The sequence below is a fragment of the Cornus florida genome, unplaced genomic scaffold, assembly GCF_030987335.1.
Source record: "Cornus florida cultivar Cherokee Brave unplaced genomic scaffold, ASM3098733v1 CherokeeBrave_3.0.0_Hap2_Chr03, whole genome shotgun sequence".
NCBI lineage: Eukaryota > Viridiplantae > Streptophyta > Magnoliopsida > Cornales > Cornaceae > Cornus > Cornus florida.
This window is the reverse complement of record NW_026775573.1, coordinates 13410471-13482559: the sequence shown is the minus strand read 5'-3', so window position 1 is coordinate 13482559 and position 72089 is coordinate 13410471. Positions and strand designations below refer to the sequence as shown.

Here is a 72089-nt window from a genome sequence, read left to right as displayed (position 1 = left end):
TATTGGCTTATATAAGCAGATGTTTTCTGGGGTGCAAACTCTTCCAGTTTGAATCCATTGTAAGAAACTTCCCCTGTAACCTGTTGATAGAACAGAGCATAAAATATTTTGAAGAGTATGACATGCATCTTAAAGCAGCTATTGGCAACCAATCAAAAGAAAAATCAAGATTCCATTAATATTATGTATAATGTTTACACACACACACAAAATATACAATATGTTGACCTATTTCACACTGCAAGAGTTTAAAGTCTTCAATCGTGTAGAGTGCCTACAGTTTCAACCTTAACCTGTTCTCGTTTATTGCGGTACATGAACATTTCTTTTTCATTGTAATACATCATCTGCTCTCTGCGCCATACATCTAGAAGGGTAGTCCCTTGCGTTGTTCATTGACTCAGATTTAAAAGCTATCCCACCGTAGTAACCAATAAATATTTCTAACATTAGATGGTTCTTGTGAGTATATGCTACACACAGGGAACAGCTAACTCTAATTTTACAAGGACATATTACATAATAGTTACTAGGATTCAAAACCTGAATATATATATATATATATATATAAGAGGCAACTTTCTGCCTGTTGAAATTAAGATTAAATGACTCTATTTTAGTACAATTTGCATGGTGAGGCCCTTGGGACTGTATGCAAGAAATAAACCAGCTGAATCCATTTCTTTAAGAAGAAAACAGTAGTGCCATTGTGCCAACTACAACCCAAAAGAACTTGAGAAAATTTAAAGTTCAAAACAAGTCTCATTTGAGCTTTTTGTATTTTCAATTGTGCAGATTTGCTCTATAAATCAACTTTAAGGATAATTATTTTGTGCATGCTAATGTTTGTTTAGGTCTCGCACAAGGTTATTATTAAGAAGATGAAGTGTATAAAAAGGTAGAAACCTTGAGAGGTTTTTTCAGATTTCCAGAAAGTGCTTTCAGTAAAGATGTCTTCCCACATCCAGGAGGACCAAGCAGTAGAGTCATTCTGCAAAAAGATGAGCATCTTTAAATAAACTATTAAATTACTAAACTCAACAAGCAAAAACTAGATGAAAAAAAATGAAATTAATTAGATAAGTGACAAGACAATAAAGGAAACAATTGAAAATGAATGGTTTCATTAGAAGTTGTAGAAAATTATAACAAACAAGAAGCTGAGGAAAGCAGATAAGCTGGTTGGTCACATGGCATGATGACAAATGACTCGCACATTCACTGGTATATGAAATAATTTGCTTTCAAGTTAGAGACGCTAATAAGTAATCAGCAAGAGTAAAAGGAACCTAAGTAGTGGTAATGAAATAAAACTATAAAATACATCAGGTACGGTACATAATGCAAAGTGGAAAATTAGTAAAAGTTTGGTTAGATTAAGTTTCAGTTGCGTACCTCCCGGGCTTAATGATGCCACTGACATCATTAATGATGGTTATCTTTGCCTCTTGTGACTTTAACCCAGGCAACTTAGCAAAATCCTGATTAACAGAATTTACCAATCATTATAAATTTAAAACGACAAATAGGGAGCTGCAACCACAGCAAAGGCTGCTTTGGGATAAAATATGCATAGCACATGGATTCATACATTAATTCTTGTATCCAAACAGCAAGAACAAGCGATAGATACAACCAAGGCTTTAAGCTCAAGTAGTGTCTCCTCAACTTTTTATACGAGAGGCTAAGAGTACAAGGCTTGATTGAGTGCTCGCCAATAAATAAAATAAAATAAAATAAAATAATTTAAAGGAATGGATCATTTTCTTCTCTTCTGGCAAGTGCTTAATTGGTCCATCAAATATTTAACTTTCGCTATATAAACCCAAAAAAAAAAAAAAAAAAAAACCCAAATGTTTGACTCAAATATTTACAGAGCAAAAATATTTATCGATGCAAGCAAGCAAATGTCCGTGGGAAAACATATAATTCATATAAGGCCCAGAAATGGGGTTGCTTAGGATTGAATTGGATTAGAAATTTGCAGAGATTGAATCCGAAACAATTTTTATCAACATGCCAAGCTTTTTGAAGATGGAAATTTTTTCAGAACTCAAAAAAAAAAAAAAAAATCATAACAAGAACTTTGAAAATTAAAATACTTACAAAAAGCATGCTTTTGAGTGAATTCCATAGAGTTGGAAGGGGCTTGCCATGAACTACCTCACACTCTGCTTCCACTCGTAAATTCTTATATCCCACCTCCACGGTGGGGAGTTTTACACCAACTCTACAAGAACCAAATTAAATTTTAGCACAATAACTCTTGTAAGAAAATAGTTGAATAGTCATTAGTGTTAAACAATGCGAAATAGCCAATACATAATGATAAGAGAACATCACTATTGTTTCGCATTGTTTAGTAGGCGTGACTCGTGAGTAGTATTGATCTTTACTCGTTGTATGGAAAAAGAACCACATATATGTGCACTTCAAGATTCTTTTATATATACATACACACACACACATATATATACACAATGAATGTATGTTGATATGCATCCCCTAATGGACATAAAAAGAAAAAACTTACTTGTCCATTCTTCTTCTGATTTTATGCAGCAAGCGAAGATTGTCGTTCTCAATGTGTTTGATAAGTTTCTCAATGAACAAATGACATTCAAGAGCACCAAGCTTAGTAACATCAATAACCCTTTTTCCTTTAACCCCATTTTCACCACATTCATGGTCAAACAAAGATGATCTCAACCTTTCAAAAGTGGGTAATCTCTCAATGGTAGCCCATTTCAATGCACATTCATCATCAACCTCATCACCCATTACAGAACCCAAATCCGAACTGCTTCGGAAACTAGAAGTGTGATGCTGAAATGAGGAACTGATACTTTTTAGCTCTGTTCTCGGTGATTCTATCTCGTCATTACCCACCAACTGAGCCATGTTGAGTACTAGAGGACTTCAAACTGTGAATGGTGGGAAGAGAGACAAAGAAGTTACGGATTAATTTTTAGAATATTAATGTAACGATCGAAAAATCTAATAAAATTCTCAATCTCATTAAATCTTGATTTATACAGAAATCAGTTCCTCAAATATATATACAAAAATCTCCAAATAATTAAAATAAATCCGCAATGCCAACTCTTCCACCTAAGTCCGAAAGTAACAATTCACGTTCATCTTCGTACCTGAAAGTGGAGGGTGGTGGGACAAGAAGTCCGAGTAAAAAAAATCATAACAAGACTTTCAAGAGCTTTCATGAAAATTAGTTCCACAAAATATATCAATACTTTTGAACAAAAATACATATAATTACAATTTGAGCAAAAAATAACAATCACAAAATAATGAGATAAAATGACCAAGCGACTCAAAGTATAAAAAATCTAAAAATAATTTTCCTCACTGATCATCAACTACTCTGCTCTCGGCCCTCTCTGTCTTTTCTCCAACTTTCTCTCTCTGCTCTTTCTCTGAACACTCACCCAGTGCACAAAACACTAGTTATATAAACGTATTCCACTGACACACACACACTATCTCATGCCATCACGCATGCAAGTACCAAATCAAATGCTTAGGACAATAAATCAATAGTGGACCCCGCCACCACCTTTCTTTCCGTACTTATCTTCAAAAAAAATCAGCCACGTGCGTAGCCAAACCCCAAAGAATTTTGACCAAAAAATTCTCCTAGGGGCCCCCCACCATCATAACCATTTTTCTTTAAGCCCAACCACAAATTCTCCTAGTGTTCTCATTCTTTCCATTACACCTATCAGACACCATATATGTATGTGTATATATAATAATAATAATAATAATAAAAACTTTACTTCCACTAAAAACAAACACAAAAAAAAAAAAAAAATTCCTAATCAAGTACCCATTCCAATTTCCAAACTAGAATACGTAACCACTAGCATCTTTGACTTGCTTTTGGCTTCATTTATATCAATTGTCAATAACTTGCCTCAGTAGAATTGATGCATGAATATCCAAAACAAATAATCAAATAAAGCTTATCCAACCCACGGATACATAAAATGAAAAATATAATCTTCCACTTTAATCACCCGAAAAAAAAAATATAATATAAATCCTGAAAATTCGAGTGGTCACAATTAAGTTTAATGACGTTAGTTATTGCAACATTCTCATTCCTCTGTAAAATGTAGATGAAAAAGTTTAATAAAAGTTGCTACCCAACCAAAAAACAGGGAAACAGAGATATTGTTGTTGATGTAATATTCTCCTTACCTTGTATAGCTGTTCAGATTTGGGTTGCCTTGTGCAGCTCTCACCAACCCAAATGTCTTGGACGCTCTTACCCCATTATCTTGTATAACTCTGTCATCTTGTCGACGTTGCACATTTTTTTGTATTCACAATTTTTAAATCGCGTCTACATAGATACGAGGCATTCCTTATAAGTGTACTAACCTCTCATTGTTTAGTAGGCCTGTTTAGCACGTGTGAGTAGCATTTTTTTTTTCACATAATCATAAATAGTCAATCTTTACCATTTACAAGGTCAAAGGCCAACAAATAAATTGAATGCAACTATGTATATTCTATAGGATTTGAATCAAGATAGAGATCAACCAGTATGAAAAATAGGCCAGAAATAAAGGGCATATGCAAGCAAGGTGTATAAACATTGCTCTATTGGCTGAGATGCATTAAAAATTAGACCAGATTTGCCATAAGGAATTATAAGACCATTAGCAAGGTAATGTTTATATAGTCATTAAATCTATCATTGTTGGCACTATGGAGCTCATACAGTATGTTCTCACATCCTTCTTTTTCAAGTCAACTGCTGCACTGTTAACAAATAGTTAATATCCATCCATTTTCAAGGGTCTTGTTCCCCAATAGATCATACATGATTCAATATTCATAACTATCAAACAGTGTTAACAATCTTGTCTATTTTCAACCTATATGTAAAATATAAATAAATATAATTCAGCCTATGATAAAAATTATGAAATGTGAAATGTGAATTGCTTGAACTATGAAAAAAAAAAAAAAAAAAAAAAAAAAAAAAAAGGTGCTTAATAAAGATTCCAATTCCAGCTAAGCACTTCAAAAACCCAAGTCCATAACCTCTGGGGAAATATACAACTGAACAGTAAATAATTGAATAAATTTTGCTAAATTCCCAATTGGGTTAGCATCTCAATTTAACCCAAAATTATAACAATAAACAATTGAATGTATTTTGCAAAATTCTCAAAATTAAGCCTTGCGAAAAAAAAAAAGTAAAGGAAAAAAAAAATTAAAAATATCGAATATGGAATGATCATTCGTCCCCGTGGAGGCCGACTGGAGCATTGCAACCGTCGTCGAAAAAAACTTAGGAAAGTGAAAGAAAAAAATCATTTGGTAGATAAATGAAAAATTATAGATGATTATGAGACACACACAAATGAAGTGTGTGTGTGTGTATATATATATATATGTATGTAAAAATTGAGTTTTGTTTTGATTGGGAACCGAGATAAAGAAAATGAGAAACTTGAGACGAGAAAATTCGAAGGCGATCTTCTGAGATTTTTCCCGATAGGGTTTAATAAGAATCACTATTGTTTAACGGGGACACGGTTGGAATTCATTTTTTTCACTCTCTTATAGAAAGGGCACCGTTGGTATTTTAAAATTTTCACTAAAACATAACATCAAATTATTGTGTTTTTATTATGGGTGTAACTTGGGTTTTTGTAATTCGGACCCAACCGAGCTTGGCCTGATTTTCGGGTTTGGGTAATTTTTTTTTACAATTAGGGTTAAATTTGGGTTGAAAAATCTTAACCTGAATTTAATTAGGATTGGGCTTGGGTTGAAGTGCTACCATTCCAAATCCGAATTCTAATATTATTTTCATATATATTTTTACTTTTAAATACATTATATATAATATTTAAACTATGATTACTTTTTATCTTTTCAACTTTTTTTTTTGTTAAATCTTAAGTAATTGTATATTAACATTTAGGAGAATTAATATTTTAAAATTTTGTTTGCAATTTATTAAAAATATACAAAAAGTCTTTAAACTTTTTTTTTTTTTTTAAGAACAATTTAATCTAAAACTAATTCAAGATTATATTAAATTTTTAGTGTAACGGATTAGTCATATAAGTCCGAGTTGTAAGCCCGAATTTAAAAATAAAAGGATGGGTTGGATTTGGGTTAAGTAGTTAAGGTTGAGGATAAAATTATGATTAGTGTTGGACTTGGGTTTAGTATTTCGTATGATGAGTTGAGCTCAAGTTATACTTCAAACCCGTTCAACCCACCTGAGTTGCAGTCTTAGACTTTTTATATATGCATTTTTTAATGCTACAGGAATATCGAAATTTTCAATCTAATCAGACTCAGTTCTTCTTATTATAATTTAGGACTAAAATCTGAAAACCATTGTTGTGAACCATTAAGTGCCTGCGAAATGATAAAAATGCCTTTGATAATATATTAATATTTATTTAAAAGTTAAATGTATTCTTTTTAAAATGATAATTATATCTTTGCAGGGTTCATGAACAACATCGTTTGGCATTGGCAAACTTTCTTCTTCTTCTTTCTTTCTTTTTTTTTTTTCTTTTTTTTTTCACGCCCCTTGTCCAGGATATATATGTATGTATCTATATATATATATATATATATATATATATATACACACACATGTACAATAGGCATTCCATAACTGCCATAATAACGCCGAAGAGCACCAATATGCATATATAGTAGGTGAGTATATATATAATTATAGTAATTATAATTATATGATTATAATAATTATAGTAATTATATACATAATTGCAATTATCAATTCAACCAAAATACTCCATGAATTAGGTTCTGGTTTGAATCCCATCTCTTCCAGTTCTAAAATGGCAATTAGAAAAGATATCGATTTTGAAAATCACCGCCTCATGCGCCGTCCGATCGCGGGACAGATATCATAGCTTCAGAGCACCATAATCCCATGCTCCGTCGCCGCAGTCGATGCCTTCATCAGTCTCTGCACGTTTGCCGGCACGCATGTCTCGTCGTCGCAGATCGCCGTCCGGCCGATTAACAGATTGTGTGGTGGAAGAAGACATTTGGGCTTCGGCTGATTGCGGTTTAGGGCTTCAAATCATCAATTGGAGAATTCAATAGATCAATTAGGGTTCTGTTACTGCTGCTATGGAGAATCCTCACACCACTTAAACGACAGACAAGAAGAAGAGAAGAGAGAAGAGAGAAGAGAGATGAAGAGAAGAGAGAAGAAAAGAAGATACCTGAGATCTTCTATGGAGTATTCCTCACACCAGTGCAACGACAGAGAAGAAGAAGAAAAGAAAAGAAAAAAAAACAAAAAATAACGAGACAGAAGAAGAAGATAAAAAAAAAAAAAAAAAAATTACCCTAAAAAAAAAAAAAAAAAGATAAAAAAACCAGAAGGGTAATTTCGTCATATCTTTCTGTACAAGTGTGATTTCATCCTGGAGATTAGTAGATAATTTTTGTAAATAACGGTTTTCAAATTTTAGCCCTATAATCTATAGGTCGTTATTTTAAAGGTTAATTTTATCTACACCCCCTGAATTTTGTTAATATTTTATTTACATCCCTTCTACGTCTCATAATGTCACCTACACCCCCTGTCAGTAACAGACGTTTAGTTTACTAACGGAAATGTAGGATTTTACTGTTTTACCCTTGAATTATATATTAAAATTTATAACTTAAAATGAAAAGACTCTAATACCCTCCATGTCTCTCTCTACTCACAGACGCATATATATAGACACACTATATATATCTTTCTTTTTCTTTCTTTTTTTCTTTATTATTGCCGGCGACGAAGAAACTATGCCACCGATAGCCACCACAGAAAAAGGTGGCTCTTATCACAGCCGAGCCGTTCTCCTTACTGCCCGTCGCTCAATTGCAAGGACAGTTCGCTAGTTTTTATCACAGCCTCCGTTGCGAGCTTTTCACCGGAGTAGGGATCGGCAGACTAAACTGGGTGAAGCGATCTCCGGCGAGTTACAAAACCGATCTCGTCGTTTCTCCACCTCAACCCACCACGACGACGACTGACCACCCACCACGTACATATACGAAGACACATATACACACATATACATTACACACAGGTTTGACTCCGGCGAGCTTCAGTCCAGTCCGGCGAGCAGTAGAGGTGAACCTCAGTTCAAACGTGCTTTGGTTAAGGTGCCAAAATAGCGTAGGCGAGACCACCAACATGTAGTGAACAAACCGTGAAGCTTCGCCGGACTGAACTGAGCTTCGTCGGACCTGGGATCACCGGACTGAACTGGGTCGAGGTAGCTGTGAACTTCGCCGTCGTCATTTTTGACCCGTCTTACCTCGTTCTTATCCAGCGTTACGAAGGTAGATTTGATGGCGACTACACAGCCGTAGATTTGACGGCGTTGAAGTCCGGTGTTTGGACTGAACTAAGGTTCCTCCTTTTTCAGACCGGCTAACAGCGATTCAGTCATACCAAACCCAGTTCTGCGATTCAGTCAAGCTGAAAGCTAAAACGAACTAAGTTCGACCAAACCCAGTTCAGTCCGGCGAGCAGCCATTCCTCAACCCACCTCGGTGAAACCCAATTCAAAACGGCCATAGACATGCCAAAGCTCTGTAGAAGAATCCGGCCTAGCTCTGTAAGTTCGTCACCATTGTTAAAACTGCAAGCTTCACCATCCTTGTCACAGCCCGCTACATGCCGGTAATTTCATTCCACCAAACAGTCTCATCAGCGTCCTTCATTGAAACATGTCTGCCGTCCTCTTCACCACCGTTTAATCGCTTCATCGCCTGTCAGTTCAGTCTCGCCGTTTCTCGCCAGTAAAAACAGCTTCGTCGTCGGGCCTTGTTGGTAAATTATGTGGTTGCAATTCCCGTTTTGCATCGCCTAGTCATCCTTGCACATCGTTCAGACTTGTTTGGTCACCATCTGTTGGTGCATGGATTAATACTGTGGGCTCAATTCCGGCGACTTACAAAGTTGAAACGATTGGTGAATGGGGGTGTTTTGGGTTCGGTGACATGAAGGCACAGTTATCCTTTTTAGTTTATAAGTTAAGGTTAATTTTGTAAATTTGCATCGGCTAATGAGGTTAAAAATGTCATTTCAAGTATTGGAAGGGCAAAATTGACTCAAAACCTCAAGGGAAGTGGGTGGAATTATGAAACGTAGAAGGGGTGTGTGTGGAATATTAACAAACTCCAAGAAGTGTAGGTGGAATTTACCCTTATTTTAATTTATTTATGGTTATTTTTAGAGAGAGTGTGAAATTAGATTGTTACCATATTCCAATAATACTAAGATATTTAATATCCAAGTACAAAATTATTGGACAAGCAATTAAGAAATAGAATAATCTAAACCCGAGATTACATATCTCATTAATTTGTTATTCAGTCTCTCAAATCTCAAATTGAGACCATCATTTCTGACTAACTAAGCGAATATCAAGTTATGCACATCTTCAAACTGGAATGGTAGAAAGAGAGAAAGAAAGAATATATAGATATATATGTGTGTGTGTGTGTATTGGTGTGTGCATGCAGGAGATAATTTCGTTAATGGCGAGAGAAATCGATTTTTGGAAACAAAATTGTTTCGTTAATGGTGGGATTTGGGGTTTAGGGCTATTTTGGGTTTTGAAGGGATTTCCTCACGCGCTAGAGAGGGCGTGTTTTCCGCCCTATTGTTGGACCAAACAAACAAACCCAACAATAAACCATGGTTAAGAAGGGGCTACGTGACAGAAAGAATATACAATAATCCAAGTCCGAGAGACTACATATTTATATTTTCATTTGTTAAATGATTTGTCAATGTTTGATTTCATAGGAAACGATTTCCCATTGTTGTATGGAATGTCTGGATTTTTTTATTTTTATTTTTTATTTATTGATAAGAAAGGCACGCACCTACGTATCTTAATGAGACTCGAACTCTCAACTTTCATAAAATAAGTAAAAAATACAAAACCCTAATCGCAACAATCAACCACCAGAAAAAAAAAATATTAATATTCTTTAAAAAAAATATTTTACATCCAAACAAACCGAGCCTAAATGTATCCAATCTACAGTTACTTTGTACTGAATTTGTTTGATTACTCCAAAGTTGCAGTCATCTGCCAGAGAAGATAGCACATGAACCCATTGCCACAATGATTAGAAAAGCAATGAAATCATGAACAAATGGCTTTGCAAAACATTCGTCTTTTTTGGAATTTAAGCTTCCCAATACAGAATGCAAATAGAAGAGCAAGAATAATGGGGTATACAGTGAGAACAACAGCAACTATGGGTAATTGATCATGGTGAAATCCAAAGTAATCTCTCAAAAATGCCGCGACAGTTTTGGCTTCTCCGAACACCATAATCTCTCTCTCTATATCTCCATACTGGGAAGTAAGCATTCCATTTAGTGTCCAAGACATAGGGCATAGATAATACAACCAGAGCCACCACTTGGGGATTTGCTGCAACCAAAAAACAACACAATTGCATTGGCAAATCTACACACAGTTAAAATCCAAAAACCGAGTTTACAAATTCTGAAAATGGTGTTTGGATGCCTTTAGAAGAGAGTGGTGTTTGGGTGCCTTTAGAAGAGAGGAACATGGGTAGCCAAAGTTTTAAAGTTTGTTTAAATTGTCCAGGTTAGCATACGGATTTGCTAGGACTCGGAAAAGGCATAAGTATCACAAATTTCTCTCGCGCAACTATTTATTTTTATTAAGAAAACCTTATTTTTAGCTCATAAGAAATGTCATTTTACAATTTTTTTTTCATGCATCTTCTATATATTACCATTGCATCCAATTTCTTTAATCTAAACCCTTTTTTTTTCCCTATTTATGAATCAACTTGCAAATAGTTAAAACAACCTGCATCTGCATGAAAATTCTAAGTTAATAAACCGAGTTTTACAAAATTTTAAGTCACTAGCCTATAATCTATATTATTACCCTTTGAGAAGAAGCTATCAAACAGAAATGGAAGGAAGTCTTGAACATAAAAAAAGCCTATAAAATTTGAAATGATTGGGATCCATTAAATATATATATATATATAATAAATAAATAAAAAGATCTGCTGAGAACTTAAAAACATAATTATTATTATTAGTTTATATTTCCTTTATTTTGTCGTTCATATTATCAACCAATTTTCAGATGGCAGGCACATTGCTTTTAAACTTAAAAATAGGATCAAAAAAAGAAGAACAATTGAGAAATGCACTATTTAAAATTTGACAAGAATCCTTATAGAAAAAGTTCCCTCATCCTGCGATTTCTAGCATTAGGCCGTTGCACAGTATGCTAGTAAATTAAGCTTGAGTCTCAGAGCATTCAATTTGTAAAAATATAGTCAGGCTACATTTATACCCATTCTACTCCTCCTAACAACTATGGTTCGTTCTGCTATCATGACAATTTAGAGCTTCATCCAAGTTAATAGTCTTGAACTGTAGCAGAATTTCAGCCTCATTCAGGGAAAAGAAAATACTAAGTGGAGATTAGTATCTTACCGGTTGAGGAATCAAAAATCCAGCAAACAAGATAAACACAGTGTAGAAAGTCGACTGTAAAACTGCAGCTACTGGATAGCTTGGTGTTATTGCAACGAGCAGCATTCCAAGATAAGTGTAGTAAAGCAATGTACAAAACATGGTGTAGAAGTACCAGAAAACCTTATAAGCCGACCAGTAATACCCGATCATTGGATATGTGATGACCACAAATGCAAGTGACTGGGCGAAGAGATAGGGAACCTCAATTATCACCTATGCAATCGGTCAACACATTTCAATAAGCAGGAAACAGGAAGCAGGAAGCAGTTTCATAATATTTTTTATGCTTGGAAACTTACATAGCGTAAATTGTACAAGTATAGGAATTCAATAAACTATTGGAATCTTAGCAATCAACTACTATTTTCATTCTTAGCTATTAATTAGCTTTGTTAGTATTTGATTGTGGTGGGTTGGGTGGTACATTGTTGCAATAAAGATGTAACAACATACATCTTTATTTCAGGGAGGCGAGGATAGTCAAATACTCTTGTAGTACGTGAGGGGGAGAGGGTGAAGATGGAGAAAAGGATTGGTAGTTTGGTCTTTACCATGTTTAAAAATAATAATAATAAGAATAAATAAATAAATAAATGTGACTCAATAGTACAGCAAAGCTACTGTTTTAGAGGAAAAGGTATTCCTATTGCTAATTATCCAGCTAAACATTCCCACTTCAGGAAGAACTATGAGTTATTCTCGAAATGTCCATCAAGAACCCTAGGAAAGATCCAACTCAATTCAACATCATTAAGCTCTGAAGTCAAACTTGATTGGGTTTTGATCAAATCAAGTGTATTGCTGTTTCAAAAAGTTTCCAAGAAGTACCTGTGCAAGTGCATAAGCCCATGAAGCGTACATCCCTGCAAATGTTTCTCGAAAAAGAACGGATCGCTCTGTCAAGACATAGGGCAAAACTGTCGAGGAATTATTTACACCCAAGAAAGTTAGTGCAAGGAACATTGAACCAAGTATACTGAACAAGCTCTGTGGGTTATTTCTGCCCAGAAAAAAGAAATTAATGTTAGAGATCTTGAGAAGTCTTAAAGGAAATCAATGTTAAAATCTTCAGAAGTCCTTCCAACAACAAAGGAGTTCAGTGAATATAGAAAACAGCATTTTGCGGTGACTCCTTGTCTAAGAAATATTCAACTACAGCCCACATTAATCCGAAGATACTTCTTAAAGAATCTTACTTGTGCATTTGTGAAATCAAACAGATATGGAACTAACCGGAAAATGTTTGAACTTTTATTTAATGAATTACGGTAACTCAAGCAATGAACTAATATCATATTCTGCAGTCACCAGTCATCCATGAGTGCATTATTCAATGTATGTGCTGCCTACATGGGGTGATAGAGGGGAAGATTAGAGACAAACATAAACTTTGTCATTATTTTGTATAAAGTGGCAGTTTTGAGACTTGAACATGTGCTCTTGCACTTGAGAGCTCGCGCTTTTACCATTGTCTAAAGAAATGACACTTTTTAACCAGTCATCCAAATCAATGCAATATATGAAATACTAATGCATTAGTTCTGGGAAAAAAATGTTTCCCATAAATGATGTGCAAAATGACAATATTTTCCCTATGCACTGGCATATCCATTTCCACAGTATTTCATATTATGTTCTCCTTAACTTTATGATGCTGGGTCGATTGCTATAGAAGTCAGATTCCAAAGCTAGGAAGAGTCTGCTTCATACTAATAAACCATCTCAAGGAGAGAAGGATTTATATAACAGCTTCATTTGGCCAAATGGATATCACCATATGCCAAAGCTAATTTGAATTGTGTTCTTGTACCACTTAAAACCTGACCTTATTTTAACTCAATTTACTTACATTTTCCTTCCCTGATCCCAGAACAGTATTCCAAAAAGCAAGGATGCAATAAGTAAATGCAAGGAACGCAGTAAGTTGTATGAAGGACTTCTCCAATAAGACCAATGCTGTTTCCAGAGGCAGGATTTGAACTGTCCCCAACCATTTTGTGAAAACTGGGTTGGGAAAGACAATTCTTTTGAACCAGGAGGCGGAGAACTTAACCTCTTTACAAGCTCATTATTGTTCCTACAATCAGAATAACAGAGGAGGAGTCATATACAATCCAAATGTAAAAAATCTTATACCAGAATACCAGTTATCGCAAACAAATCAATGCCTTATGGAGAACAATTGGTTTTCATACTTAATTTCCCGCATTTGAAAAGTCAACTGTAAGTTACTATACAGTATTAGATCAATTACAAATGCGCCATCCAGTATCCAACTAGCAGCAAGCCTGATACTGTCGTCATTTTTAATACTAAACACTGAAGATTCGATAATTAGATAATAACAAAGTCGTTCAGAACTCTAGTTAACGATAAACATCAAGTAAGTGGCTCAAAATTTTGAGTTTTAGATGCAATGTCACACACTGAACATGAACTATGTGTAGGTAGTTCATGAATGAGAATTTAGTTGAAATCACGTGTATGATATGACTGGAAAGCAGCTAAACATGATCTAGAAAGACTCCAGACAGAACCTATTTGAAATTATTTACGTCACAACTAGCCTCGGTCCAGCGGCTATTTAGAATAATTTCTCACTGCAGCTAAGCAATATCCAGTCTTTGCCGCAATGTGGTGAGCAGATGGTCATATAACCAATATTTAGTCTTTAAGCTCCAACAACCCCCGCCCCACGTTCCTGACAAACAATAAAACCTCATTGTGTAAAGACAGTATGGTCTCTCTGCTTACTGCAATAAACAGTTCCTTCTCTCCTTGCCTCTAATGTAACCGTCTCTCTTAAGACTCTTAAATCAAGAATTCTGGGTTATCGGATCGGCAGGCCTATGGTACTAAAACTAACCATGTACTGGATCTTCATATGATATTTATTTGAGAAGGTAGACTCCTCTGCATTTGTTGCATCTAGCAACTTTGTAATGAATTGTCTAATTTCAGAGAGATGCACAATCAAAGAAATGATTGGAAGTTAACTCACTCATATAAAACAGATTCCGTGTATATTTGGGCAAAATCTACACCAAGTTCAGCTTCTGCAGATGCAGAAGTGACCTCTAATATCCATGATGCTGGATTGTAATTATTTCTGATCTTCGGCACACCTGAGATACCCTGTTGAGAGACACGGTTAAATGGAATACAATTAATAATGAGGAAAGAATATGTAAGAGGTCTATGTGTTGATGTGGCAAATTGACCTCAAAATACTCAATGGCACTACTTGAATGGTGACCCAATGGTCCAGAGTAGATCATACGTCCACCATTTTTCAATAGAATTAACTGCAGTGAATGTAATAGCAGTGTTAGACATTACTTATTTGTATTTAATCATAATTATTATATTTGAATACAAGAAAAATAATTAAAACTGAATTTTCCCAGAAATAGAAAAAAAAAAAAAAAAGGAAAAAAAAAAAGAAAAAAATCTAATGTCCTAAATCTATGTGTTTTGAAGTGATTAAATCCCATTATAATGAAGTAAATAAAAAAAACATCTATAATCTCTAGCTATATTATTAATAGATTTGAAAGATTTTGGTGGTAAAGCACATCCAACATCAACAAGCTATAGGAATCTTATCACTTAGTTTTATGGAAACTTTGGTTAATTTCCAATCCTGGTAACAGTTATATATGGAGCTCTAATCATAACTTAACCACTAATTTACAATAGCTTCAATAAAAGCACCAAGGAGTACCATATAAACCACTTACTTATCATGTCACTTTTTGAGTGATATACTGGGATTTATCAAAGAGTTCAAAACATGAGGTCTAACGATTTATGTTGATTGGGTTTTCATATATTGCTTGGTTAGTGCATGACAACCGGAAAAGTAATTTCCTGGACTAAGCATATACATAATTGACTTTATGGAGTGCTACCACTGGTGATCAAGCAGCTTTCCAGTTCATGTAGTTAATTCTTTCAGCACCAAAAATAAGTTTATGATCTAAACTTCCCTGAAATAGTTATCACTAACAGTTGTTTTCCTACCTCATCAAATGCCTCAAATATGTCAACACTTGGTTGGTGGATGGTGCAAACAACTGTTCTTCCTGTATTAACCACATTCTTGACCACCCGCATGACAATTGCAGCTGCTCTTGCATCCAGTCCAGATGTAGGTTCATCCATAAATATAATAGAGGGGTTAGCAACAAGCTCCACAGCTATTGTGAGCCGCTTACGTTGCTCGGTTGATAGGCCACTAACACCTGGTAAGCCCACCAAGGCATCTTTGATTCCATCAAGCTCAATGGTCTCAAGGACTTCTGTCGCAAATTCCTATGAAGACATGTAAAAGCAATTTAAGTAAAATGATATATAAATAATATACGTAAATTCAACTTCCTCATGCGTAGGCCTTACATATTTGGTTTTTGAATCAATATGAGGATGCAGACGCAGCCAAGCAGAAAATATAACTGATTCTTCTACAGTAATTTGTGGAGAATGTATGTCAGTTTGCTCACAATAACCTGATATTCTAGCAAAAGTTTCCTGAACCCTAGGATATCCTCCAATTTTAATTTGTCCTTCAATAGTGCCACTAGTTTTTCTTCCAGAAAGAACATCCAAAAGAGTTGTTTTCCCAGCTCCACTTACACCCATTATTGCTGTTAGAACACCAGGCCTAAATGCACCTGTAATATCACATAGAAGTTGGAGCTTTTTCTCAGTGAAACCCCATTGTCGCATTTCCTGAAACCAAAAGAAAATGATAAAATTACCCAATAAAATTTAATTAATGAGTCTTGCTATCCCTACAGCTACTTAATAGTTATATGATAATGTTTATATGATTACCGAAGGGGTGTCAACATAGTATTGCACTTCCTCGAACACTAAAGTCAAAGGTTCAAAAGGTAAAACCATTCCGCCTGTAAAATAAAACAAAGAAACCTTGATTAACAGCAGTATGAAAATATTGATAACATAAAAGGAATAAAATTGCAGGAAGCAGTTCTCTCAAAATTATTAAAACAGGGAAGAAAAGATTTATGCCTGACCTTTACAAGGTACTTTAATAGTTTTAGGTGAAGAATTACTGGAGTTATCTTCCACAATGGTGGGATCTGCACTTCCTTGTAACTGGGAGAGCTTTATATTTGAAATAATAGCACGAGAACCCGGAGCTAGAGGAAAATTGAAATGTGAATAAAATATATACCCGGAGGTCATTTTTCCAGTTGAATTCCATTTAGAAAGATATACTTACGTTTTAGGAACGTTAAGGCCAAGGTAAAACCAACGTTGAAAATCAATGTAAACCCAAATAAGGCACCAACTGATATCCAAAAAAAGTATGCATTGAAGTTCAATCCACGGCTTTCAAGTGTTTCTTGGCCTAATGTTGTGTTTGTGGTCGACATCTGCATAAAAGAATGAGCAGAGAATGAATACACAGAGAACGTGTATCTTCTTCGGATATTAAAATAAACCATAAAAACATAATAGGCAAAATAATAAGAGGATGGTAAAGGAGAAAGTTTCACGCGTCATACATCCAGAACTAGAGCCCAATTGTATCTACTATTAAGACCTCAAAGATGATCATAAGCCGCTAACAACAAATCATAAATACTATCATGTTATTCACTGAAAGGTTTAACTAAGTTAGGTATCAGAATATGTGGAGAATAGAAATACGTAGTATATTCTAGCAAAAAGTATAATAAGAGGGAGCATTGGTAGGAGAAGCAACACATCAATATGATGTAGCACCCAGATAAATGAAGTGTTTAACAGTTTATGGACAAGTATGGAACAACTTAATCAGAAATGAGAACATCTAAGACTGTGTGGATAGAACTAATATGAATATCAAATAGATGCATAATTGATGAAGTCAGGAAATTGATTCATGTTGGCTATCCAAAAGTAAAAAGACATTCTGTTCCCAGCTGCCCTCATCATCATTGTTGGTGTACTTCTTGATAATGGTAACTGATGTAAAATAAAATATACATATCACTGAAAAGGATGCCTATGGTGATTATACTAGCTAGTGCTTTCAACATATGGTTCCTTGGACCGATGTGATCCTCCCATGCTTTTGAGAAACTGTATTAGCATATAATTCATCAAGCATACTCGTACTCTAAAAAGATACCTTATTTATAGATCCAACAACTTGGGGAGTTAGGAACTCACCTTTTGCCATCGTGGAGCAAGAAATTCATTTAAAGCAAGGCCTAACTCACCATACGTTATTGGGGAAACCCAAAATCCCCACTTCAACCATACTGGCATGGAGGCTGCAACCAACAACACGATTTAGCATTCTTTAGGGTGTTATCCCTAAGACCACTTTGGAAATGAGTTATTGAAAACTTACGTTTTGGGATAATGAAGCCACCAAACAGTAAGACAAATAATATTGATAAACTACCAGCTGTTGTAGAAGCATCGGCGGTCTGGAATACTGATGCCAAGAAACGGAACATGGACATTGATGTTAAGTGCACAGCAAAAAGGAGAATGAACTGGCGGAAAAACCTGTGAAACACTGCTGATTTTAGAAGTTAATCCTTTCTTTCCTGCAACTACAACATGAACATGCATGTTTCTATAGAGTACACATGAAGTTTAACTAGTCTACGAAAAAATTAACAACAGGTGAGTCAATGATCCAAAGATAGGTGGGGATAGTGGTGACCTATTTCAATAATATATGTGTGAAGGAAAAAAAAAAAAAATTTAAGCCTTAGTCATGTTACATTCACCTGCCAGCCTCCGGACTGTATCCAATTACATAATAAGTTAGAGATGTCCAAACTAGAGCTTCCAACAACGAAAGAGGGACCTTGAGAATGGAAGCTGGAATTGCATAGGCCCAAGCTGGGTAGAAGTACAGTTCTTTCTGTTTGTAGAAAATTGGAAGTCTTGCCATAGTGATGGACATCTCTGGAAATCCATCAATTATAAGAATCATGAGAGTGAAGAAAAGAGCCCCCAGAAAATAGTTTGCATGAACAACATCGACAGTCATCCGAGTTCGAAAAAATACAGTCATCATCATAGATGCAATTATGACAAGCTGCAAAAAAGATGCCTTTTATATTTCAGACCTTAGACATAGAAGACCAACAACATAACATTGATTGAAATGCAGTAATGATTAAAGAATGCATTTCCAAAGGCATAAAACGCAAAGGAAAAAAAGAGAAAGTACTGACTATAACCTGGATTGATTTGAATACATAAAGAAAAGAATCCCTTTTCATGAGAAGAAATTCCCTTGACATGCAAGCTTTAAAGAGTGCCCACTTAGAAAGAGAACACGCGCTAAAAGAAATGGCACTGTTATGGCTCTGGGACTTTATGAATGACTTAGAGAGCTCCTCATCTAGCTTCTTCCCAGAAGGAGATTCCTTGAATTTCTCAGAGAACATATCAACAGAAACATAACTATGAAGTTGTTCAGTCCGGTGCCAATACTGTGCTTGATCTTTCATTGAAATAACCTGCCAGGCATTCAATTTGTTAAGTTTATTTTGAAGATATACAAACACAAAAGGAATTTACGAACTAACCTCCTGGAGGAAGTCAGCTACCCCTTTCCTTTCAGGACACCGAAACCCACAACCCTCAAAAAAGTCTAAAACATGACTGCGATATCCATGATACACAGTCTTCCCTTCTGCCATCAAGATAATATCATCAAAGAGTTCGAAGGTTTCTGGTGCCGGCTGAAGAAGTGACACAAGTACTGTAGCATCGGTGATATGTGCCAACTGTTGGAGGCAAGCAACAATCTGATATGAGGTGGAACTGTCTAAGCCACTTGATATATCATCCAAAAACAAAGCCTTTGTTGGACCAACAATCATTTCGCCTGCAAAATACAAGGAAAGCCAATCTTCAACTATATACATATATGAGATACTTCAATTATGTGGAAAATGGAATTGAAAGATTGTCTGATATAGGGGATTAATTTTATTAAATTCCAGAGCTAAATATAATACTATAGTGACTGTGAGTGGTTGTACTATCTGATAAATCTGTCAAACTTCTGTATTCAAACTACCTGTAGTTAATCGTTTCTTCTGACCACCGGAGATACCTCTTCTCATGGCATCTCCAACCAGTGTATCCGCACAGATATCAAGTCCAAGAATCTGAGAAATCATGGCAAAGATTGATAAATCATCAACAGGCAAAGCATTTGGCCATCTTTAGTGTACAAAGAAGAAGCACATTATCAGTTCCGTTAAAATAGAATTACTTTTAAAATGTAGTCAGTCTGAAGAGTTGTCTTTTGTCCTTCAACACTAATTGCCTGTTAAAACAAAAGATGGTTATACTATTAAAAAATACATGCCGCCAGCTGCATAAAGAACTTCAGACATGTTAAGAACAACTTTACTGTGTTATTATGCATTGATCCATATCAACTAGCATTTTACAATGCATGTTTTTAACTTTGTAAGTGACTCAAGCCCTTAATATGTTAAGAGGATTGGAATGACCAATTAAATTCCAAACAAGAAACCATTTTAAGCGCATTATCATGATGGTATCTAAATCAGATAGCAGAGATTCGGATGCACCCTACTAATGCAGCAATTCATACTTGTTAATCCTAACAATCTGATCCAAGAGTCTGTTTTATCATGGATCCCTGGAAGACTAGAGTTGTGCTTTAATGTGTGTCATAAAATTGTGAGTGGGTCAATGGAATATGTTCCCATCAACTGAATCTTGTGGAATGATGATGCATGTACAAAGCATAAATAACATATTTGTAACAGTATCCACACCATTACCGTAACAATCTCAACCTGTTTTGTCATTCAATCCATAACATAACTCCTAAGTCCTAAGTCGTAACTATGATATGATACAGAATATAATTTGTGCCATGTAAATATTGTTTTCGTAGGGGATTGAGCTTGCAAGATTTCATCAGAAAATTGTTTTTGTAGGGGATTGAGCTTGCGAGCTTTCATCAATCATTTTTTTTTTATGCAATGGTCCAAAATTCCATCATTTTAGTTGGAAAGTATAAATTCCATCATTTTTTTTTTCCTGCAATGGTCCAAAATTTCATCAGAAAACAAAACCTCAGCAGAAGTTATTTTCAAACTTTCCATGGAAAATGAATGCATTTCAATCAATATAGTTTCCATATATAGCCATGAGCTTAACTGAGCCCCCATCCATACAAAGAAAAATATTCCAATCAATATTTCTGACAAAACCAAAAGATATTTTAAAAATGATAGATTCTATCCTCAAGGAAGATAATGACAAGTCCATAAACATGGAGAGGCAGAAGACCAGGGATGCTAAAATCACCTTCATATAAGTATCTATGTCTGGATCTGGAATAATGCCTGCCTGTTTCTCCCTTCTGGTGAGCTCAAATATAATCTCTTTGCAGGAAGAAAAGTTATTTCATTATAATTATAGCCATACATATATCCACAGCTAAAATGAGCTAAGTCGTGTGCTCAAACTAGACATACCTGCTCGGCTTCCGACACCCTGACAGCAGGCTGAAAAATCAAGTGTTTCCCTCACAGTCATCTCAGCAATGTGTTGGTCATATTGGCTTATATAAGCAGATGTTTTCTGGGGTGCAAACTCTTCCAGTTTGCATCCATTGTAAGAAACTTCCCCTGTAACCTGTTGATAGGACATAGCATAAAATATATTGAAGAGTATGACATGCATCTTAAAGCAACTATTGGCAACCAATCAAAAGAAAAATCAAGATTCCATTAATATTATGTATAATATTTAGACACACTTACAAAATATATAATATGTTGACCTACATTCACACTACAAGAGTTTAAAGTCTTCAATTGTGTAGAGTGGCTACATTTTCAACCTTAACCTCTTCCAGTTTATTGTGGTACCTGAACATTTCTTTTTCATTGTGATACATCATCTGCTCTCTGCACCATACATCTAGAAGGGTAATCCCTTTGCGTTGTTCATTGACTCAGATTTAAAAGCTATCCCACCGTAGTAACCAATAAATATTTCTAACATTAGATGGTGCTTGTGGGTATATGCTACACACAGGGAACAGCTAACTCTAATTTTACAAGGACATATTACATAATAGTTACTAGGATTCAAAACCTCTATATATATACATACACACACATATCAAAGAGGCAACTTTCTGCCTGTTGAAATTAAGATTAGATGACTCTATTTTTAGTACAATTTGCATGGTGAGGCCCTTGGGACTGTATGCAAGAAATAAACCAGCTGAATCCATTTCTTTAAGAAGAAAAAAGTAGTGCCATTGTGCCAACTACAACCCAAAAGAACTTGAGAAAATTTTAAGTTCCAAACAAGTCTCATTTGAGCTTTTTTGTATTTTCAATTGTGCAGATTTGCTCTATAAATCAACTTTAAGGATAATTATTTCGTGCATGCATGCTTGTTTAGGTCTCTCACAAGGTTATTATTAAGAAGATGAAGTGTATAAAAAGGTAGAAACCTTGAGAGGTTTTCTCAAATTTCCAGAAAGTGCTTTCAGTAAAGATGTCTTCCCACATCCAGGAGGACCAAGCAGTAGAGTCATTCTGCAAAAAGATGAGCATCCTTAAATAAACTATTAAATTATTTAACTCAACAAGCAAAAACTTGATGAAAAAAATGTTGCGTTTCTTGCCTATGAAACTTCACAAAAAGTATCTTTCACACCGGTAGCAAAAATTGAAATATAGAACTGTTTCAAGGCAACCATATACTTGTGCACTAAATGGAAGTCGCATGGCAAACCCCAACTCAGTAAATCCGTCAGTGTGTAATTTCGATTGATAAAATTCAACCAACTGATTTATCATTCTCTCAAGTTTGAAAAATACTGAGTCATGTTAAAAATATTCCAACAGTAAAAATCATTTAATTTAATTTTGGTTAAAGAAGGAAAGGATGGACCACCAAATTGCAACTGCCTATTTTAAGGATAAAAATGAATATTGCGAAAGTTAATGGCTTAAAGCATATACTCCTATAGTTTAACTCATTTGGTTAAAAGAACTATAAATTGATTTAATCACAGTATAAGCTCTGAATTTCTGGAGCCTGTGTGATAAACATATATTATCAACTTGAAAGGTAATATGTCATTGGCCATAAGGCTGGGCATATTTTGATGGTCTAACCATTCGAGAATGTGGACGAGTCAAAAGAATAGGGATTCCCAGTTAGATAAGTGACAAGACAATAAAGGAAACAATTGAAAATGAATGCTTTCAATAGAAGTTGTAGATAATTATAACTAACAAGAAGCTGAGGAAAGCTGATAAGCTGGTTGGTCAATTGCATACCTCCCGGGCTTAATGATGCCACTGACATCATTAATGATGGTTATCTTTGCTTCTTGTGACTTTAACCCAGGAAACTTAGCAAAATCCTGATTAACAGAATGCACCAATCATTATAAATTTAAAACGACAAATAGGGAGCTGCAACCACAGCAAAGGCTGCTTTTGGATAAAATATGCGTAACACATGGATTCACACATTAATTCTTGTATCCAAACAGCAAGAACAAGAGATAGATACAACCAAGGCTTTAAGCTCAAGTGGTATCTCCTCATCTTCTTATACGAGAGGCTAAGAGTTCAAGGCTTCATTAAGCCAATAGTCGGGGATTGTGTGCTCGTCAATAATAAAATAAAATAATTTAAAGGAATGGATCATTTTCTTCTCTTCTGACGAGTGCTTAACTGGTTCATCAAATATTTGACTTTCACTATATAAACAAAAAAAAAAAAAAGAAAGAAAAAGAACCAAAAAACCCCAAATGTTTGACTCAAATAATTACAGAGCAAAAATAATTATTGATGCAAGCATGCAAATGTGCATGGGAAAACATATAATTCACATAAGGCCCAGAAATGGGGTTGCTTGGGATTGAATTGGGTTAGAAATCTGCAGAGATTGAATCTGAAACAATTTTTATCAACATGCCAAGCTTTTTGAAGACGGAAATCTTTTCAGAAATAAAAATAAATAAATCATAACAAGAACTTTGACAAGCAAAAGTACTTAATATAGGTAAGAGTTGCATCGAAATTTTATTGGCAGGCAGAGTGTTGTTGGGTCAGCCCATAATGAACTCTTATCTATTTAAGACCCTAACCTGAACCACAATATTACTGTCAGGGTGGAAATGACCGGTTCCATTGCATACATAAAATTAGGGGTAAAGCTCTAAAGTTACTTCTTGAAAATTAAAATACTTACAAAAAGCATGCTTTTGAGTGAATTCCATAGTGTTGGAAGGGGCTTGCCATGAACTACCTCACACTCTGCTTCCACTCGTAGATTCTCATATCTCACCTCCACAGTGGGGAATTTTACACCAACTCTACAAGAATCAAATTAAATTTTAGCACAATAACTCTTGTATAAAAATATACTTGAACAGTCAATAATGTAAACAATGCGAAACACAGGTAAACAATAGATAGTGATAAGAGATCATCATATGGGACCTATTATGTCTAGTGGTCACTTTTGTTTCGCATTGTTTAGTAGGCGTGAGTAGCATTGATCTTTACTCGTTGTATGGAAATATAACCATATATATGTGCACTTCAAGATTCTTTTATATACACATACATACACACACATATATATACACAATGCATGTATGTTGATATGTATCCCATAATGGACATAAAAAGGAAGAAAAAACTTACTTGTCCATTCTTTTTCTGAGTTTATGCAGCAAGCGAAGATTGTCGTTCTCAATGTGTTTGATAAGTTTCTCAATGAACAAATGACATTCAAGAGCACCAAGCTTAGTAACATCAATAACCCTTTTTCCTTTAACCCCATTTTCACCATATTCACGGTCAAACAAAGATGATCTCAACCTTTCAAAAGTGGGTAATCTCTCAATGGTAGCCCATTGCAATGCACATTCATCATCAACCTCATCACCCATTACAGAACCCAAATCCGAACTGCTTCGGAAACTAGAAGTGTGATGCTGAAATGAGGAACTGAGACTTTTTAGCTCTGTTCTCAGTGATTCTATCTCATCATTACCCACGAAATGAGCCATGTTGAGTACTAGAGGACTTCAAACTATGAATGGTGGGAAGAGAGACAAAGAAGTTATGGATTTATATACAGATATGCGGTTTTCTCTTTAATTTTTAGAATATTAAGTTTAATGAGGTTAGTTGTTGCATCATTCTCATTCCTGTAAAATGTAGATGAAAAAGTTTAATAAAAGTTGCTACCTAACCAAAAAAAGGGAAAAAGAGAGGGATATTGTTGTTGATGTAATATTCTCCTTACCTTGTATAGCTGTTCAGATTTGGGTTGCCTTGTGCAGCTCTCACCAACCCAAATGTCTTGGACGGCTCTTACCAATTTAGTTGTCTTGTATAACTCTTGTCATCTTGTCCGCTTTGCACATTCTCTGTGCTCACAGTTTTCAATATGCGTCTACATAGACACGAGGCATCCCTTATAAGTGCAACAACCTCTCACTGTTTAGTAGGCCTGTTTAGTCCTTGTGAGTAGCATTTTTCTTTTCACATAATTGCAAGCATCCGACCCATTACAAGTGGTATCAAAACAAATCCAATCCTTCTTCCAGTGTCTCGCCAAGCGCTCAGACTAAAGGCCATGTTCGCGTCTGGGCAATAGTTTGGATGGGTAGGCAAAGTAGTACAATACCCTTAAGAGGCCCAACATCAAAACACACACACATATATGTTGTGACAAATACCGTGAACCAAAAACACAATAAAAAAAATCAGTATGCCACATATAAAGAACACAAAGATTTATGTGGTTTGGCTTAAAGCCAACATCCACAGTGAAGATCTGACGAAAGATTTTAGTATGCGAAGAACTAGACATTACAAATTTCAGCTTCCCCCACCTCCTCTCACACTCTCCAACTACGGTTATCAGTGTTTTCTCTCAAACACACTCCAAACCCTAAACGCCGCTATGGACCCTCAAGAATTGGGTCCATGAGGGGAAAAAAATTATCACGAAGTTCGGTTTTGGGTCAATATCAGGTTGCAAAGCATCCCGGGCCAAAACAAAATTAGGACCCCAACATCAATATATATATATACAAACACACACACATGTGCTAATTGAATGTACAAACAAGCATAGATTTGACATATCAGTCAATCTAGTATTAAGCTGGATCACATAGGTAAATCATAAATAGTCAATGCTTTACCATTTACAAGGTCAAAGGCCAACAAATAAATTGAATGCAACTATGTATATTCTATAGGATTTGAATCAAGATAGAGATCAACCAGTACGAAAAATAGGCCAGAAATAAAGGGCATATGCAAGCAAGGTGTATAAACATTGCTCTATTGGCTGAGATGCATTAAAAATTACACCACATTTGCCATGAGGAATTATAAGACCGTTAGCAAGGTACTGTGTATATAATAATTAATCTATCATGGTTGGCACTATGAAGCTCATACAGTATGTTCTCAGATCCTTCTTTTTCAAGTCAACTGCTGCAGTGTTAACAGATAGTTAATATCCATCCATTTTCAAGGGTCTTGTTCACCAATTGAACAATAGATCATACATGATTCAATCTTCATAACTATCAAACAGTGTTAACAATCTTGTAGATTTTCAACCTATATGTAAAATATAAATAAATAAATAAATATAATTCAGCCAATGATAAAAATTATGAAAAGTGAAATGTGAATTTCCAACCTAGTTGTGAAAGGGTGTTTGCAAATTCAATTTCTCTTATATTCCTGGTTGAATTGCTTAACAAAGATTCCAATTCCAGCTAAACACTTCAAAAAACCCAGTCCATAACCTCTGGGGAAATATACAACTGAACAGTAAATAATTGAATAAATTTTGCTAAATTCCCAATTGGGTTAGCATCTCAATTAAACCCAAAATGATAACAATAAACAATTGAATGAATTTTTCAAAATTCTCAAAATTAAGCCTTGCGAACAAAAATTAAAGGAAATTTTTTTAAAAAAAAAAAAATCGAATATGGGATGATCATAAGTCCCAGTGGATGCCGGCTGCAGCATTGAAACCGTCGTCGGAAAAAACTTAGGAAAGTGAAAGAAAAAAATCATTTGGTATATAAATGAGAAATTAAAGATGATTATGAGACACACACAAATGAAGTGTATATATAAATATATATGTAAAAATTGAGTTTTGTTTTGATTGGGAACCGAGAAAAAGAAAATGAAAAACCTGAGACGAGAAAATTCAAAGGCGATCTTCTGAGATTTTTCGCGGTAGGGTTTAGTAGGAATCACTCTTGTTTAACGGGGCCACGGTTGGAATTTCATTTTTTTTCACTCTCTTATAGAAAGGGCACTGTTGGTATTTTTAAATTTTCACTAAATATACCATCAACTTTTCGACGACCCTACAACTAATATTGACAAGTTACAGTATGCAGTTAGAAACTAAGTAAAACAATTATTTTCAATAGGTGTCGCTCTTACTTTTTGCGTGTATTCTGACTCAAATTACTATTATTTATAACTTAATTCTGTCGCTTTCACGTTTCCATTCTCGAATTCACTCTCGTACCGACTCCCGTTTTATATGACTTAACTTAGAAACAAACAAAAAATCATTATTCATATGCTCCATTAAACTAACTCGAGACATATTGTATTTTTTGGCTGAATTATATCGTTTAAAGGCTTTATATATATGCATTTTTTTAATGCTACAGGAATGTTGAATTTTTCAATCTAATCCGACTCAGCTCTTCTTATTATAATTTATAGGTAATTCTCTTAATTTATTTATGATTATTTTTAGAGTGTGAAATTAGATTGTTACAATACTCAAATAATACTAAGATATTTAATATCCAAGTACAAAATTAATGGACAAGCAATTAAGAGATAGAATAATCTAAACCAGAGATTACATATCTCATTACTTTGTTATTTAGTCTCTCAAATCTCAGATTGATACAATCATTTCTGACGAAGCCAATATCAAGTTATGGACATCTTCAAATTTCTGTATTTCTACCATTCCAGCTTGAAGCTCTCCATAACTTGACATGTGCGTGTATTGGTGTGTGTGCGCGCACGTTCGATAATTAATTATGAAAGTTAGGTACGTACTACTACATCATTCACGTTCCTCTGTACAATGAAGTTGAAAATTTATTTATTTATTTATTTTTTTTCTAAGAGTGCGCAATTCATGACACTAATTAGAAGTTTGAGAGAAAAACAAAAAATTAATATTCTGCACATGTTTCATTAATTGCATTGGGGATTTGATTCGGTAAGGTAAGAATCAAATTCTTTTAAAGTTATAATAAATTAATAATCCACCATGAAAAGAAAAAATTACACCCTTCAGTGCCAAAACACATATCTCGCACAAAATCACCAACTGTGATACTATGCACATTTTGATCACTTACAAGAGAAATGTTTGCTGACATCTAGTGATAGAGTCTACTAAAGTAAAATACTAATGTGTTAAAATATAATTAGTTAATAACACAAATGACGTAGTATTAAAATATAATTGGTTAATAACACAAATGACGTAGTATCACTAGTGTAGGAAAGTCTTTCTCACCTACACAGCTACACCTACACATCCTCCTTTTTCAGGTCAATTGCTGCAGTGCCCCTTTGTAGAGTGAACTAAACCTATTGAAGGGCCTTTGAGAAGTCTTGGCTGTTGCCATCACCATCTTCCTCTTTGCCGCCTACCGTCTTGATTTGGTACTCCTCGCTTAGGTGCCGTACTCCACCTCCACCTCCACCATGGCTGACTTTCAACTGAGAATGGAGACTTACAAGCGGCGGCAAAAATGAGAAATTTTATAGTTTATGTAGATATCTGTATCCCATCATTGAATTTGTAGATTTTATGATCCACTAAGATTGTGGACGAAACAGCACCAACATTGCAGTCAGCTGCCATGGAAGATAGTATACGAACATTAGAAGTTATGAAGCCTTAACTACGACTACAATGATTAGAAAAGCAATGAAATCGTGAACAAATGGCTTTACAACATTCTATCTTTTTTGGAATTGAAGTTTCCCAATACAGAATGCAAATAGGAAAGCAAGAATTATGGGGTAAACAATGAGAACAACAGCAACTATGGGTAGTTGATCATGGCGAAATCCAAAGTAATCGCTTAAAAACGCCACGACGGTTTTGGCTTCTCCAAACACCATAATCTGTGTGTCTATATCTCCATATTGGGAAGTAAGCAAACCATTTAGTGTCCAAGATGTAGGGCATAGATAATACAACCAGAGCCACCACTCAGGAATTTGCTGCAACCCAAAAAACAACACAATTGGATTTAGTATCTCTATATACACAAGTCAAAATCCAAAAACCAAGAGTTTACACTTTCTTACAAATGGTTATTGGGTGCCTCTATAGGAGAGGAATATGGGTAAAAGCACCCGGCAATCTAGCCAAGGTTTTACAGTAGTTTAAATTGCACTGGTTAGCGCAAAACCTTGGGCCATATGGATTCGCCAGGACTCATATGGCACACAAATATCAGTACCTCTCGTACAACTCTTTTTATCATTTAGAAATCCTAGCTTTTAGTACATAGGAAAGTTCATTGTATAATCTTTTCATGCAAGACTCTATATTACTTTACATATAGTTTCTTTAATCTAAACCTTTTTTCAGCATTTAGGAATCAAGTTCTAAATAGTTAAAGCAACCAACCTAAATCTAAATGAAAATCTAAGTTAATAAGCTGAGTTTTACAAAATCTAAGTCACTAGCTAATCCTATGTATTATATAGCCTTTGAGAACCTATCAAAAAGAAATGTAAGGAAGACTTGACCATAAAAAAGCCTACAAAATTCTGCGAATTTGAATCTGTTTTTCTTACTAAATTAAACTCGATGATTCCACCCACTATACAAAATTTGAAATGATTGGGGTCCATCAACACACAAACATCACACATAAAGAAAAAAGAAAGATCTGTCGAGAACTGGAAAAAAAATTATCTTTTTGTATTTCTTTTCGTTTGTTGCTCATATTATCAACCAATTTTTCAGATTGCAGGCACTTGACTTTAACTTAAAAGTAGGAAGAAAATAAGTTTTTTGTTTCTTTCAAAATTCAACTTTTTTACAAAGAAATTTTGACCACAATTGTTACAGACAAAGTTCCCTACATCCAGAATTTTCAACCACTATGCCATTGTATGGTATGCTAAAAAAGTAAGCTTAAGTGAGAGCATTCACTTTGTTCAAAGAGAGTTGGGATAATTTATACACAGTCCACTCCTTCTAGCACCCCGCAATAATGGGAAATTATTTCATAAATTTTCTGCTATCACGACATTCTTAAGCTTGATCCATTTAATAGTCTTAAATTTCAGATTCATTCAGGGGAAAGGTAATACCAAGTGTAGTTAGTGTCTTACCGGTTGAGGAATCATAAATCCAGAAAACAAGATGAAAACTGTGTAAAAAGTTGACTGTAAAACTGCAGCTACTGGATAGCTTGGTGTTATTGCAACGAGCAGCATTCCAAGATAAGTGAAGGAAAGCAGTGTACAAAATATGGTGTAGAGGTACCAGAAAACCTTTTTCAAAATTTGCAATGGTTTTTTGCAATGGTTTTTTTTCCAATATAAATCTAGGTTTTTTTTTTTTAAAAAAATTTATTTGCTATATATATATATATATATATAGCAAATAAATTTAAAAAAAAAAAAAAAAACCTAGATTTATATTGGAAAAAAAACCATTGCAATAACATGTACTCTTCTTTTTGTTCAACTTCTTTTATTTATCCATAATTATAATATTATATATATATATATAGCAAATAAATTTAAAAAAAAAAAAAAAAAACCTAGATTTATATATATATATATATAGCAAATAAATTAAAAAAAAAAAAACCTAGATTTATATTGGAAAAAAAACCATTGCAATAACATGTACTTTTCTTTTTGTTCAACTTCTTTTATTTATCCATTATTATAATATATTTTCATTTCCATCTAACCTTCAGACCAATATAAACCTAGGTTGTTTTTTTTTTTTTTAGGAAAAAAATCTAGGTTTTTTTTTTTTTTTCCTTGAAATTTATTTGTTATATATATATATATATATATATATTTGAGAATTATATTGAGCATTCATTTATTTGGTTTTTATTGATTTTCATTTTATATAGATTTATTAAAAAGGGGCACTACCAGAAATAATGCCTAATTTTTTTTTTCCAATATAAATCTAGGTTCTTTTTTTCTTGAAATTTATTTGCTATATATATATATATTTGAGAATTAAATCACCCCCCTAATAGTTAGTTAGCGGAAGTTAATTAAATCACCCCCCTCTAATAGTTGAAGGGGTTTTTTTTATAAAAAAAAAGAAAAGAAAATGGGAGTTTAGTGAAAAACACAGATAGAAAATGGGGGTTTAATGTAGTTCATCCTATAAATAACTAAATGTTAGACAAAAACAAATAAATGAAATGGCCAATGGATTTAACTTTTAACATTAAAAACTAAATAATTATTAAATGCTATAATTATTGCACCCCATGAAACTCCAACTATCTTTAAATAATAGAGAATAATTTTAAAATTCACTTTGAGGTAATAATTAACTCTTTATTGAGTGAAAACAACACAAAATAATCATAAAACCAAGTCTGAAGGTCCACCATAAGGTCCTGTGCACCTACAGGAGCCAAAAAACACATCTAACGCAAGCCCATGCGCTTACCAGACTTTCTCACGCGTTGGCACGTGCTTAGGGCGGGCAGCAAGGCGTGGCATGCGCCTAGAGTAACTTTCCTTGTTTGGTGCGTGGTGGTCCTCACGTGCCAGTTGATTGTTGCTTATGGAGCACATCATGTGATGCGCCGCATGGGATTGTCTTCAACTTATGATCTTGATCTAACGGCTGTTGGCGCTGGCGCATGTGGACCGCACGGCACTAGATTGGCAGTTATCTCTTCGGCACCAACTTGCCAGCGGCGACGCTCCGGCAGCCGAAAAACCGTCGGAAATTGCAGAATAATTATAAAAAATTCCAAAAATATTAAATTAGGCCCAAAAAATTCCAGAAATATTCTAAAAAGTTTTAGAAAATTCTTGAAGCCTAATTGAACCTTCATGGACCTTCTTGAAGCTTCATAGTATCATTTGATGAAGATTGCATGGCTTTAAATAAATTTTACAATTTGAAATACAATTAAAATAAAATAAAATTACATCATTAAACTTTCAAATAGTTAAATCAAAGCCTTAATTATATTCATCCAAAGATAAAATTACATTTAATTAACCTATAAGATTCATACATGGCTCAAAATTACATCATCATCATCCAATCACAAATATACATATATCGTCATTATCTATTAATATATACATATGTATATATAAATTTGTATCCATGAATGATGATTTTCTTCAATAAAAATATATGAATTCTATACATGAATCAAATCTAGCTCCGATACCACTGTTGGGGAAATGAAATTTAAAAACTTTATGAAGGATTTTCAAATAAAGATCTTGATTCATGTGTAGAGATAAGTTTTATGCATGAAGAACACGATGATACATTCAATTTAAGGATATAATATTTACATCAAAGGTTTGAGTAAACCTTAAATCTTTCCTCTAAAGTGAATGTTCTCACTTATTATAAATCCCTTTCCTAGATGCCTCTTCCATAGATCTCCATCTTGTTGGTAATGATCTTGCCTTTAGGAATCACTCATACACCTCTATGAATGACCTTGGAAAGCTAAGGATGGACCACCAAATTACAACAGCCTATTTTAAGGATAAAAATGAATATTGCGAAATTTAAAGGCTTAAAGCATATATTCCTGTAGTTTAACTCATTAGGTTAAAAAAGCTATAAATTGATTTAATCACACTATAAGCTCTGAATTTCTGGATTAGAAAAGTACTTAATATAGGTAAGAGTCACATCGAAATTTTATTGGTAGGCATAGTGTTGTTGGGTCAACCCATAATGAAATCTAATTTATTTAAGACCCTAACCCGAACCACAATATTATTATCAGGGTGGAAATTACCGGTTCTATTGCATACATAAAATTAAGGGTAAAGCTCTAAAGTTACTTTTTAAAAATTAAAATACTTACAAAAAGCATGCTTTTGAGTGAATTCCATAGTGTTGGAAGGGGTTTGCCATGAACTACCTCACACTCTGCTTCCACTCGTAGATTCTCATATCTCACATCCACGGTAGGGAATTTTACACCAACTCTACAAGAATCAAATTAAATTTTAGCATAATAACTCTTGTATAAAAATACTTGAATAGTCAATAATGTAAATAATGCGAAACACAGGTAAACAATAGTAATGATAAGAGATCATCATATGGGACCTATTATGTCTAGTGGTCACTTTTGTTTTGCATTATTTAGTAGGCGTGAGTAGCATTGATCTTTACTCGTCGAATGGAAATATAACCATATATATGTGCACTTCAAGATTCTTTTATATATATATAAACTTAAAAGGAAAAAATATATAATACACTTTTTCTCTGTATTAGCACAATATTCACAAGTTTACACGGGTTCTCTTTATAAGAGAGAATACACGCACATATCTAGCTGGCCTAATTAATAATTTCCTAATTTACAATATTTGACCAATATTCTATTTACAGCAAATATCCTCCAAATATTATATTTGCAGCTAATAATATTTGGTAATATTACTACCGAATCTTTTATTTTTAGCACTCCACCTCAAGCTGGTTTGAAGATATCCTCCATAGCCAGCTTGCCAATTAGTTTGTCGAACTGTCTTGTAGGAAGTCCCTTTGTAAGCACATTTGCAACTTGCTCGGTAGTAGGAATGTACGGCATGCAGATCAATCCTTTTGAAAGCTTTTCCTTGATGAAGTGTTTGTCTACCTCCACGTGCTTTATTCTGTCATAAAGTACTGGATTGTGAGTGATCGAAATAGCAGTTTTATTGTCACAGTACAATTTCATAAGCAATGGATTAGAGACCCTTTAATTCATCTAATAGTCTCTTAATCCATAACACCTCACAAATTCTATGAGCAACTGATCTAAACTCGGCCTCTGCGCTGCTTCTTGCTACTACATTCTGTTTTTTACTCCGCCAGGTGACAAGGTTACCTCCAACAAAGGTGCAGTAGCTAGAAGTTGACAGTCTATCAATAGTACTCCCAGCCCAATCTGCATCAGTATAGGCTTCAACTTGTAAATGCCTACGGTTTGTTTTAACAGTAGACCTCTTCCAGGGGTCCCCTTTAGGTATCTGAGAATTCTATAAGCTGCATCAAAGTGTTCTCATCCAGGTGAATGCATGAACTGGCTAACCATGCTGACTGCAAAAGCTATATCTGGACATGTATGTGACAAGTAGATCAGTCTTCCAACAAGTCTTTAATAGTGCTCTTTATTCATAACTTCTTCATCTTTAGAAGGCTGCATCTTAAGGTTGGGCTCAGTGGGTGTCTTGGCTAGTTTACATCCTAGCAGACCTATCTTACTAAGTAAATCAAGAACATATTTACGTTGATTCACAAATATACCTTCTTTGGATCTAGCAAACTCCATTCCTAGAAAATATTTTAATACACCCAAATCATTGATCTCAAAGTCAGCTGCAAGTTTTTTTTTCAGTCTTTCCAATTCTTCATTGTCATTACCTGTCAAGACTATATCATCCACATAGACAATTAACACTGCAACCTTGCCTTCTCTACTGTGTTTGTAGAACATGGTATGGTCAGCTTGGCTTTGACAGTAGCCACAATTCTTCACAGCTCTCCCAAATCTCTCAAACCAAGCTCTAGGGGACTATTTGAGACCATATAAAGATTTTTTTAGACTTTATTAGGTCCCAATTTTCCCTCAAACCCAAGTGGTAGATTCATAAAGACCTCCTCCTCAAGATCTTTATTTAAAAAGACATATTTTACATCTAACTGGTGTAATGGCCGGCTGAAATTCATAACCAAAGATAACAAAATTCTAATTGAGTTTATCTCGGCTACAGGAGCAAAACTAAAAAAGGTGATCCATCTGCTCCTTACTTAAGGGACTTGTCTCAGCTTCATTAACAGTAGGAACCGCACACCTATATCTATCACCAGGCTTGCTACTCTTCCAATTCGCTGGTTTTCCATGGATTTTCCAGCAGTTCTCCCGAGTATGGCGCGGTTTGTTGCAGAAGTCGCACCAGACCTGTGGCTTCTCTTCAGTTTTTCGCTGAAAATTGACTGTTTTATTAGTAGCAGTCTCTGCAACAATAAGGGCGGAACTCTCAACAGGTCCACTGGTATTCTTATTCCCCAACATTACATGTCTGTGGCTCTCTTCTCTTCGAACCTCAACAAACACTTCACTAATTGGAGGAAGTGGAGTCCTGCCAATGATCCGTCCTCATACTTCATCAAATTCCATGTTGAGCCCAGTAAGGAATTTGTAAATGCGTTGAGCCTCCACGGTCCGTTTGTAGTGATTGGCATCTTCAGTGGATTTCCATTCATAATCATTGAACAGATCCATGTCCTGCCAAAAACGCTTCAATGAATTGAAATATTTGGTGATCGAGTCTTCTCCGTACCGAATCTCACCAAGTTTTAGAGTCAATTCGTAGATCTGAGATTGATTTCCCAAATCAGAGTACATCTTATTCACGTTGTCCTAGAGCTCCTTGGCCGTGGAGTAGACATATAGTTGGAGCTAATATTCTCGTCCATGGAGTTCATAAGCCAAGTCATCACCATTGAATTTTCTGCATCCCAGGTCACGTACATTGGGTCCTCCGATACTGGTGCCTTTTTGTCTCCCGTTAGGTACCCGATCTTTCCCCACCTTCTGATGTACATCTAAATGGACTGGGACCACCGTAAATAATTGTCACCATTAAGGCAAATATTGGTGATCTGAACCGAGTGAGAATCAGTACTGGGGGCTTGGGTTGTCGGATTGGTTGACTGGGTTGTGATAGGCGAGGTTGACATGGAGGAAACGTCAAACATGGTTGATCAGCAAAGAAATTGTGCAGAAAAGAAAATTATGGTTTTTTTTTTCCTTAGGGTGGCTCTGATACCATATAAACTTGAAAGGAAGAAATATAGAATAAACTTTTTCTCTGTATTAGCACACTATTCACAAATTTACACAGGTTCTCTTTATAAGAGAGAATACATGCACATAACTAGCTGACCTAATTAATAATTTCCTAATTTACAATATTTGACCAATATTCTATTTACAACAAATATCCTCAAAATATTATATTTACAGCTAATAATAGTTGGTAATATTACTACCGAATCTTTCCTTTTCAATAATATACATACATACACACACATATATATACACAATGCATGTATGTTGATATGTATCCCATAATGGACATAAAAAGGAAGAAAAAACTTACTTGTCCATTCTTTTTCTGAGTTTATGCAGCAAGCGAAGATTGTCGTTCTCAATGTGTTTGATAAGTTTCTCAATAAACAAATGACATTCAAGAGCACCAAGCTTAGTAACATCAATAACCCTTTTTTCCTTCAACCCCGTTTTCACCATATTCATGGTCAAACAAAGATGATCTCAACCTTTCAAAGTGGGTAATCTCTCAATGGTAGCCCATTGCAGTGCACATTCATCATCAACCTCATCACCCATTGCAGAACCCAAATCCAAACTGCTTCGGAAACTAGAAGTGTGATGCTGAAATGAGGAACTGAGACTTTTTAGCTCTGTTCTCAGTGATTCTATCTCATCATAACCCACCAACTAAGCCATATTGAGTACTAGAGGACTTCAAACTATGAATGGTGGGAAGAAAGGCAAAGAAGTTATGGATTTATATACAGATGTGTAGTTTTCTCTTTAATTTTTAAAATATTAAGTTTAATGAGGTTAGTTGTTGCATCATTCTCATTCCTTTGTGAAATGTAGATGAAAAAGTTTAATAAAAGTTGCTACCTAACCAAAAAAAGGGAAAAAAGAAAGAGATATTGTTGTTGATGTAATATTCTCCTTACCTTGTATAGCTATTCAGATTTAGGTTGTCTTATGCAGCTCTTACCAACCCAAATGTCTTGGACGGCTCTCACCAATTTAGTTGTCTTGTATAACTCTGTCATCTTGTTCACTTTGCACATTCTCTGTGCTCATAGTTTTCAAAATGCGTCTACATAGACATGAAGCATCCCTTATAAGTGCAACAACCTCTCATTGTTTAGTAGGCATGCTTAGTCCGTGTGATTAGCATTTCTCTTTTCACATAATTGCAAGCATCCGGCCTGTTGCAAGTGGTATCAAAACAAATCCAATCCTTCTTCCAGTGTCTCACCAAGCACTCATGCTAAAGGTCATGTTCACGTTTGGGCAGTAGTTTGGATGGGTAGACAAAGTAATACAATACTCTAAGAGGCCCAATATCAAAACACACACACACATATATATATGTTGTGACAAATACCATGAACCAAAAACACAATAAGAAAATTAACATGCCACATACAAAGAATACAAAGATTTATGTGGTTTAACTTAAAGCTTACATCCACAGTGAAGATTCGACGAAAGATTTCAGTATGCGACGAACAAGACATAACAAATTTCAGCTTCCCTCCTCCCCCCAACCCCTCTCACACTTTCCAACAATAGTTATCAGTGTTTTCTTCTACACACTCCAAACCCTAAACGCCGATATGGACCCTCAAAAATTGGGTCCATGAGGTAACTATATATATATATATATATATATATATTCACAAAGTTCGTTTTTGGGTCAATATCAGTTGCAAAGCATTCTGGGCCAAAACAAAATTCGGAACCAACATCAAAATATATATGTACACGTGTGCTAATTGAAATGTACAAACAAGCATAGATTTGACATATCAGTCAATCTAGTATTAAGCTGGATCACATAGGTAAATCATAAATAATCAATGTTTTACCGTTTATAAGGTCAAAAGCCAACAAATAAATTGAATGCAGCTATGTATATTCTATAGGATTTGAATCAAGATAGAGATCAACCAATCTGATAAATAGGCCAGAAATAAAGGGGATATGCAAGCAAGGTGTATAAACATTGCTCTATTGGCTGAGATGCATTAAAAATTAGACCAGATTTGCCATAAGGAATTATAAGACCATTAGCAAGGTAATGTTTATATAATCATTAAATTTATCATGGTTGGCACTATGGAGCTCATACAGTATGTTCTCAGATCCTTCTTTTTCAAGTCAACTGCTGCACTGTTAACAAATAGTTAATATCAATCCATTTTCAAGGGTCTTGTTCACCAATAGATCATACATGACTCAATATTCATAACTATCAAACAGTGTTAACAATCTTGTCTATTTTCAACCTATATGTAAAGCATAATTCAGCCTATGATAAAAATTATGAAAAGTGAAATGTGAAAAAAAAATAATAATAAAATAAATAAATAAATTTGCTTAATAAAGATTCCAATTCCAGCTAAGCACTTCAAAAACCCAAGTCCATAACCTCTGGGGAAATATACAACTGAACAGTAAATAATTGAATAAATTTTGCTAAATTCCCAATTGGGTTAGCATCTCAATTAAACCCAAAATGATAACAATAAACAATTGAATGAATTTTGCAAAATTCTCAAAATTAAGCCTTGCGAAAAAAAAAAAAAAAACGAATTTGGGATGATCATTCGTCCCAGTGGAGGCCAGCTGCAGCATTGCAACCGTCGCCAGAAAAAAAACATAGGAAAGTGAAATAAAAAAATCATTTGGTAGATAAATGAGAAATTATAGATGATTATGAGACACACACAAATGAACGTGTGAATATATATATATATATATATATATATATATATATATATATATATATAAATTGAGTTTTGTTTTGATTGGGAGCCGAGAAAAAGAAAATGAGAAACCTGATGAGAAAATTCAAAGGCGATCTTCTGAGATTTTTCGCGGTAGGGTTTAGTAAGAATCATTATTGTTTAACGGGACACAGTTGGAATTTTATTTTTTTCACTCTCTTATAGAAGGGCACCGTTGGTATTTTAAAATTCTCACTAAAACATAACATCAACTTATTGTGTTTTCATATATGCATTTTTTAATGCCACTGGAATGTCGAATTTTTCAATCTAATTAGACTAAGTTCTTCTCGTATAATTTATAGGTAGTTCTCTTAATTTATTTATGATTTTTTTTTAGAGAGGGTGTGAAATTAGATTGTTACAATACTCGAATAATATTAAGATATTTAATACCCAAGTACAAAATTAATAGACAAGCAATTAAGAAATAGAATAATCTAAATTAGAGATTACATATCTCATTAATTTGTTATTTAGTTTCTCAAATCTCAGATTGATACCATCATTTCTGACTAACTATATCAATACCAAGTTATGGAGAGCTTCAAATTGGAATGGTAGAAAGAGAGAGAGAGGAAGAATATATATATATATATATATTGGTGCGTGCGCGCGCACGTTAGCTAAATAATTATGAAAGTGAGGTACATTACCACATCATTCACATTCCTCTGTACAAAGAAGTTGAAAATGTGTTTTTTTTTTAAGAGTGCAAAATTCATGACACTAAATTAGAGTGAAAGAGTGTAGTTTATATATTGCGTATTCCACCTAGGAAGGGAAAAAGCAAAAAATTAATATTCCGCACATGTTTCATTAATTTACAGCGTTGAGGATTTGATTCAGTAAGGTAAGAATCAAATTCTTAAAGTTATAATATTCCACGGTGAAAAGAAAATTTTACACCATTCAGTACCCAAACAACAAATATCTCGCACAAAATCACCTTGGTACGGTATATGCACATTTTGCTCATGGACAAATATTTGCTGACACATAGTGATAGAATTTACTAAAGTAAAATATTAATGTGTCAGAATATAATTGGTTGATGACACTGATGACGTAGTATCATAGGTGTAGAAAAGTTTTTTTTTCTACCTACACAACTACATTTGCCTATAGCTACAAATGAACCGAGTTGAGCTGAGCTTGGATCTGGTCGGGCTTGGCTCGTTTGTTTACGAAGTCTGTTCAGGCTCAAGCTCGGGCTCGGGCTCGGGCTCGGCTCGTGATGAGCTCAAAAACTTGAGATCAAGCTCGTCTTGATTTTAAAATCTCGGGCTCAACTCGTTTAATAAAAATAATATATATATATATATATATATATATATATATATATTAAAAAAAAAAACTTGTTCTCAAAATTAATTAGTATTTCACAAAAAAAGATAAAAATAAAAATAAAAAATCCAAAAGGTAAACTTATATTCCTCATGCCCATAACACAAACAAATCCAAATTAAATGATACAGCCCAAATTAGGCACCCCAATGATGCTTTCAGCCCAAATAAGGTATAACGAACCCGAGTCTTATTCACGAGCCCTAACGAGCCAATGTTCACGAGCCTATACGAGCCGAGCCCATCATTGTTCGGGCTCGGTTCATTTACCAAACGAGCCTCGAAATTGGGCTCGAACTCTGCTCATTTACTAAATGAATGAACTATGAGCCCGAGCCCGAACTGTTCATCAACAGTTGGATTCATTTGCAGTCTTACCTGCATATCATTCTTTTTCAGGTCAATTGCTACAGTGTCCCTTTGCAGAGTGAACTAAACCTATTGAAGGGCCTTTGAGAAGTCTTGGTTGTTGCCATCACTATCTTCCTCTTTGCCGCCTCCACCTTCTTCCTTTGGTACTTCTCCCTTACCTCCACCTTCACCATGGCCAAGCTTGACTTTCAACTGAGAATGAAGTCTTACAAGTGGCGGCAAAAATGAGAAATTTTATAGTTTATGTAGATATCTGTATCCCATTATTGAATTGGTAGATTTTATGATCCACTAAGATTGTGGACGAAACTGCGCCAACATTGTTTCAGCTTCGCCGCAGTCCAAACGGTTCTTAAAAACTTTCACCACCCGTCCTGCATTATTAAATATTTCCATTTTCACCACAGTTCGATTATAAAACAAAAAACAAGGATCCTTATAATTTCTTTTCCTCACTTTATTTTGAGTTGAAAATGGAGTTTCTAGTTTACTTTGGCCTGAATGAGTTTAATTACTCCAAAGTTGCAGTCAGCTACCATGGAAGATAGTATCTGAACATTAGAAGTTATGAAGCCATAACTACAATGAAATCATGAACAAATGGCTTTACAACATTCTATCTTTTTTGGAATTGAAGCTTCCCAATACAGAATGCAAATAGGAAAGCAAGAATTATGGGGTAAACACTGAGAACAACAGCAACTACACGGCGAAATCCAAAGTAATCGCTTAAAAACGCCACGACGGTTGTTTTGGCTTCTCCAAACACCATAATCTCTCTGTCTATATCTCCATATTGGGAAGCAAGCAAACCATTTAGTGTCCAAGATGTAGGGCATAGATAATACACCCAGATCCACCACTCAGGAATTTGCTGCAACCCAAAAAACAACACAATTGGATTTAGTATCTCTATATACACGAGTCAAAATCCAAAAACCAAGAGTTTACAGTTTCTTACAAATGGTGATTGGGTGCCTCTATCGGAGAGGAATATGGGTAAAAGCACCCGGCAATCTAGCCAAGGTTTTACAGTAGTTTAAATTGCACTGGTTAGCGCAAAACCTTGGGCCATATGGATTCGGCAGGACTCATATGAAGCACAAAGATCAGTACCTCTCGTAAAACTCTTTTTATCATTTACAAATCCCAGTTTTTAGTTCATAGGAAAGTTCATTTTATAATCTTTTCGTGCATTCACTCCATATTACTTTTACATATAGTTTCTTTAATCGAAACCTTTTTTCGCCATTTATGAATCAAGTCCTAAATAGTTAAAGCAACCAACCTAAATCTGAATGAAATCTAAGTTAATAAGCTGAGTTTTACAAAATCTAAGTCACTAGCTAATCATCTGTAAGGAAGGCTTTGAGAAGCTATCAAAAAGAAATGTAAGGAAGGCTTGACCATAAAAAAGCCTATAAAATTCTGCGAATTTGAATCTTTATGAAGTTTTTCTTACCAACTTAAACTCGATGATTCCACCCTCTGTACAAAATTTGAAATGATTGGGGGTCCATCAACACACAAACATCACACACAAAGAAAAAAGAAATATCTGCCAAGAACTGGGAAAAAATTACCTTTTTGTATTTCTTTTAGTTTGTTGCACATTTTATCAACCAATTTTTCAGATTGCAGGCAATTGACTTTAACTTAAAAATAGGAAGAAAATAAGTTTTTTTTTTCTTTCAAAATTCAACTTTTTTACAAAGAAATTTTGACCACAATTGTTACAGACAAAGTTCCCTACATCCAGAATTTTCAACCACTATGCCATTGTATGGTATGCTAAAAAAGTAAGCTTAAGTGAGAGCATTCACTTTGTTCAAAAAGTGTTAGGATAATTTATACACAGTCCACCCCTTCTAGCACCCCGCAATAATGGGAAATTATTTCATATTTTTTCTGCTATCACCACATTATAAAGCTTGATCCATTTAATAGTTTTAAATTTCAGATTCATTCAGGGGAAAGGCAATACCAAGTGTAGATTAGTGTCTTACCGGTTGAGGAATCATAAATCCAGAAAACAAGACGAAAACTGTGTAAAAAGTCGACTGTAAAACTGCAGCTACTGGATAGCTTGGTGTTATTGCAACGAGCAGCATTCCAAGATAAGTGAAGTAAAGCAGTGTACAAAACATGTTGTAGAAGTACCAGAAAACCTTATAAGTTGACCAATAATACCCGATCATTGGATATGTGATGACCACGAATGCAAGTGACTGGGCGAAGAGATAGGGAACCTCGATTATCACCTATGAAATTGGTGCACACATTTTAACAAGCAGGAAGTACAAAAAACAGACAGCTCCTCACATAGCAGTATCATAATACTTTTTAAGCATGAAAACTTAAAGAACAGAATTTGTACATGGCTAGGAATTCAATAAACTATTGAAATCCAATTAACATTTATTTTCATTCTTAGCTATTCATAGCTAGTTTTTATTCGATTGTGGTGGGTTGGGTAGCTTTAGGTCTTAAGTTGTTGCAATAAAGATGTACAACTAGGTACTCTTGTAGCATTTGAGTGAGGAGAGGATGAAGATGGAGAGGACAGGTAGTTTGGTTTTTTACCATGTTTTCTATTTTAATTAAAAAAAAAAAAAAAAAAAATTCATGGTACAGCAAAGTAACTGTTCTATGAGGAAATAGTATTGCTATATATCCAGTTCAACATTCCCACTTCAGGAAGAACTATGAACTATTCATAAACTGTCAATCAAGAACCCTAGGTAAGATCCAACTCAACTCAACATTATTAAGCTCTAAGTCAATTGTGAGGTCAAACCTCACTGGATTTTGATCAAATCAAGTATACACCAATTCAACAAGTTTCGAAGAAGTACCTGTGCAAGTGCATAAGTCCATGAAGCATACATCCCTGCAAATCTTTCCCGATAAAGAACGGATCTCTCTGTCATTAGATAGGGCAAAACTGCTGAGGAATTATTTATACCCAAGAATGTAAGTGCAAGGAACATTGAACCAAATATATTGAACAAGCTCTGCTGGTTATTTCTGTCCAGAAAAGGAAATCAATGTTAGAGATCTCCGGAAATCCTTCCAATAGCATCATTATAGAAACAGAGACCCTACAGATGTAGTCACTAGAGTTCAGTGGATTCAGAAAGCTGAAGATATTTCTTGAAGAATCGTACTTGTGCATCTGTGAAATCTAACAGATTATGAAACAAACCATAAAGTGTTTTGACTTTTTATTTAATGAATTTCGGTAAACTCAAGAAATGAACGAATAGTATATTCTGCAGTCACCAATCATCCATGAGTGCATTATTCAACGTACGTGCGGCCTACATGGGCTGCTAGAGGGGAAGATTAGAGGACAGATCTAATCTTTGTCATTATTATGTATAAAATCGCAGCTCTGAGACTTGAACCCGCACTCTTGCACTTGTGAGCTTGCTTTTTTTACCGATGTACCAAGAAATGATGCTTTCTAAAGTCTTCCATATCAATGCAAATATATGAAATACTAATGCATTAGTTCAGGAAAAACATGTTTCCCATAAATGACCTGCAAAATGACACTATGTTCTCTCTACACTTGCATATGCATTACCACTGGGTTTCATATTACATTTTCCCAAATTTTATGATGCTTGGTCGAATGCTATGGAGAAGTCAGAATTCAGAGCTAAGAATACGTTGATTCGAACTAATAAACCATCTCAAGGAGAAGGATTTATATAACATGTTCATTTAGCCAAATGGATATCACCATATGCCAAAGTTAATTTGAATTGCGTTCTAATATCACTAAAAACCTGACCTTATTTTAACTTAATTTACTTACATTTTCCTTCCCTGATCCCAGAACAGTATTCCAAAAGCCAAAGATGCAATAAGTGCGTGCAAGGAACGCTGTAAGTTGTATGAAGGACTTCTCCAATAAGACCAATGCTGTTTCCAGAGGCAGGACTTGAACTGTCCCCAACAATTTTGTGAGAACTGGGTTGGGAATGACAACTCCTTTGAACCAGGAGGCGGAGCACTTAACCTATTTACAAGCTCTTTATTGTTCCTACAATCAGAATAACAGAGTCATCATCTACATGCCAAATATTAAAATTCTTATACCAGATTACCAGATATCATAAACAAATCAATGTTTTATGGACAACAATTTTCTTCCAGGTTTCATCATGTCCCAGTGGAGAATAAACTGTTACACCGCATTTTAAAAAGTCAACTGTAAGTTACTATCCCGTATTAGATAAATTACAAATGCATCATCCCATATCCAACTAGCAGCAAACCTTATACAGTTGTCATTTTTTATACTGAAAACTGAAGATTACATAATTAGTTAATAATGAAGTCATTCAGAACTCTAATTAACAATAAACATCAAGGAACCGGCACAAAAATTTGATTCTCGGATGCAATGTCACACCTGGCCTGATGAACTATGAGTAGGTGGTTCGTGAATGAGAATTTAGTTGAAACCACATGTATCATATGGCTGGAAAGCAGCTGATAATGATCTAGAAATACACTAGACAGAGCCTATTTGAAATTATTTACATCACAACTAGCCGCAGTCCAATACCTATTTAGAATGATTTCTCATTGTAGCTAACCAATATCCAATCTTTGCCGCAACATTAGTGAGCAGACGGTCAGGGCTACAGACTGGGAGTCTTACTTATTTCCTTTAGAGCCAGTTATCTCTCTTCTTGATACAGATGCATGATAATGAAGAGGCGCGTGCAGTTGTATTAGAAATAGACGAAACTCTTGGGTCAGTTTGGTGCAATGGAAAAGGGAGGAAAGGAAAGGAAAGGTGATGGAGGGTGATTAAAAAATTGAGTTTGGCATAAATGATTGGAAGGAAAGGAAAGGAAAGGGATGGTTTTGGAAGGATATCACAAGGCTTCAACAGTAACTTTCTTATCCTCCCAAAAATGGGAGGAAATGGAAGGAAAAGGAAGGCTAGGGTTGATGTATTATTTCTGATGCCAAATTTACCCTTACACAAAATTAAGATTACACTTGATTTTAGGATTTAGTTTGCAAAACAAGAATTACAGACCTTGATTAGTTGATTTAGAAAAAAATTTAAAACAAAACCCATACATACAAGTTAGCAGTTGCACAGAGAGAGAGGGGGGCAAGAGAGTCGAGAGACAGCGGGCCAGCGGCTGAAGCTTGCGAATGGTGAACCCGAACTAGAGAAGCGGGCGATGGAAACTGAAAGATATGGGTTTTGATTTTTTGAACAAACTGAATTGATATGCCGATATGGGTTTTGATATAGGTAATATGTTTTGAACTTTTGATTCTTGCAGACAGAGTAAACTGAAATGTATGGGTTTTGAACTTCTGATTCTTGTAGATTTTGTAGTTTGCAGTTGCAGAGAGAGAGGGCAAGTTCAGAGGAGAACGATAATAGATATTGAGGCAATTGGGGAGGCTGAAATGATTGCCCTAAAAATATACTCTGTATATTTTTTTTTTCTGGTGGCCCATCATCCATGGGCCTATAAATTTTGAGGCCCCATATATTTATCTTTTAAAATATAGAAGGGCATAATAGTAAATCTATTAAAATAGTTTCCTTTCCTTTCTTTTCCCAAACATGATTATTATCCTTTCCTTTCTTTTCCTTCATTAATCAACCAAACACGATAGGAGGTTAAAATTATCCTTCCCTTCCCTTCCCTTTCCCTTTCCCTCATAACTAGTGTTATCCTTTCTTTTGATTCCCACTGTACCAAACATAGCCTTAATTAGGGGGAGGAGCGATGGTTAGGATCCTGTGTTGGCAACTTTGGAAAGCCCGAAATGATTGGAATTTTAACAACAACAAATGGAATCAAAAAGGCGTAGTGGATAGGGATCTTTTCCATTTTAACGAGTTCCAGAACAATTGTGATAAAATGACTCCTCACCAACCGGACTCTTCTTTTCTAGGTTGGTAAGCCTTTATAGGCCTTTTTTGAACGGTCGAGGGTATAGCAAGAAATACTTAGTCATTCGGGAACCTCCATACTTCTACTAGGTAATTAGTTGAACTAAATAGTGGGAAGTATGCAAAAGGTTTTCGTGAAACCCACTCCCTCACTATCCCATGGATATAACCATCATATGACCACCTTTAAGCTAACCAATATTTAGTCTTTAAGCTCCTATCGCCACCTTTTCGGTCAAAGAAAAAAACCTCCTTGTGCAAAGACAGTATGGTCCGTCTTCGCTTACTGCAAAAAATAGGTTCTTCTCTCAATGCCCCTTGTGTAACTGTCTCTTATATCAAGATTTGTGGGTTATCAGATCTGTGGGCCTGTGGCACTAAAATTAACTATGTAATGGTTCTTCATATGATATTTATTTGAGAAACACCTCTACATTTGTCACATCTAGCAACTTCGTAATAAATTGTCTAATTTCACAGAGATGCACATTCAAAGAAGTGATTGGAAGTTAACTCACTCATATAAAACAGAATTCTTGTATAGCTGGGCAAAATCTACACCAAGTTCAGCTTCTGCAGATGCAGAAGTGACCTCTAGCATCCATGTTGCTGGATTGTAATTATTTCTGATCTTCGGCACGCCTGAGATACCCTGTTAGGGGACAAGGTTAAATGGAAATACAATTAACAAAGCTTTATTTTCTAGTTGCAAAAGGCACATCCTGTACAATAATAAAATTATAAAAGAGGAAAAAGATGTAAGAGGTCTGTGTTGATGTAGCAAGTTGACCTCAAAATACTCAATGGCGCTACTTGAATGGTGACCCAATGGTCCTGAGTAGATCAGACGTCCACCAGTTTTCAACAGAATTAACTGCAGTGAATGTAATAGCAATGTTAGACAAAAGTCATTTGTATTTAAACTACAATTATTATATATAATTACAAAAAAAAATAATTAAAACTACATTTTCTAAGAAAAAGGAAAAAAATTACTGTCCAACAACATCCATGTATTTTGAAGTGATTAAATCCCATTATAATGTAATTAAAGAAAATATCTATGATATTTCCTATTATTTATTACTGATGGGAATAGGTCTGCCAGATTTGGTGGTAAGGCACATCCAACATCAACAAGCTATAGGAGTTTATCACTTTAGTTTTATAGAATCTTAGTTTAACTTCCTATCCTGGACAGTTATATAAGGAGCTATAATCAGAACTTAACCAAAAACACCACTAACTTATAAACATACTGATAAACATTATCAAAGTAACCAAAACAGCTTGGTCTAACTATTTGTGTTGATTGAATTATTCATATATTGCTTGGTTAGTGTATGATAACTGGAAATTGCTATGGAGTGCTACCACCGGTGATCAAACAGCTTTCCAGTTCGTGTAGTTAATTCCACTTCAGCACCAAAATTAAGTTTACGAACTAAATTTCTCTGAAATTGTTACTCACTAATCGGTTGTTTTCCTACCTCATCAAATACTTCAAATATGTCAACACTTGATTGGTGGATGGTGCAAACAACTGTTCTTCCTGTATTAACCACATTCTTGACTACCCTCATGACAATTGCAGCTGCTCTTGCGTCCAGTCCAGATGTAGGTTCATCCATAAAAATAATAGAGGGGTTAGCAGCAACCTCCACAGCTATTGTGAGACGCTTACGTTGCTCTGTTGAAAGGCCATTAATACCCGGTATGCCAACCAAGGCATCTTTGATTCCATCAAGCTCAATGGTCTCAAGGACTTCTGTCACAAATTCCTGTGAAACATACAAAAGCAATTTAAGTAAATGATAAATCAGTAATTAAAACACTCTCATTCCTTCACAATTCAGATTTAAAACGAGAAAGTTAACACTCTCTTTAATTTAAAGAAATGACCTTATTCAAGGTACCGTTGATTGACTTCTCACTTCTTGCTTTAGGCAAGAAAACTATAGTTTAGGCTTTGGGAAAGTGATTCCCTCTTTCTACTCTTACGTATGTAAACATCAAAGAGTAATTGAATTCAACTTCCTCAAGTGTAGGCCTTACATATTTGGTTTTCAAATCAATCTGAGGATGCAGACGCAGCCAAGCAGAAAATATTACTGATTCTTCAACAGTAATTTGTGGAGAATGTATGTCAGTTTGCTCACAATAACCGGATATCCTAGCAAAAGTTTCCTGAACCCTAGGATATCCTCCAATTTTAATTTCTCCTTCAATAGTGCCACTGGTTTTTCTTCCAGAAAGAACATCCAAAAGAGTTGTTTTCCCAGCTCCACTTACACCCATTATTGCTGTTAGAACACCAGGCCTAAATGCACCAGTAATATCACATAGAAGTTGGAGCTTTTTCTGAGTGCAACCCCATTGTCGCATTTCCTGGAAAAAAAAGAAAATGATAAAATTACCCAATAGATCAAAGAGTCTTGATATCCTACAGCCTCTTAAGATTTATACGATATTGTTTTATAAGATTACCGAAGGGGTGTCAACATAGTATTGCACATCTTGAAACACTACAGTCAAGGGTTGAAATGATAAATCCATTCTGTCTGTAAAGTGAAACAAAGAAACCATGATTAATTGCAGTACGAAGATTGCTAACAAAATAAACAGGTGATAAAAGGGAAGAAAATGCATGAAGCAGTTTTCTAAGAATTACAAAAATAGCAAAGGAAGGATTATTATGCCCAACCTTTATAAGGTACTTGAATAATTTTAGGAGGAGAACTGCTTGAGTTATCTTCAACATTGGTACTGTAGGTGGGATCATCACTTCCATGTAACTGGGAGAGCTTTACATTTGAAATAATAGCACGAGAACCAGGAGCTAGAGAAAATTTGAAATGTGAATCAAATATATCAATCTGTAATTTTTAAAGTTGAATTCTATTCAGAAAGATAAACTTACGCTTTAAGAAACTCAAGGCCAAGGTAAACCCAATGTTGAAAATCATTGTAAACCCAAATAAGGCACCAAGTGATATCCAAAAAAAGTATGCATTGAAGTTCAGTCCACGGCTTTCAAGTGTTTCTTGCCCCAGTGTTGTGTTTGTGGGCAACATCTGCAAAAAAGAATGAAGAGCATATAGTGAATTTGTGATATATGACCATATTCTTTGGATAACAAATGAACCACAAAAACAGATCCGGAACTTGTGCCCAATCGTTTCTACTATTAAGACCTCAAAGATGATCATAAACCTCATACAACAAATCATAATCATTATCATGTTATTAATTGAAAAGCTTAAATAAGTTGAGTATCGGAATATGTGGAGAATAGAAAGATATAATTCCTGCAAAAGTATAATAAAAGGGAGCATTGGCAGGAGAAGAAACACACCAATGTGATGTACCACACTAATACATAAAGTGTTTGATTGTTTATGGACAAGTATGGAACAACATAATCAGCAATTAGAATATCTAATTCTCAGTATGGATTGATCAAGGAGAGACAAGTTGAAAACTACTGACACTGGCAAAATATAGGTTCATGATAAACAATCTAAGGATTAGAGAAGTGAGAATTGAAGTGGGTGGAATTAATAAGAACATGAAATAGATGCATAATATAACAAGAGTTGGCCTTAACTGGTGAAGTCAAGAAATTGATTCATGTTGGGTATCCAACTGTTAAAGTCAATTTGTTCCTAGACTCATCATCATTGTTGGTGAACTAGTTGATGATGGCAACTGATGTAAAAAAAAAGATAAATTATCATTAAAAAGGATGTCTGTCCTTATTATAATAGTTAGTTCTTTCAACATATGTTTCCTTGGACCGACCAATGAGACCACACTTGCTTGTTAGCAACTGTAATAGCATATAGTTCATCAAGCATAATTGTACTCTAACGAGAAGACGGGGGGGGGGGGGGGGGGGGGGGGGGGGGGGGACAACTCAGGCAGTAGGACACTCACCTTTTGCCATCTCGGAGCAAGAAATTCATTTACAGCAAGGCCTATCACTCCATATGTTACTGGAGAAACCCAAAATACCCACTTCAACCATATGGGCATGGAGTCTGCAAACAAGAACACAACTTAGTATTCTTTAGGTCATTATCCCTAAGACCACTTTGAAATTTTCTTATTGAAAACTTACATTGTGGGATAATGAAGCCACAGAACAATAAGACAAATAATATAGATAAACTACAAGCTGTTGTAGAAGCATCGACGGTCTGGAAGACTGATGCCAAGAAACGGAACATGGACGATGATGTTAAGTGCACAGCAAAAAGTAGTATGAACTGGCAGAAAAACCTGTGAACAACAGCTGAATTTATAAGTTAATCCTATCTTTCCTGCAACTACAAACTTAGTGTGCCTGTTACTATTAAGAGTAAGTATGAAGTTTAACTAATCTATGAAAAGTTAACAAAAGGTGAGTCAGTGACCCAAACATAGGTGGAGATAGTAGTGACATTCACCTGCCAGCCTCCGGACTGTATCCAATTACAAAATAAGTTAGAGATGTCCAAATTAGAGCTTCTAACAACGAAAGAGGGGCTTTGAGAATGCAGGATGGAATTGCGTAGGCCCAAGCTGGGTAGAAGTACAGTTCTTTCTGTTTGTAGAAAATCGGAAGTCTTGCCAAAGTCATGGACATCTCTGGAAATCCATCAATTATAAGAATCATGAGGGTGAAGAAGAGAGACCCCAGAAAATAGTTTGCATGAACAAAATCAGCACTCATCCGAGTTTGCAGAAGTTCAGTCATCATCATAGATGCGATTATGACAAGCTGCAAAAAACGTGTCTTTTATATTTCATACCTTAGACATAGAATACCAACAACATAACACTGATAGACATGCATGAATGATTAAAGAATGCACTTCCAAAAGCCTGAAACACAATGCAAAAACGAAGAGAAAAAAAATAAAAATAAAAATAATAATAATGACTAACCTGAATTGATTTGAATGCATACAGAAAATAATCCCTTCTCATGAGGAGAAATTCCCTTGACATGCAAGCTTTAAAGAGTGCCCACTTAGAAAGAGAATACATGCTACCAGAAACGGCACAATAATCACTCGGGGGCTTTACGAATGACTTGGAGAGCTCCTCATCTAGCTTCTTTCCCGAAGGAGATTCCTTGAATTTCCTGGAGAACATATCGACAGAAACATAATTGTGAATTTGTTCAGTCCTGTGCCAATACTGTGCTTGATCTTTCCTTGAGATAACCTGCCAGGCAGTCAATATGTTAAATTTATTCTGAAGATATTTGAGCATAAAAGCAATTTAACATGAGCCATGATGAACCTTTTTCTTTTCTTTTCATTTTTTTCCTTTTGTGTGTTTACATTAAACCAAGAAACATAAACTGTACAAATCTATCAGTGAAGACATACCTTCATAATACAATAGGGCTTGAACCGGCCCATTTCCAAAAACCAGAAAAAACGAAAATTTACAAAACAAAATACCAACAAATTGCCTCAGCTACAAATAACAACTGTTAACAACCATCTACTCTAAAAGCTTAGACTGTTAGAGAGTGTGTAGCTTTAATATTTAAATCCTTAAACAACAAAAAAAGCCAAACACAGAATAAAAGCTTATAGCATTCTGGGCAAGAACAGAAAACTGCAGCTCTTCAGACATTTAAAAATGATGCTAAATCATTTTAAGCCATGATGGACTTACCTCCTGGAGGAAGTCAGCTACCCCTTTCCTTTGAGGACACCGAAACCCACAATGCTCAAAAAATTCTAAAACATGACTTCGGTGTCCATGATACACAGTCTTCCCTTCTGCCATCAAGATAATGTCATCAAAGAGTTCAAAGGTTTCTGGTGCAGGCTGAAGAAGTGACACAAGTATTGTAGCATCTGTGATATGTGCCAGCTGTTGGAGGCAAGCAACAATTTGATATGTGGTGGAACTGTCTAAGCCATTTGATATATCATCCAAAAACAAAGCCTTTGTCGGACCTACAATCATCTCCCCTGCATGATACCCAAAAAAAAAAATCTTCAATTATATATAAAAATACGTGTGGATATTTTGGGATATTCACTTCAAATCCTTGGAAGTTGGAACCTGAAGATTGACTGATATAAGGGATTAATTTTCACTATACCAGAGCTAAATATGGTGAAATAGCATAGTGGGTGATTGTACTATCTGCTAAATCTGTCAAACTTTTGTATTCACACTACCTGTGGTTAATCTTTTCTTTTGACCACCAGAGATACCTCGTCTCATGGCGTCTCCAACCAGTGTATCAGCACAGATATCAAGTCCAAGAATCTGAGAAATCATGGCAATGATGGGTAAATCATCAACAGGCAAAGCATTTAGCCATCTTTAGCATACAAAGTAGAAGCTCGGTATTGTTTCTATTAAAAGAGAATTACTTTTAAAATGTAGTCAGTCTGAAGAGTTGTCTTTTGTCCTTCAACAGTAATTGCCTGTTAAAGCAAAAGATAGTTATTATATTGCAATAATTATGCTAACAACTGCATAAATAACACAAGACATGTAATAAACAACTTTACTGTGTTATGTATTAACTTATATCAACTTGCATTCTGAAATGCATGTTTTTAAGCGACTCTTTTGAGTGCCTGAAGCCCTTAATATGTTAGGAGGGTTGGAATGACCATTTAAATTCCTAACAAAAAACCATATTTAAGCGCATTATCATGATGGCATCTACGTTAGGTGTTGAAGATTCAGATGGCCCAACCAATATAGCAATTCATACAAAGTTCCCCTAACAATCTGAACCAAGCGTCTGTTTTTCATGGATCAGTAATGTTCAAAACCAAAGATGACCAATATGGAGACTAGAATTGTGCTTTAATGCTCATCATATGTCTTTGTGTGGACCTATTGAATATGTTCCAATCAACTGAATCTTGTGGATTGATGATGAATGTACAAGGCATGAATAATGTCCTTATAATGACATCCACACCATTATTATAATAATCTCAAGTTTATTTTCTCATTTAACTATAACATAAATCCTAAGTCCCAATTACTATGATATGACAGAGAATACAAGCTGTGACATATTGTTTTCGCTATTCTATTTTTTCTGATTGAATCGTTATCAACTAAAGATTCTATATAGGGGACTTCGCTTGCGAGCTTTCATCAACCAGTTTTTCTGCAATAGCCCAATAATCCATCATTTTAGTTGGTAATTATAACTAAAAAAGTCTGAGCAGTATTTTCAAACTTTCCACGAAAAAAGAAAGCATATCATCAATATAGTCTCTATATATAGCCAAACCTACGGTTTTAACTCTTAACTGTGCTCATATCTATACAAAGAAAAATATTCTGATCAATATTTCTGACAAAGCCATCAGATATTTTAAAAATGACAGATTATCTCCCTCACAGAACATAATAACAACTCCTCAAATATGGAAAGGCAGAAGAGAAGAGATGCTAAAATTACCTTCATATAAGTATCTATATCTGGATCTGGAACAATTCCTGCCTGTTTCTCCCTTCTGCTGAGCTCAAATATAATCTCTTTGCAGGTAGAAAAGTTATTTTATTATAATTATAACCATACCTATATCCACAGCTAAAATGATCTTAGTTGTGTGCCCAAACCAGACATACCTGCTCGGCTTCCAACACCCTGACAGCAGGCTGAAAAATCAAGTGTTTCCCTCACAGTCATCTCAGCAATGTGTTGGTCATATTGGCTTATATAAGCAGAGGTTTTCTGGGGTACAAACTCTTCCAGTTTGTATCCATTGTAAGAAACTTCCCCTCTAACCTGTTGATAGGACAGAGCATAAATTATTTCCAAGAGTATGAATATGATGTGCATCTTAAAGCAGCTTTTGGCGACCAATCAAAAGACAACTGAAGATTCCATAAATTATGTATAATTTTTAGTTACACTTGCAAAGTATATAATATGTTGACCTATACTCACAATGCAAGCATTTAAAGTCTTCAATTGTGTTAGGGTCGAGACAGTTTCAATCTTAACCTCTTCCAAACTTCAACCCAAAAGAACTTGAGAAAGTTGTAAATTCCAAACAAGTCCCAACTGAGAACATTTCAACCTTAACCTCTTCCAGTTTATTGTGGTACATGAACATTTCTTTTTCACAGTAATACATCATCTGCTCTCCGCACCATACATCTAGAGGGTAGTCCCTTGCGTTGTTCATTGACTCTGATTTAAAAGCTATCCCACCGTAGTAACCAATAAATATTTCTAAAATTAGATGGTTCTTGTGGGTATATGCTACACACAGGGAACAGGTAACTCTAATTTTACAAGGACATATTACATAATAGTTACTAGTATTCAAAACATGAATATATATATCTATATAAGAGGCAACTTTCCGCCTGTTGAAATTTAGATTAAATGACTCTATTTTAGTACAATTTGCATGGTGAGGCCCTCTGGACTGTATGCCAGAAATAAACAAGCTGAATCCATTTCTTTAAGAATAAAACAGTAGTGCCATTGTGCCAACTACAACGCAAAAGAACTTGAGAAAATTTTAAGTTCCAAACAAGTCTCATTTGAGCTTTTTGCATTTTCAATTGTGCAGATTTGCTCTATAAATCAACTTTAAGGATAATTATTTTGTGCATGCTAATATTTGTTTAGGTCTCTCACAAGGTTATTATTAAGAAGATGAAGTGTATAAAAAGGTAGACACCTTGAGAGGTTTTTTCAGATTTCCAGAAAGTGCCTTCAGAAAAGATGTCTTCCCACATCCAGGAGGACCAAGCAGTAGAGTCATTCTGCAAAAAGATGAGCATCCTTAAATAAACTAATAAATTACTAAATTCAACAAGCAAAAACTTGATGAAAAAAATGTTGCGTATCTTGCCTATGAAACTTCACAAAAAGTATCTTTCTCACTGGTAACGAAAATTGAAATAGAGAACTGTTTCAAGGCAACCATATACTTGTGCACAAAAATGAACTAAATGGAAGTTTTATGGGCATGGCAAACCCCAACTGCGTAAATCCGTCAGTGTGCAATTTTGATTGATAAAATTCAACCTACTGATTTATCATTCTGGTAGAGAACAGTGGCAGCAGCCTTTTAAAGTATATAATAGGCGTGGCAAGGAAGGTTCTAAGGCTCAAACCTTAATTTGGCACATGCTAGACGATGGGGGTCCACTTGAAGTCTTGCATAATTAGGGGGTTTGGTCAAATTTCATTATTTTGGTAATTGCATTAATTATGGAAAATCTGCATTGTTTTGGTAAATTGCATAATTAGATTAAATTGCATCAATTAAGATATCTGTTACTTTATTAAGTTAGAGTCAACTTTTGATTACCTCCATTGTAGGGTAATCCAAGGCCCAAGGGTCATCTTTTATTATAAAAGGATACTATGTAATTCGGAAGACTCAGCGAATGATTGAATAAAATTATCCTTCGAGATTTCTTTGTGAGTGATTCACAAATTCTAAGGGTGTGAGGCATTCTCTAGGTGTGATACCTAGGTCCTATTAGAGTGATTCTAATAGGCTTTTCTTTGTTAATTTCAATCCTTCTTTTCTACTAACAACCCCTGAATCTTAGCTTTGTTTCTGAATTTCCAGCCCACTCTTATTTACTTTCTTCTATTTGGGCCTGTCCTTTGTCCTACATCACATTCTCTCGAGTTCGAAAAATATTGAGTCATGTTAAAAATATTCAAACAGTGAAAATCATTTAATTTAATTTTTGGTTGAAGAAGGAAAGGATGGACCACCAAATTGCATGGCAACCATATACTTGTGCACAAAAGTGAACTAAACGGAAGTTATATGGGCATGGCAAACCCCAACTAAGTAAATCCGTCAGTGTGCAATTTCGATTGATAAAATTCAACCAACTGATTTATCATTCTCTCAAGTTTGAAATATATTGAGTCGTGTTAAAAATATTCCAACAGTGAAAATCATTTAATTTAATTTTTGGTTAAAGAAGGAAAGGACATATTACATAATAGTTACTCGGACTCGGCTCATTTACTAAACAAACGAGTGAACAACTCGGTTCATTTGCAGCCCTACCTGCACATCCTTCTTTTTCAAAAGTTACAAAAGGAGGTATTTATCGGGCTAAGCAACACTTAGTTGGAGGCCATAGGAATGTAAGTGCATGCACAAGATGCCCAGTTAGTGTTAGAGAAGAAATCAAAGAGTACACGAGTAAGGAAAAGGAAGAAAAAGATCAAATGAATTTGTTACATAATGATGACATTAATTTCATTGATGGAGAGGATGAGGAAGACGTTGAGGAAGTTAGCAATCAGGGAAAAAGGGTAGCTAGTGCTAGTGTCAATTCCTCAAAGAGGCAAAAATAAAAGGGACCGATTGATTTATATTTCACTCCCAGACCAGAAATTGTGGTACAAAAAAGAAAGGAGGAGGGAAAACAGACAACCATTAATGATGCATGCAAGAAAGAGTTTAGAGGAAGAACGTGTGCTGCTTTCGCAAGGTGGATGAATGATGCAGGAATTGCATTCAATGCTGTTAAGTATGATAGCTTTGTCGAGGCTGTTGAAGCATTTGGACAATATGATCCTGGCATGAAACCACCTAGTTATCATGAGGTGAGAGTTCCTTTGCTTAGGAAGGAATTGGATAATACAAATGCTTCGATGAATGACCATAGAGAGGAGTGGTCAAAATTTGGATGCTCATTAATGGCAGATGGGTGGACAGACATGAGAGGGAGAATATTGATTAATTTCCTAGTAAATAGTGTAAGGGGAACCATGTTTATTGAATCGATAGATACTTCTTCTTATTCAAAGGATGGTGAAAAGATGTTTGACTTACTTAATAAATTTGTGAAGCGCATTGGAGTAGCAAATGTTGTCCAAGTCGTCACAGATAGTGACTCAATCAATAAGTATGACGGTAAGAATGTTCAATGTTTTATATACTTTTAGAGTTTAGATTCTTTACAAATATATAATTTAAATCAATTTTGATTTCCTCATTCTCTTTATATCATTTTTTTTTTCCGTTTGGTTTCAAATAGGGAGGATGTTAGAGAAAGAACACCCACATTTGTATTGGACACCGTGTGCTGCTCATTGCTTAGACTTGATCTTGGAAGACATTGGGAAAATACTGTCCATCTCTAAAACAATGAAGAGGGAAGTGGAGTTGAATAGTTATATTTATATGCGTCCAAAGTTATTGAACATTATGAGGCGCTTTACTCACAAAAGGGAGTTGTTTAGGCCCGCTAAGACTCAATTTGCTACTTCTTTCATCACATAATCAAGTATTCACAAGCAAAAGAATAACTTGAGAAAGATGTTTACTTCGGAAGAATGGAGTCGTAGCTTCTTATGTTTTGATGCCTTCCTTTTGGAACACTATTGTCTTTAGCCTTAAGGTTTCCGGTCCTCTTATTCTGTTTTAGAGATTAGTTGATGATGAGAGAAAGCCTCCCATGGGATACATTTATGACACTATGGATAGGGCAAAAGAAGCCTTTGCAAAATCATTTGGGGAAATAAAAGAGAAATACAAGGAAATTTTTGAAACCATTGATAAGAGGTGGAATGTTCAACTTCATCGCCCTTTGCACGCAGCAGATTTTTATTTGAACCCAGAGTTATTTTATTCAAATCCGAATATTGAAGAAGATGAAGAGATTGCAAAGGGTTTGTATGAATGCATTGCAAGGTTAGTACCGAACATCAAAGAACAAGACAAAATTACTAAGGAGCTATCCTTATATTCTAAAGCTAGGGGCCTCTTTGGTAATCTCTTTGCTATTAGACAGAGATGTACATGAGGACCACGTAAAGTGGTAAAGTATATTAAGTTAGTATAGCTAAGTTTTTAAATTATTTTGACAATAGAGTCGATACAAAGATGAAGCTAAAGTTGCTAAACTTCATTACTAATTTTTTTTAATAGCTAATTGGTAGGAAGCTTATGGCAAGTCAACAAAACATCTCCAAAAGTTTGCTATAAAGGTTTTAAGCCTTACTTGCAGTTCTTCTAGTTGTGAACGAAAATGGAGCGTGTTTGAGCATGTAAGTATATACTATCTACTAACTAGGTTTGTAATTTAATTGTTGAAAATTAAATTTTTAAGTTTTTATACTTAATAGTTAAAGTTGAATTTATTGTAGCTTCATAACAAGAAAAGAAATAGGCTCGCTCAAACAACTTTGAATGATTTAGTGTTCATCAAATATAATAGGGCATTGAGGCGACGATATAATATGCGTGACACTCTTGATCCCATTTTACTCGATGACATTAATGAGAGCAACGAGAAGTTGAAGGGGAGGATGGATGATTCTAATGCAGAAGATGATCTAGTCTTAGAAGATGATTCCTTGACATGGGGTGATGTTGCTAGTGTTGTTGGTATTGGAGAGGATAGTAGGCACCGGTCTAGATCAAAATCTAGTTCACGGTTACCAACAAAGGCAGTAGGAAGTTCTTCAGTTCGACTTGTGGATGAGGATGAGGATGAGGAAGAGGCAGATTCAAATAAGATAGAAGAGGATCCTGAGAATTATGAATCCTTTAGTGACGATCAAGATGATGTTAAGCTTATTGATGACGAGGATGATATTTAGATTCGTTGGTGTTGTCTTCTACGAAAGAAATGATGATGTCTATGTTTGTTATAGTTTTATCTCATAATTCTCATTAGTGGACTTTTGCATATTTATATTAATATGCTGATTATTCACTGTTGAACTCAAGTACTTGATTTTGTTGGCTTTGGCATCTTTATGTTGAATATTGAACTTAAGTAATTGATTTAGTTGACTTTTACATCTTTATATATACTATTACATCTTTATTGGGTGTTTTTTTTTTTTTTTTTTTTTTTTCCAACGTGCGCCTCGCTTCAATCGGGCACGCGCCTCGCCTTGCGCCTTAGGCTCCAGGAGGCCTTTGCGCTTTTGTGCGCCTTGAGCCTTTAACAACTATGCTGGAGCCTGTGTGATAAACAAATATTATCAACTTGAAAGGGAATATGTCACTGGCTACAAGGCCAATCATTTTTTATGGTCTAACCATTCAAGAATGTGGCATGGTAAAAAAATAAATAAAAATCTTTGTAAATCAGCATCACTAAAATAAGGATTCCCAGTTAGATTAGTGACAAGACAATAAAGGAAACAATTGAAAATGAATGCTTCCATTAGAAGGTGAAACCAACAGAAAGATGAGGAAAGCTGATGAGCTGGTTGGTCACATGTGATGATTACCAATCTTGCTTACTGGTAAACGAATTAATTTGCTTCAAGTTAGAGATGCTAACAAGAAATAAGTAAGACAAAAAGGAACGTCAGTTGAGGTTGTTAACCATCATCTCCTCTAAAGGCTTAAGCTGTTAGACATGTTGTACCTTTAATATTCAAATCCTCTAACATGGCCCCTCACATGTGGCCCTCTTTTGGTCCAACACGTGTTTCAATTTTAATTATCAGGCTGACGGTGAGGTTTGAACTCAGGACCTTGCCTCCTCTGATACCATGTTAACCACCATGACACCATCTCCTCTAAAAGTTTAAGCTGTTAGAGAGGGTATAACTTTAATAATTAAATCCTCTAAAGAGGTAATGTAAAATAACTAGAATATATATCTGGTTCCTTACATAATGCAAAGTAGAAATCTTAACTAGTTCAAGTAACACTTTTACTGAGTTGCAAATCTGGTGAAGTTAGGTTATATTAAGTTTCAATTGTGTACCTCCCAGGCTTAATGATACCACTGACGTCATTAATGATGGTTATCTTTGCCTCTTGTGACTTTAACCCAGGCAACTTAGCAAAATCCTGCTTAACAGAATGCACCAGTCATTATATATTTAAAACGATAAATAGGGAGCTGCAACCACAACAAAAACTGCTTTTGGACAAATATGCATAAAACATGGATTCACACGTTAATTCTTGCATCCAAAAAGCAAGAAAATGCGACAACAGATGTAACCGAGGTTTTAACATCAAGTAGTATCTCCTCATCTTCTTATATGAGAGGCTAAGGGTTCAAGGCTTCATTGGGCCAATAGGTGGGGTGTGAGTATGTCTGCTTACCAATAAAGAAGAAAAAGAGGGGGAAAGAAGGGGAGGGGGGGGAGGGGAATGGATCATTTTCTTCTATTCTGGCAAGTACTCAAGTGGTGTACCAAATGTTTTCACTTGCACTATATAAACAACAAAACCACTAATGTTTGGCTCAAATAATTACCCCTTCATATTTTAAATGGCAAAAAGAATTATTGATCAAAGCAGTGCATGGGAAAAAATATAATTCATGTAAGGCCTAGAAATGACATTGCTTAGGATTGAATGGATTAGAAATCTGGACAGACTGAATCTGAAACATTTTTTTTCAACATGCCAAGCCATTTGAAGTTGGAAATCTTTTCAGAACTAAAAAATAAATAAATCATAATAAGAACTTTTAAGAAGCAAAATTACTTCATACAGATAACAATCACACCAAATTTGATTGGCAGGTAGAGTGTTGTTGGGTCGGCCAGAATGAATTTGTATTTGTTAAGACACTAACCAGAACCAGCAGTCTGGCAAGGTGGAAATGACCCGTTCCACCGTATAAACATACAGATGAGGGTAAATCTCTAAAGTTACGTCAAGAAAATTAAAATACTTACAAAAAGCATGCTTTTGAGTGAATTCCATAGAGTTGGAAGGGGCTTGCCCTGAACTACCTCACACTCTGCTTCCACTCGCAAATTGTTATATCTCACCTCAACAGTGGGAAATTGTACACCAACTCTACAAGAATCAAATAAAATTTTAGCCCAATAACCCTTGTATAAATTTCTTGAATTGTCATTGCTACAAACACGTACAGGGGAACACGCGGCAAATATGAGGATTCAATAATTCAGGTAATAATAAACTCTTTCAAGGTATCATAAAACATTAAAATTCAAGTTAAAAAGTTACCATAATTTCCACTGGCTAGCACAGAGAACTTGGAGATGTAATGCCACAATGTTATATAGAGAAGAAAATGTATCCAATGAAACAAGTATATCCAAGTATATGTTCACTTCAAGATTCATAGATGTGTGTGTGTGTGCACGCACAAACGCGCTCTTATCTGAGCCACTAAGACCATAACCTTCATTGTCTGGCACAGAACCTGAAGCATCAATGCCACTGAATGGTATATACGGATGACAGTTATGGAAGGAAACTTCCGTCTACAGTGAGAAACTTAATCAACTAATCAATGAAAAAGACAAGCAGCCAATAGATAATGATAAGACGACATCATGTGGAATATTCCACGTCAATATAGTTAGTGGTCACTTTTGTTTCACATTGTTTAGTAGGTCTGTCCAGCGTGAGTAGCATTGCTCTTTACACAATGTAAGCAAATATAACCACGTATATGTGCACTTCAAGATTCTTTTCTATATGACATACACATATACGTAAGTATAAATGACAACATATCCAATGCATGTAAATTTGTAGTGTATTACTTTATGGCATAAAAAAGGAGGGAAAAAAAAATTACTTACTAGTCCATTCTTTTTCTGAGTTTAAGCCACAAGCGAAGATTGTCACACTCAATGTTTTTGATAAGCTTCTCAATGAACAAATGGCATTCAAGAGCACCAAGCTTAGTGACATCAATAACCCTTTTTCCTTTAACCCCATTTTCACCATGTCAAACAAAGATGATTTCAACCTTCCAAAGGTGGGTAATCTCTCTATCTCAGCCCATTGCAATGCACATTCATCATCAACCTCATCACCCTTTACAGAACCCAAATCCGAATTGCTTCGGAAACTAGAAGTATGATGTTGAAATGATGAACAGAGACTTTTTAGCTCTGTTCTCAGTGATTCTATCTCATCATTACCTGCCAACTGCGCCATATTGAGTACTAGGGGATTTCAAACTAGGAATGGTGGGAAGAGGGACAAAGAAGTTGTGGATTTATACACAGATGTGCAGTTTTCTCTTTATTTTTTAGAATAGTATATTTAATGAGGTTAATTGTTGCATCCTTCTCATTCCTCTGTAAAATGTAGTTGAAAAAGTTTAATAAGAGTTGCTACCTTACCAAAAAAGAATAAGGAAAAAGAGATGATATTGTTGTTAAGGTAATATTTCAATGTAATATTTCACTTACCTTGTATAGCACGCACCAAGTGTAACTTTCACTAACCTCGTTGACTTGTATAGCTCTGTCGGGACCCACCCCTCAGTATCTGGATATTGTCTGTTTTGAGAAGAAAGTCTACAATACCCCGGAAGACCGTACCCTCGAGTGTAACAACCCTCAACCTAGCCAGACACAATATTGTCAGCTTTTAGCCCCCCCGGACCAGATACTTCCCATTGGTCACCCATCTTGATACTACTTTAGGTTATGCACGCTTAACTCTGGAATTCTGGTGGGTTGATGGCCATCACGGCTTTAAAACGCGTTGTGTCATAGAAGGGTGTTGAATCTACATATAGCACTTGCCCCATCCACACCCATATGATGTGAAGACAGAGTCTTCTTTTTCCTTTTCCGATTTTTCCGTCATTCATTATTTATTTATTATTTATTTATTTTATTATTTGATTTATTCTTTTTCTGCGTTGCCTTTGGGTTTTGTTGCTCCCGAGGTAGGCTTCGGTGTTCGAAACTGATTTCCGACACCACGTGCATTGCATTATTTTATCTTTTATTGCCCACGAATGTCTTAATTTCATTGTAAAGCATGCTCGTTTATTTTTTATTTCCAGGGGTATGGATGCATTGTTTATTCGGAAACGTTTTTGTTTTTCGGGGTGCTTTGTGTAATTATGTTTCTGGGATATTTTGCTTAGGGACCATTTTACAAATATTTCTTTGAGATATTTAGAGGAAGGACCTCTTTGCAATTTTTGAAAGGTGTGACAAGTCACCTTTTCCATGGACCACATGTTGACTTTTGGGTGAAACACTTGGAAGTTTAGGATGGTAACAAATGTAAGGCTTAGATTAAGCCTAGTGAGGAGGCCTAGGATCATGACAAGTGGAGGGTGGATGCGTGTGTGTGAGAAAGAGGTAGTGTTGGTGTAGTATATTTGACTACACAAAGCCATTTAGTTAGTGGATTTTCTTGTGAAAAGTTGTCTTCCTCACTTGACCGCCATTGAAGCACCTTGAACCCTAGCCACCACTTCTTAAATTCGAACCCCTTTCCTTGGGATTTTGGTCTTCCACCTTGAAGACAAAAGTTCCCTCTCTTCCTTTTCTAGAACACCTTTGCTCAGTTTTTCTGTTTGATTTCATTTGTCTTGGATTCTAGAGGAACAATCCTCTAGTGAGGTAGGGAATGTCATATGTTTATACCCTTAGTGTTTTATGCGTTCTTGGAGTTGATATACATTGTTTACATGTCCTTTTCATATTCTAGGGTTGTATATAGTTGTACCTTGTATGAAATTAACTTAGGACTTTGTATTATTTAAGGCTTATACACGATCTTTGTTTGGTGTTAATATTACTTCATTTAGTGATGTTTTGAAATCTTATGATTCTATTTAGAGTAACTATTGAATCTCTATCGTATTGTTGCCAATGATTTGATTGTGTATTTAGTATTATGTTGATGTTTGAATCATGGAATTGAAACTCCAATTGTAATAACATGAATGAAATTCTTGTGTTGACAACATTGTTGTAACTTAGTGGAATTCATATTCTGATCTTGTTATAGCATTTGTCATTGTAGCTTGAGGACTTAGGGCATGACTTGTGTGGGATTCCTATATGGTTGTGCATTATATACTTAGTATATTTGTGTTATAATTTGTTGATTTTGGAAACTTGGAGTGTCGTTGTATGACATAGCTAGAATAAGGTTCTAGTGCGGAGGGTTCGAGTTCCTCCCAAATTGTGCGCACTAGGGTAGTTCCCGGCGGGCTAGTAACCCAAAATAGCTATTATACGTTTGGTTTTATCCGGCGTGATGTCCAAGTATTTCCATATTGTTGATTTCACATTTAGTTTCAAGTTGATAACACTAAATTGTTGTAACTTGTTTTTGGCTTTGTTGGTTCCAATTTTGTTTAATTGTGGTATTCATTCTGGATTATGTTTTTATAGTTTCAAAGGTAGCTTTAGGATGCTCCCTTAGCACCAAATTGAACTTAGACGTTAGGTGGCATGATCCACGTGTATCCGTTTATATTAACTTGCAAAACAGTTAAAACTTTAGGCATGTGCATTATCCCACGGAGTAACTTGTTTACTCACCCAAGTTGATTGTGGTTTTTTAAGTAAAGAAGTCCTCTTCTTGGATGGACATCACTCTTAGTCCTATTGTTCCTTTAGTGTCATGATCACACTTCTTTTGAATGCATGTAAAGTGTTTAGCATGCCCTTTTGTATATTTTTGCAACCATGGGTGTATGGTTTACATTTCAAACCCTTCTTTGTAATGAGGCCTTAGAGCCATTTGTATTCTATTTTGACACGTATTTATCATTTGTATACGAATTCAAGTACTTCTATGCGTTTAATTTACATGTTGGACCAATGCATGAGGGTAAAATGAGACTTAAGAAACCCTTTTAAATTTCTGGTGTATGGCAGGTTCTTTAGCACTTTCTCGAGGCATTTCGATAGATCGAAATTCCATTTCGGATGATCGGTTGCTTTTCAAATTCTAATTGAACAGCTCAGTTCCAATTCCAGTAGCCTTCCATCTTTTTGAGCCACAACCAGTAGGCCGTTTCTTCATTTCGGACGACCGGAGTGTGGTGCACCTTTGGCTCATTTCGGTTGACCGAAATGCTGCTGCATTGTGGGCCTTGTTTGGTTTGTTGTTTTAGCATGTTGGAACCATTCATATGTTCACACTTTGCACCATTAACCTTGTATAGGCCACCTAATTGTGCACATGGTCTAGTTTGACCTAGATCGTGCCTCCTTGAGCGTCGTTGGTGCCCAAAGGTACCATTTGACCATTTTGACTTAGCTTCCACATTTGGACCTGTTATCGGGTCAGTTATCGGGTTACTCGCTAACTCACCGAGTTTTTCAGAATTCAAGGCCGTCACAGGTGATGTGAGATTGTGCACCACTGCACCTGTAGCTCGCCCAGTGGGGTAGCGTATTGGTGCCACCTGCACATACTCACACATACCTGCCCACAAGGTCGTCACAATCACCCCCCCCCCCCCCCTCCCCCCTCCCCCCTCTTTGGGGTCCAAAGTCCCCGTTGACCACACTTCCGGCTGGGTCAGGCTCTGATACCATTTGTAATAACCCTCACCTTAGCCAAACACAATATTGTCCCTTTTTTACTTCCCCGGACAGGAGACTTCCCAGGGGGTCACCCATCCTGGTACTACTCTAGGATAAGCACACTTAACTCTGGAATTCTGATGGGTTCATGGCCATCACGGCTTTAAAACACGTTGTATCATAGAAGGGTGTTGAATCTAAATATAGCACTTACCCCATCCACACCCAGGCGATGTGAGATTGTGCACTTGTAGCTCGCCCAATGTGGTAGCGTATTGGTGCCACCTGCACACGCTCACACACATCCACCCACAAGATCGCCACACCAAGCCTCTCAACCTTTGGATCATCAATCAGGTGGTCCCACCATCACATCCAACGACTAAGAGCCCTGGGGTACGGTACCCGGGGTATTGTAGAATTTTTCGTCCATTTTGCACACTCCCATATAAGTGCCACCAACCGTCACAATCGCCCCCCCCCTTAGGACCCAATGTCCTTGCTCGCTGTGGTCTAACCCTCACAGGCTTGTGCATGCTCCTCATTTCCAGCTCGGGATTGATTCTAATACATCTGCCAGGACATGGGTAGATATTGTTCGTTTTACACAATCTCGATTTTTGAAGCGCATCTACATAGACATTTCCCTTACAAGTACCAACAACCTCTCTCCCCAAAGACTCTGTGATGTGGGCCATCTCACCAAAGTGTGTAATAATATACAAAGGCTTGACCTTTTCTCCTCACTTTTAATACTATTTCTACTTCTAACATGGTATCAAAGTCATTACCAATGATTATTATTATTATTATTATTAGGGTTAACAACACCCCTCAACTATTATTTTCTTGCAAACTGCCCCCTTCTGCCTTAGATTTGCCTCCCTCAACTATTGAAATCTTTCAACTCCTAAGTCCTACCTCCTTCTAACAGCAACTATTATGCTGTTAAAATAGATGGTAAAATGACAAGAGTCGTCAGTGAAAAACACCTATATGGAATGCATAGAGTGTATAACCCCCTATGTGTTCTAAAAAGTCCCTAACATTTAATTTTGGAGCAAACAAGGATCTGAATACTGAGAAGACTAAAGTGCTTCCTCTATAACTGAATAAAAAAATAGGTAAAAAACTAATTAAATGTGAAATGACTAAACTGTCCATCTTTTCTTTTCTTTTTTTGGGTTTCTTCATCATCACTGCTACCAGTAATGGAACAACGGCGACGACTTAATATTTCGTATATATAAAAGGTAAGGTCATTATCAGAAGAAATAATGGCGTTTTTGAATTTTATATCTTAAAAATGACTTCAAACCATTCTCTGCTCATTTTTCAAACTTAATGGACTTACCGGGGTGCTATTTGTCCAAAATGTAAAATGTTTTTCCCACTCTACCCAAATTACAATAATAAAATAAAAACCTTACTAATTTGTAAAAACAGAACAAACAAACAAACAAACAAAAATTCTGAAATTTTCTAATTTGTAAAAACCCACTAAACTCTCGGTGTTGGTCTCTCATTGCCCCGCCATCTCTCTATCATCGCTCTCTTGTGGCTGGCTCCCTTCCTCTTCACTCCCTATTGAATAGATGATAAAGATGCATAACCTCAATACCTCCAACGCGATCTCACAATAATAAACACAAACACAAGTGCTGTAAAATCTCTAGACCAACATGAAGATGAATCTCGAGAATTTACAACAAGAAGATGGGTAAACATTGCAAGCTAAATGTATATCTAAATACACACATGCGCACACATATAGATTATGGACAAATTCACAAATGGGTAAGTGCGACAATGAGATAAATATGCCAGTATGTGTCAAAGAATGGGTTTCTGGCAGTACTCATATTAACATTGACCCTCTTGGCTTCGAAAACGGCGATTATGCTCCGCTTCGTCATCGCCGCCATCGCCGAACCCCAGACCACCACTTATTCCACCAAACACCGCCGCCGCCGCCGCCGTACTCCTCCTCCGCCCTTCCATCATCTCTCACCTTCAAGCAACCGCCGCCTCCTCTCACCTTCTTCCACATCCTATGCCCTGGGACTCGTACCGGCAGCGTCGCCGGCAAGGGAGGTGCAATCATCCGCATTGACGACTACATTCCCGGTTGCGAATAGCGTGTGATCGTAATCGGCGCAAATTCAACCAAGAAAGAGAGTAGTTTGGTAGAGTGGAAAAGAAATGAAATGATTTAGGAGAAAATAAATTGTTTGCTTCATTAATAAAGGAAAAGAAAATAAATGATATTAGTAAATCATGTTTAAAGAAAGAAATGAAATTATTCATACTAAATTTTATTTTTTAAATTTTATATTTTATATTTTTTATTAAACACATTTTTTTATTTCTTTTTATTAATATTCTTTTCTTTTCCTTTCATTTTCATTTTACCGAACTCACCTTATTTAACAACTTAATGGAAAGAAGGGTACACATAATTTTTAATGCCATGGGTGGAGAAATTACGAATTCAACAAGCAGGGTTACCCACAATTCCTAATTAAATGAATAAAGGTCAAATGCGTTTAGACACTTGAGTGATGTTTAATAAAATTGATAAGTATTAAAAAAATTAAGAATTATAAGATTATATAGTTGACTTGTATGTGTTGAACATATATCTAAACTTAAGACTTAGGGTTATACCACCTCCACGATCATTAGATGAAGAAATTAAGGTAAAGCTTTATGAATTAATAAGCCATAAAATTATTATTAACAAGAGTGCTCTCACTATTCGAGTGCTCTCCCGCTCTCTATGTGACTTAATTCATGAATTCAACCGGATTACACACAACCCACAACTGTGAACCCTAACAGCCAAATTGAATTTTAACTTCCAACAGATAACAATCTCGTTAGCCCTTGTTAGTCTGGGTCTAAATACTTTTCTTGCCTAAAATTCCTTTGGGCTTGGGCTTCTACTGTAATACCTATAATATTGGGCTATATTTAGTATTACCTTCTGGGTTGATTCTTTTCCCTTTTGTAGTTGGGCCAAAAACACACTGTACATACCTACTTCATATATACAATTTACTTCAATTTTTGGGAAAAATTAAATTAAATCAAAACAATAAATATAAAAATTAAAATATTAATATTAATATATTTTCCATTATTGTTTAAAAATTGATACTTAATTAAGAATTCACGTTTAATGGATAATTAATAAAATAACATAATTTACTTAAATCCAAGGAATCAGTAGAACTCTATAGCAATATATTTCATTCTAAAATATAAGTGAAATAATATATGTATTCACTAATATTTGTATTTATAAGTTTTTTATTTAATAAAATTCTCACAAATTTGCTAAAATAATTGAAATACCAACTAACCTCTCTATTAGTTCCTGGATAATCAAGTACTAACTAAAGTCAAATGAAGAAACAAATTAATTAATTCGAAAGAACCTTCTTATCGGTTTTTTAGTCTCATAAATGAAACCTAATTTTCTCACAAGAAAGTTGGAATGCGTAATCACTTTATATAAGAGAGAGAGACAGAGTGGGGCCCAACAAAACAGAAAATGGACTGGTCTTTATGGAATTTGACTTGATAAATGGGGTCTTTTCAGAATTTTATAATGATTTAGTGGGGGATATTATATAATTAATTGAAGTTCTATATGCATAATAGAAATAACAAGAAAGTGCAGTTGAGACTCGAGACAGCTGCTCCCACAACCCTAACTCCCGTTGTTTGATTTAGTGTTGTTGGAGTAGCAATGGGGATCGCATTAAGTGCCCCCACCCCATGGAAAAAGTATTAAATATTCTTAAAGTATGGTACTCACTGTCATACCGAGAGTATTTAATATTTTCTCTATCATATTATCTTAGGTTTACATCCCTTTTTACTTGAGGGCCCTTATTTTTAAAAAATATCTTTATAATACCTCTAAAAATATTTTTATATTTCCAACACACTTGTACATTGACCTCAAAATGGAGAGTTTGAAAATTAATTTAACTTAAAGTCCTTTAAAACTTATAGAAAAATTTTAACCATAATTTGAAAGCATAAATTTATTTGTGAATTAAGTAAATATATGCATTTATATTAATTCAGGAGAGAAAATTGTGCAGATGTCCCTCATTATTAATAAAAATGCATTAACTTTTTTGGTCACACATTTTAGCCTTACTGTGCTTACAACTAGAATTTCTAAAATTATATACCAATCACTATTTTGAGACTTACTGTGTCTTGGATTCATTAGGAAGGAGAAGGAGAAGAAACTAAAGTGTTTTGAGACTTAAATGGCAAAAATGCCAACAATAACAACGATATCATATATACTAAAACTTTTAATTGCCAATTTTCTAAATGAAAATTTTGTATGGTTATTTGTTGTATATGTTAGTAAAGTAATAATTTGTTTTTGTTAAGATATGTTAAATTTTATGTAGTTAAAGATATTAATATTTAGTGAAGATAATAATGATGTATATTTTTTCAAAGTGGAATCAATGTTCTCAAAACATTTTTTTACAAATTGGATTTTTTTAAAAAAAATTAAAAGAATTGCTGAAGAAAAATTAACTCTCTGCCAATGGTTTTTCTTTACCTCTTCTTTTTAACTTATAAATTATCGTTTCCTTTTCTTTATATATTTCTTTCTCTTATCAATTTTTTTTATTTATTTAGGTTGCAATTTTTTTTTTTTTTTTTTTTTTGGGATTTTTCTCAAGGTTTATATACTATAAACAAAATTATTTTACAATTGATTTTAAAATAATTTAAATTTAATTACATGGCAGACATTTGGCCCCCCAAGTTAAGATTTCTGACTCGCCTCTGCCCCTGCCCCTGCCCCAACTTCATTAATTACTAACAAGTAAAAAATAATAATATATAATAATAAATAATAAATGAGACCTAGCTTGCAAAGGAACTCTACCCTACTCTGACCACTCTGAATATACAAAGGCAATATCTGTTAGAATAGTGATAGTGTTGATCACGGAGTAGATCGGTTTTGGTTGGAGCTGGAGCTGGAGCTGGAGCAGGTAAAGTTTAAATCAATTTGTTCTTCAGGATTGGTGAAATTTAAAACAGAATCAATGAGGACTTTTAATTTGAACCGAATCAATCCGTGCAATAATGGATTGGATCGGTTTAGTTTACACGGATTGAACTTTTCAAACAACCCAATATAATTACACTTTATGACCATTAAAATCTCAAATTAATAATTAAAAACATGTAACTAACTTTTTAGCATATATTATCACAAACTTAAATTACCTAATAAAAAAATAAAGTTATAAATCATCCAAAATGAAAATAATATTACAGTACCAAATATAAATTATTCAAATAGAACAGAACAAAACAAAACAAACACTTAAATAGTTATATATATATATATATATATATATATATATATATATATTAAGGTAACGAATTGGATCGGGGCAATTTTTTTCAAGACCCAATCCGTTAACCGAACCGCGAATAACGGATTATTATTTTTCTAAACAATCACTGAACCATGAGATTTGAAAACTGAACCGAACCACACGGATCGAATTAATTCAGACCAAATTAACAAATTATTTGTTCACCCCTAAACAGTGACGAGGGCTCATGCACAAGTACAATATGTGAAGCCAGATAGAGATGTAAAGAGATGGTTGGGTTAGGTTAAAAAAAAAAAAAAGTTAAAAAAATAATAAGAAGAAGAAGAAAAGAGAAAGATTGTGTTATTTTAACAACTTATTTTTATTTTTGAATTTTACTCAATGATGTAAACATTTACCAGGTAAGTCTCCACAAATATGAGAATTTAATGATTCAAGTAACAATGTAAACGTCTAAATGTTATGAACTCTCCTCATCAAGGTTTACTTGAATTTTTGAGAAAAAATAATTCAGATAACATTTTTGGTGGCTATAGATATTTTAAGTAGAATATTAGGGTATATGTTCACTTCAAGATTCATATACTGCATGAATATGAAGATATATATGTGAACTTCAAGATTCTAGCTTGTTAATGAACACATAACATATATATGACAATATATACAACACAGGTATGTCGTATATATGTATTCCTTTATGGACATAAATAAAAAAGAAGAGTACTACACTTACTTGTCCATTCTTTTTTTGAGTTTATGCAACAAGCGAAGATTGTCGTGCTCAATGTGTTTGATAAGTTTCTCAATGAACAAACGACGTTCAAGAGCACCAAGCTTAGTGACATCAACAACTCTTTTTCCATTAATCCCATTTTCATCATATGCACGATCAAACAAAGATGATCTCAATCGTTCAAAAGTGGGCAATCTATCGATCTGAGCCCATTGTAATGCGCATTCATCATCAACCTCATCACCCTTTTCAGAACCCGCCAAATTCGAACTGCTTTGGAAAGTAGAAGTGTGATGCTGAAATGATGAACTGAGAGTACTTCTTAGTGATTCTATCTCATCACTACCCACCAACTGAGCCATATTTTTAGTAACAGAGGACTTCAAACTAGGATTAATAGTGGGAAGAGATCGAGACAAAGAAGTTATGGATTTATAGACTAATAAACTTTAATGCACCAAAAATAGATGATATCCTGAACTGGACCCTACATGAAATACTTGGGTCTTGTTCCGTCAAGTCAATATTTTAAATTTTTTTTATGGAGTAAAGTGTATCACAAATTGGATCAC

The 72089-nt window shown here is 35.1% G+C and overlaps 4 protein-coding genes across 8 annotated transcripts in view; all 4 read right to left on the bottom strand.

The window, feature by feature from the left end:
- LOC132299543 (pleiotropic drug resistance protein 3-like) overlaps window positions 1-4156 on the bottom strand; it is a 15884-nt gene extending 11728 nt beyond the window's left edge. Inside the window, exons 1-5 of the mRNA XM_059796242.1 lie at window positions 2534-4156; window positions 2107-2230; window positions 1396-1481; window positions 907-991; window positions 1-80 (exon numbers count right to left, since the gene is read on the bottom strand). The exon at window positions 1-80 is cut by the window's left edge and continues 80 nt beyond it. Of these exons, the coding sequence (XP_059652225.1) occupies window positions 1-80; window positions 907-991; window positions 1396-1481; window positions 2107-2230; window positions 2534-2901 (743 nt within the window). The 5' untranslated portion in view covers window positions 2902-4156. The remainder of the gene's footprint in view (window positions 81-906; window positions 992-1395; window positions 1482-2106; window positions 2231-2533) is intronic.
- A 5853-nt stretch (window positions 4157-10009) lies between these two features.
- On the bottom strand, window positions 10010-24789 carry LOC132299542 (pleiotropic drug resistance protein 3-like). Its single transcript, XM_059796241.1, has 24 exons — window positions 24289-24789; window positions 23831-23954; window positions 22909-22994; window positions 22074-22158; window positions 21082-21241; window positions 20912-20988; window positions 19839-19892; window positions 19641-19731; window positions 19144-19445; window positions 18793-19074; window positions 18334-18647; window positions 17946-18106; window positions 17762-17865; window positions 16827-16980; window positions 16618-16743; window positions 16415-16488; window positions 15977-16309; window positions 15602-15892; window positions 14800-14883; window positions 14580-14713; window positions 13428-13655; window positions 12407-12578; window positions 11537-11791; window positions 10010-10484 (listed from the first exon to the last, which is right to left on the bottom strand). The coding sequence occupies exons 1-24, from the start codon at window positions 24654-24656 to the stop codon at window positions 10191-10193; spliced, it is 4353 nt and encodes a 1450-aa protein (XP_059652224.1). The 5' UTR covers window positions 24657-24789; the 3' UTR covers window positions 10010-10190.
- Window positions 24790-28128: 3339 nt separating this feature from the next.
- LOC132299541 (pleiotropic drug resistance protein 3-like) lies at window positions 28129-30186 on the bottom strand. The gene is made up of 2 exons (XM_059796240.1): window positions 30028-30186; window positions 28129-28902 (listed from the first exon to the last, which is right to left on the bottom strand). Exons 1-2 carry the CDS (start codon window positions 30130-30132, stop codon window positions 28636-28638), a joined length of 372 nt encoding a protein of 123 aa, XP_059652223.1. The 5' UTR covers window positions 30133-30186; the 3' UTR covers window positions 28129-28635.
- A 10458-nt stretch (window positions 30187-40644) lies between these two features.
- LOC132299540 (pleiotropic drug resistance protein 3-like) lies at window positions 40645-71540 on the bottom strand. 5 transcript variants are annotated; one of them, XM_059796236.1, is made up of 25 exons: window positions 62293-65296; window positions 61675-62178; window positions 60793-60916; window positions 59865-59950; window positions 54833-54917; window positions 53766-53925; window positions 53596-53672; window positions 52541-52594; window positions 52343-52433; window positions 51828-52129; window positions 51084-51365; window positions 50603-50916; window positions 50275-50435; window positions 50091-50194; window positions 49075-49228; window positions 48859-48993; window positions 48642-48715; window positions 48210-48542; window positions 47645-47935; window positions 46945-47028; window positions 46673-46806; window positions 44037-44264; window positions 43069-43240; window positions 42220-42474; window positions 40645-41087 (listed from the first exon to the last, which is right to left on the bottom strand). In XM_059796236.1, exons 3-25 carry the CDS (start codon window positions 60799-60801, stop codon window positions 40830-40832), a joined length of 3843 nt encoding a protein of 1280 aa, XP_059652219.1. In that variant the 5' UTR covers window positions 60802-60916; window positions 61675-62178; window positions 62293-65296; the 3' UTR covers window positions 40645-40829. The 5 variants fall into 5 exon arrangements, with proteins under 5 accessions (XP_059652219.1, XP_059652222.1, XP_059652220.1 ...); XM_059796239.1 differs by lacking the exons at window positions 61675-62178; window positions 62293-65296 and adding an exon at window positions 71518-71540; XM_059796237.1 differs by lacking the exons at window positions 61675-62178; window positions 62293-65296 and adding an exon at window positions 67247-67810.
- Between the last annotated feature and the right edge of the window lie 549 nt (window positions 71541-72089).

What these genes read in the sequence shown, in the direction of transcription:
- LOC132299541 (XM_059796240.1), bottom strand. Translation starts at nt 30,132, where the DNA reads ATGCTGCTCGTTGCAATAACACCAAGCTATCCAGTAGCTGCAGTTTTA. An exon ending in GATTTATGATTCCTCAACCG is followed by an intron (nt 28,903 to 30,027) that starts GTAAGACACTAA and finishes TTTGGGTTGCAG; the next exon opens with CAAATTCCTGAGTGGTGGCT.
- LOC132299542 (XM_059796241.1), bottom strand. Translation starts at nt 24,656, where the DNA reads ATGGCTCATTTCGTGGGTAATGATGAGATAGAATCACTGAGAACAGAG. An exon ending in ATTTGAGAAAACCTCTCAAG is followed by an intron (nt 21,242 to 22,073) that starts GTTTCTACCTTT and finishes TCCTATCAACAG; the next exon opens with GTTACAGGGGAAGTTTCTTA. An exon ending in ATGTATTCAAATCAATCCAG is followed by an intron (nt 18,648 to 18,792) that starts GTTATAGTCAGT and finishes TCTTTTTTGCAG; the next exon opens with CTTGTCATAATTGCATCTAT.
- LOC132299540 (XM_059796239.1), bottom strand. An exon ending in CACTCAAAAGCATGCTTTTT is followed by an intron (nt 59,951 to 60,792) that starts GTAAGTATTTTA and finishes TCTGTTAAGCAG; the next exon opens with GATTTTGCTAAGTTGCCTGG. An exon ending in TATTTGAAGTATTTGATGAG is followed by an intron (nt 47,029 to 47,644) that starts GTAGGAAAACAA and finishes CATTCACTGCAG; the next exon opens with TTAATTCTGTTGAAAACTGG.